A 72,089-nucleotide genomic window follows, 5' to 3' on the forward strand; every position below is an offset into this window, starting at 1 on the left:
TATAAATAAAATATTTATAGATTTTTCATAAAATTAGAGTACATTACGTACTCAAAATAATTTCATAATTGTCATCAACACTAAACATAAACTCAAGATTAAATTCATACATGAGTATAATTTATGGTCAAATTAAAATATTCAGAAGAAAACATATAGAATATAAACAACCACAAATATGCAGTTTTGATGTCATGAAATTTGAAACTCACTTAATTAAAATTCAATTATAAATAATTAATCAGAAACAATCGTGGACATCATTAATTAGAATATTAAAAGTTGTGATTTTTATACTTGGATTAGTTGTCATAATGAGTTTTGATTATAATAGAGTTGGACTTTAAGACTGGTTTCTCTCCCTTTTCTCTCTTGCAGATGTTTATCAGACAATTTTCAGTGAATAAAAACTGTAAAAATATTTGTATATAAAGACAGAGAGAAGACTATTTTTATATGTGTTATTACCTTTAAATCTAATGCATCCATCAAACATTTGCATTAACTGATGAGATTAAGTCATTAATAATTTATAAATAATTACAATTAGACCACAATAGAAGTTTAAATTACAATAAACTTCTAACAATGAAATCCACACTTTTTGATTAAGAAACCTAAATAGATTACCGCTGATGAATCACATTTTCGTTATATATAGTATTATTAATTGAGAAATGTTAAAAAATTATTAATTTATTATAATTTATTATTTTTGTCATTATTTAATCATTAACTTAATTTATTTAGTCTAATAATCTAATAATATATTTTATTTTATATTTTTAAAATTAAAAATAATAAATTTTGATTTTCTTTTAACATTCCTCCTTTCAATTACTCCTTTTTCAACTATCATATTACATGTTAAGCTCTTTCACAATACTATTAAAAATATTTTTTTCTAATAATATTATATATAATTAAATCCCAAAATTATATCTCCATGCTATCTAATTAACAAATCCTGTATAACCGTGTTTTTTCTTGGTGGATGTTTTCATGTTGGCCACGTGTCAACTTTTCCTTGGTGAGGATCCTTTAATAGAAGTTAGACACAGCTTATATATTAGGTACAAGTGTTGTTACCTCGTTCCACGAGTGAAGTCAGCGCCACCTTTTCGTTTTGATCATTTTTAGCAAGCAAGCTAAGCGATTTTTGCTTCAGCTTAATCTTAATCTTAATCTGATCCTTGCTATGTATTCAAAAAGTCATTGAAAATCAGGTGCAAAAGTTCATCAACTTTCCATCTAACACTGTAGAATTTACAAGTCAATCACTATATTTTAGTAATTTCTTTCTTCAAAAGCTCGACATTTATGTTGCATTAATTAATATTTAATTTGCTTATTATTTGCATTGCTTGCTACTAGTGAAGTCCTTGTGCTTGAGTTACACATGGAAGGCCTTCTTTTTATGCATAGGAAAACAGAATCATCTAGAGGAGCCACCTTGTCCAGTAACTTATTGCCATATATATATGTGGTATTTAAAGCATTTATATAGATTATAATAAGATCAACTATCCTAAGTTACACTAAAAACAAACTATAAAATTAGTCATTTAGGTAAAGTTTATATTAAAATATAAAATTTAACGTATTTAAATTTATGTTGAATTTTATTTTTTGAATTTTAGTATGAAATATAGCTTTTAAAACAAATATTTTTTAATATATAAACCGCTAAAGTCTATAAAAATTTATGATGGTAATCCATTTTTATATAAATTTTTGTCTTGTAAGAGTTTGTGAATTGTGATGATTGTTAATTTTCATGTAAATGTCTACACCTTCTAAATTTTATGAAGAGTAATATTAAAAATTGATTTTTTTTTCAATTAATATATATTAGTTAATTTGGTTAAAAATAATTTTTATTAAATTTTACATCTTAAATCATAAATTCTTAACTCTAAATTCTAATGTATATATAAATCTAAACTCTATAGTTAGCTAATATTGACTAAGTAAAAATTAATTGTTTATATTATTTTTTGAAAAATATTAGATGTCAAATATTTTTTATTAATATTAGCTAATATTTTGAGTTAATAATTTATTTTTATATTATTAAAATTTAAAATTTAAAATTTAATATTAAAATATATTTATTGGTCAAATATTGACAAAGAAAAAATTGTTACTTATATAATATTACTCTAAAATTTTACACTTATGTATATATTTACTACTGTATATATTACACCTGTATAACATATTTAATTAAGAGAAAATATAAGGAATTAATTTTAGTTAATTAATATTAATTAATTTTAGAATTTATAATTTAAAATTTAAAATTAAAGAGTTATGATTTAGAATCTATAATTTAACAAAAAAATAATTGATGTTGGTCGAAAAAATGTGGTTAATAAATCACTTATGCTCTATTAAAGGGTTACATAAGAGCGCTTTTTCCCCTATCTAAGCATAAGATCAGAGCGTAATTAGCAATACGTAATGATGAAAACTGAATAGTACAAATATAATAAAATGTTATAATAACTTATATAATATTTGCATTGTCTCCTTGTTTGGCGTCCAGAGAACATGTATATCCAAGTATTGAACATTTTTTTTCTTCTCTTCACTGGAATTAAAAAAACCAATTTTATTTTGAGTGGGGACGCTTTGCAAATAATAAAATACGAAAGTTGTTGTATAAAGCTAATTAATTTTATATATGCCTGGTTTTTAATAGTGTTTCGTGTCTGGGGAGAGAGGTCATCAACAGTATTATCTAGATTCTAGATAGGAAATATATTAGTTCTAAATCTTAGTTGCGTTGCGGGAAGATAGATAACGATAGTGCGTCACCGTATCTATAGAAATGTTATCAAACTTAGGTCTTAATTAATATTATTTTAATTAATTAATTAATTATATTATAGATATTTGAATTTGACACATTGATGACAGCATTATGCATAATTGCTGCTGCATTTGGTAATTACTTGGCGCAAAATGAAAAGATTATTGATGTTGACTAAACTGTGGTTGTTATGTGAATGTGTTGTTGTATGGTGTCCAAAACTCCAACGAACTTTGAATCCTTCATGGTTTCGTACTTTCGTTTCATTCATGTGTTCTTCTTCCAAATAAGAGAATTTTATTTTTATATTTTTGTAATTTTTATTAGAATTTTATTATTAATATAAAACAGTTTTATACGACGTAATATTATATCAGTAATAATACGTTTTTTTATATTGACCGTAATCATTTAAAAAAAATAAATATAATTAAATTATTATATAAAATATTTTATAATCTCAAAATTAAATTATTTTATAATACATTAAGAAAGTTTCATGTTGAAGCACGATTTGTATGAACGAATTTTTAATTGATACACAGTTTATAACGTGAGGACTAGAATAACAGGATTGGAGAAATAGTTCCAAATTATTTGGTGGACTTTAATTTGATTGATTTATTTTTTATTTTATATATATTAAAATTATTATCAAAATTAATGATCAACATATTTATATATAAATATTATTTAATTTAATTTTAATATATATTTTTTATTAATAATTAATTTTAGTGTATCTATCATTATTATTTGAGAAAGTATGATATCGATCGGGCATGCAAATGGTGTAGAATAACATAAGGCTGCGTTATGCGCCTGTTGTCGGTGGTTGTGCTAAGGTATGTGGATGAAGAGAGATGTATGACACGTGGTTCAAGATTTGGTTTTGTTTGCTTTGCTGGCGTGTATTTGGCATCGTGGTGTGGCATAACTACACGCCCATGAGCAAAGTCTCGACTCTCGAATACTCGAATAGTTTTTAAAGTAGTTTTTGTTTTGAGATATTGAGACAGAGGTCGAGAGACTAATATTTAGTATTATGTTTGTTGATTCAAAGATTGGTATTAAAATTTTTGTTTTTATTTTTAAAATTTTAGCATTTTTAAAAAATGAGGACACATGGGACTAAATTTTTTAGAGATAGAAACTAAAATTTTAATAATATTTTATATCTAAAATACCCTTATTTCAATTAATTAATTCCAATTTTATTCTTTGTGCAAATTAAATTAGGTAGCATTTGTTTGCGAGACAAAGACCAATGCAAGAGACAAAGATAGAGAGACAGAAACCAAGAGATAGAGACAGAAATAAGTATTAGTATTGTGTTTGGTGTAAAAGTGTACAAGACTGATTTATGTCTCAGTATCCTATTTGGTTTGAAATAAAAAATGGAGACTAAATATTTAAAATTACTAAAATGCTCTTAATTTTAATAATAAACCCTAACCCCCAAATACAATTTCATTTTCATCAGCATCCAACCCTAACCCCTTTTTTCGTCTCCTCTACCCTTTCTCCTCTCCTCTGCCGTGAACGAACCGTGGAGCCTGACCCGCCGCCGGTAGCACCTCCAAGGGTCGGAACCACGACGGCGCCTCTCTAGTTCTCCTTGGTTCATCTTCGTGACCCCAGTTGTCACCCTCGGTTTGTGACGCTGCTGCTGTATCTACGCTGGTGGGTGTGCGTCGCCACCATTTCGGAGCTGTGCTTTCGGTCTCCGCTGTTTCTCTGTTAACGGAGCTGGTATGTTCTTTCAATTAACCTTATTTGCTTGTTAATTTTGTGAAGTTCAAGAGGGATTTTTTATTACCCCATTTTCTGATTTGTGAAACCCTCACCTTCTGATTTGTCCTCATGTTGATGAGAATGTTTAAATTCCTCGTTGGATGATTTGAGATTTGCTCTGATTTGCTTAAAATTGCTGATTTGTGCTTCTTCAAATGTTAAAAATTTCTGAAGTTGTTATATCCGAATTCTTATTTGCCCTCATTTGCAGATTTATGAATTCTGTGTCATCTTTTTTAAAGATTTTGGAATGTGTGATTGCGGATTGCTGATTCCATTGTTTGTGTATCATATAATTTTTTTCAGCTTATTTGTGCTTGTTAATTGCTAATTTGTAAATCTGTGATTGCTATTTTTTTTAAATTTATTTATGATGATTAATGTATAGAAAATCAAAGAAGATGATTTGAGAACTGTTTATCATAATTATGTTCCTGTTGTCACTCTTTTTTGTTAGCAAAATTAGTACTCTTGGGAATGTATTTTTACTACTGTCTAACATATTAGGAGTGTGAAAATTTATTGGAAAAGTTAGAGGCACCAACATTTGATTTTAAATACGACAAAGAATCTCTTCTTTGGAGATGTCTTGAATTGGAAAATGTGTTTTGATTAGATTCATTGGTGCATTTTATTTCGACTAGTTGATTCATTCTTGTCTTGTGTTACTATTTGTTGTTAACCTGGTAAATAATTTTTGTTTACTGTTAAATGTATAGCCTGGTTAACAATGACTTCCACAAGTAGAAGATCTACAAGTGATTTGTACGGCAGCGGCAACGTAACGGGAGAACGTTTTTGTGAATGTGGTTTAAGAGCATCGTTACAAGTTTCGAATAGCATGACCAACCCGGGTAGAAAGTATTATGTGTGTCCTGCAAGGCGATGTGGATGGTTTAGATGGGCAGGTTCAAGTATTCAACATTCTGACGTTGGAGATGATCGCTCTTGTCAACCGAATTCTAATTTGAAGACGAGCGAACGAGTGGAAAAACTTCATACTGATGTTGTATATCTGAAATTGTTAGCATTCCTTCAACTTCTTGTTTCTGTAATCTGTGTTGTCTTGGTCATTTTATTTTTGTGTAAGTTGTAGTATGACCTTTGAACTCAAATAGGCAAATGAGAAATTGTAATAACTAGATTGAGAATATGTTTCAGTATTTTTTATTGTTAATTATAAAATGAGTACAGGTTTAACATCTCTTCTTCTCTTTGTCACTATAGTCCTTTTTACTTCACTACTGCTCTCACTTTATATTTTCTTTTTGTTATTAAATACCGTATAAGAGAAATCATATTATACACATTATGTTACATTAAAATAAATAGATATGAAGCTAAGGCAGAATGGTGTGACGATGAGTGGCATTAGAAGTTAGAACACAAGAAGAAAGAAGAAAAAATGGGTCCAAAAGTGCAATGACAAAAAAGAGGGGGTGCTTACAATGTGGTTGAGAGTGAGAGTGAGTGGCACAGTTTCCACAGAGACACCAACTCAGAACGAGTGTGACATATTGTCTCATGTGCTGCATTTGTTGATGTTTTAAAAGTGAATAAATTTTTATTTAATAAGGTTAACAAGAAACTACCATTTTATGTAAATAAATTATTATTTATCTTATTTTACCACAACTTCTTGAATAATAGAGATAATGACATTCTCATCTTAAACCAATATTTAAAGAGTGAATGAGAAATAAGCTTTTTTCTTCCATAATATGATTTGAAAAGGCTTGTTCTTGGTGTTGTGATCCTGTAATAATTGAGACACATGATATGAATGTTAAATGCATAAGTTGTTGATAGTGGTAAGTGTGAAATAAAGTAGATATAGTTGTGACTTAAAAAAATAACAAAAGCAAAGACTAGAAGAAGAACTGCATTATTGAGAACCACAAATTATTTGATGACCAAAAACTAAGATAATTGTCATTAACATGATCATGACCATAGATATTGTACTTAGTAAACAATTCCTACTCAAGCGACGAAAATAAAGGCCATACCACAATACCAATTAAATTGTACAAAGAACCTACACCTATTCTGAACAGAGCAAAATAAAGGCGTTACCAAAATATCTATCCAAATGCATACCAAATATAAGTTTGTACATTATACCATCTTAAACATAACCATCTCACAAAATCCTAAAACCCCATAGTGAAAAACTTAATACCCTAAGCCAAACTTAATACCCTTAACCAACAGTCAACTTCATATAATGGAATGCACAAGGCCAATCATCTGTGAATCTGACAAGCCCTAGAAGTGTGCATACACATTAGGACTCTCAGCAAACTTCAAAATCGCTCTCACCACCTCGTCATCACCGAACCCAAGCTGTGTGAGCTTCTCGCCAACCTTCCACCTCTCGTTCACACCAACAATGGCATCAGCTATCAGTTGGGCATTCTTTCTTTAGTCAGCCGAAGATTGCTGAATATTGTCGGTCATCCTCTCCAGTACATCAAGTTGTTTTCTCTTCCTCCCGTATCGCCTTGTGCTTCCTTCACTTGCACCGGCTTCAGAATGTGATGCTTGTCCTTGCATTGCTGGCCCTCTGTCGTTGTCTGGATGTGGAGACATCTCAGACTCATCAAATTTAACTGCAGTGTCTTCTGTCTCTTCGTTAACCTGTTCTTCCGCATCAAAGCCACTAACTGCCGCTGTTCCCGTGGCTCTATCCCTCCCAAATATACCCTCCAGCCGGTGAAATAGAGGAAATGGCTTGCCAGGACTGTAGAACTTGGTTAGATGTACCTGTGAAAATATAAACCAAATTTAACAAATTTTTGATGAAGTTCCTAATGAAAAACTAGTTACAATAATGAAATTCCGAATAATTTCATAATATACAGGAAAAATGATACTAAAGCATATTATGAAACTCCTGAAACAATACATGAGAAGATTATGCAACTTTTAATATCAATGAATATATATATATATATATATATAAAATACTAGAAGGGAAAAATATGGACCACAAATTCAGATGGAATAATACATAAAAGAGCATATATTGAAAGAAAGTTGAGTTAATAAACTCTGCCTCTATGAAAAAGACATAAAATAGATGAATGGCTGAGGCTTGTATAGATTATAGAGCATGTTCCATTGTTAGTGAGAAAGCAAGAAGAGAAGGAGACTGCTCTTGCCAACACCAGAGTCACCAATCAATAACACCTAATACGAGTAATCAAAGTTGTTATTCCCTACTTTTGAACCTGAACCCGTTTTTCTCTTTTCTTTTTTACCCTTTCCAAATTCAATTAAAACTCCAATAATAAGAGCATGATTGTTGATGTCACTTTCACATAATAAAGAAAAGGGGTCAAAGTAATTAACTTCTATACTAGAAGAATACTAGCATAATTATTGATCATAGATTGAATTATTAAAGTATTATTCAACTAGACTTGTTCAAGAGGTGCAAAGTGGCTCAAACTCAATAAAAATATGAATCACACTCATCTTCAACCATGCATCAAGGACATCTTTGTTGTCAACCTCGACATATTGTTTCTCATGGTTCCAACCGAATCCAGTACATCCAAGCATGTCAGCGGCGTACTGATACTTCTCCTTCAACCGCTTGTGCTTATTCTTGCAGTGCTTCACGGTCAGTGTACAACCGGGGAAGGCCTCCAGCATATTCAGAGCCAGTTTCTCGAATGTTCCGGGTTTAAACTGCCCACAATCAGCCCTCTGACCGTCTACTACAAACTCCTCCATGAAGCCAACAAAAGCGTTAGTCTCTTCATCACTCCACATGCGCTTATTCTCCATTTTTACCTACCAAAATTAAGATAATCAAAACTGTGCATAAATTATCTAAATTACAATTAATTAACATAAAACAAGTAGTTGCCATTGCAAATGAAACAGCAAAAAATAACACAAATAGTAAAAATAATAAAACAGGTCATTACCATTACAAATGAAACAGCAAAAAATAACACAAATAGTAAAAATAATAAAACAGGTAGTTGCCATTACAAATAATAATAAAACAGCAAACAAGATCACAAATAGGTAGTTGCCATTACAAATGAAGATGTGTTATTACAATGTTTCCCATCTCAATAAGTCATACAAATTAAAATGCGGCCATTACAACAATACTCAATTGATTACGGTATTTTTTACATTACTCTTGCAACACTACTCCATACGACTTGTACGCCACTCTTCATATATCTTTATTGCTATGTTGTCACGCCAGTGAGTCCACTTGTTCGTGTTTTCAACCACATCAATCATTCCATCCTGTTCTTCATCTCCAAAAGGCATAAATTCATCCAATATGCTACCTTCCTCCTCCAGCTCCATTTTCATACTCTTTTGAATGAAATTTTGTAGCAAACAACAGGAAATAATTATCTGAGATTGTGTCTTTAGAGGGTAAAAGCTAGGGCTTCTTAAGATGGACCACCTCTTCTTCAGCAAACCAAAGCATCGCTCAATGATATTCCTTGCGGAAGAATGAACCCTATTAAAATATTCTTGGTAATTGCGCGGAGCACGTGCTCCTTGGGCCCACTCTCTTACATGATATCGAGTGCCTCTATACGGTGCGAGAAACTCCGGACCATTTGTGTAACCAGTATAAACTAAATAGTAATTACCTATAGACAAGTAATGCAAACAAGGTAAGACGTTGGCTATCATGAACTCAAGCTAATTGTATAGGCTTAACTCCAAAGATGGCATCATTACCGTCGGGTATCTTAAGGCTATTACGATGAGTTATTGCATCTCGAAGTACCCGTGAATCAGACGCCGATCCCTCCCATCCACTGAGTACATAGACAAAACCCATCTCCCAGTTACAAACTCCTAAGACATTGGTGCAGATTTTACCCTTTCTTGTTCGGTATCTTGCCTTTTCAGACTCGGGGACTGTCACTGGTGCACGGAATTATGATCACACTTTTCACAACTCCGGTTCAACTAACCAGCAAGTGCACTGGGTCGTCCAAGTAATAAAATCTTACGCGAGTAAGGGTCGATCCCACAGAGATTGTTGGCTTGAAGCAAGCTATGGTTATCCTGTAAATCTTAGTCAAGCGAATTTAAATGGTTATGACGTTTTGATAATTAAAAGATAAATAAAACATAAAATAAAATAAAGATACTTATGTAATTCCTTGGTGGGAGTTTCAGATAAGTGTTTGGAGATGCTTTGTTGCTTCTGAACCTCTGCTTTCCTATTGTCTTCATCCAATCATGCGTGCTCCCTTCCATGGCAAGCTGTATGATCCTCTCAGTGAAAATAGTCCAAGTACGGTTTTTGCACGGCTAATCAACTGCCGGATTTCTCGTCTCAGATGAAAAATACCAGGTACAGCTACCGCACGGCTAATCATCTGTCGGTTCTCACTTGTGTCGGAATAGGATCTCTCTATCATTTTGCACACTGTCACTGTGCCCAACATTCGCGAGTTTGAAACTCGTCACAGTCATCCCTTCCCAGATCCTACTCAGAATACCACAGATAAAGTTTAGACTTTCCAGATCTCAGGAATGCTGCCAATTGGTTCTAGCCTCTACCACGAAGGTTCTAATCTCACGGACTCGGTCCGTGGATTAGAGACCCAAGAGATTATACTCTGGCTGTCGTCCAATGATTACGTTAAACATCATGTAGACTGCTTGTGGTTGTCAGGCACGCGGATCTTGGCTAAGCGAGTAACGAAGATAGTGGGTGATTGTCACAGGTCACCCCTTCATTTTGACTTAACTGAATTAAGTACGAGAGTATATCTTGGAGAAGAAGTAAGCGTGAATTGAAAGAGAAACAATAGTACTTGCATTAACTCATGAAGAACAGCAGAGCTCCACACCTTAATCTATGAGGTGTAGAAACTCCACCGTTGAAAAATACATAAGAGAAAAAGGTCTAGGCATGGTCGAATGGCCAGCCTCCCTAAAGTGATCCAAAAGTCCAAAGATCCTTTGATTACAATAGTAAAAAGTGCTATTTATACTAAACTAGTTACTAAGGATTACAGAAAATAAGTAACTAAGTGCAGATAGTGCAGAAATCCACTTCTGGAGCCTACTTGGTGTGTGCTTGGCCTGATCATTGAGCTTTACATGTGCATAGGCCTTTTCTAGAGTTAAACGCCAACTTGGATGCCAGTTTGGGCATTTAACTCCAGTTCTGGTGCTAGTTCCGGCATTTTACGCCGAAAAGGGTCTCTGGCTGGCGTTTAGACGCCAGTTTGGGCCATCAAATCTCGGACAAAGTATGGACTATTATATATTTCTGGAAAGTCCAAGGTGTCTACTTTCCAACGCAATTGAGAGCGTGCCAATTGGGCTTCTGTAGCTCCAGAAAATCCACTTCGAGTGCAGGAGGGTCAGAATCCAACAGCATCTGCGGTCTTTTCTCAGCCTTTGAATCAGACTTTTACTCAGGTCCCTCAATTTCAGCCAGAAAATACCTGAAATTATAGAAAAATATACAAACTCATAGTAAAGTCCAGAAATGTGATTTTTGCATAAAAACTAATAAAAATATAATAAAAAGTAACTAAAACATACTAGAAACTATGTAAAAACAATGCCAAAAAGCGTATAAATTATCCGCTCATCACAATACCAAACTTAAATTATTGCTTGTCCCCAAGAAACTAAAAATAAAATAGGATAAAAAGAAGAGAAAATACAATAAATTTCAAAAATATCAATGAATATTAGTTTTAATTAGATGAGCGGGACTGATAGCTTTTTGCCTCTAAACAGTTTTGGCATCTCACTTTACCCTTTGAAGTTCAGAATGATTGGCATCCATAGGAACTCAGAATTCAGATAGTGTTATTGATTCTCCTAGTTTAGTATGTTGATTCTTGAACACAGCTACTTTATGAGTCTTGGCCGTGACCCTAAGCATTTTGTTTTCCAGTATTACCACCGGATACATAAATGTCACAGACACATAATTGGGTGAACCTTTTTAGATTGTGACTCAGCTTTGCTAGAGTCCCCAGAGTTCTTAAGCGCACTCTTTTTGCTTTGGACCACGACTTTAACCGCTCAGTATCAAGCTTTTCACTTGACACCTTCACGCCACAAGCACATGGTTAGGGACAGCTTGATTTAGCCGCTTAGGCCAGGATTTTATTCCTTTGGGCCCTCCTATCCATTAATGCTCAAAGCCTTGGATCCTTTTTACCCTTGCCTTTTAGTTTAAAGGGTTATTGGCTTTTTCTGCTTGCTTTTTCTTTTTCTTTCTTTTTCTTTATTTTTTGCCCTTTTTTTTCACAAGCTTTGTGTTTTTCGCTGCTTTTTCTTGCTTCAAGAATCAATTTTATGATTTTTCAGATTATCAATAATATTTCTCTTTTTTCATTATTCTTTCAAGAGCCAACAATTTTAACATTCATAAACTTCACTATAAAAAATATGCACTGTTCAAGCATTCATTCAGAAAACAAAAAGTATTGCCACCACATCAAAATAATTAAACTATTTTCAAGATAGAATTCGAAATTTATGTACTTCTTTTTCTTTTTCAGAAAATATTTTTCATGTAAGAAAGGTGAAGGATTCATAGAACATTCATAGCTTTAAGACATAGACACTTAAACACTGATGATCATGTAATAAAGACAAAAATATAGACACAACATAAAGCATAAAAACCAAAAACAGAAAAAATAAGAACAAGAAAATTAAAGAACAGGTCCACCTTAGTGATGGCGGCTAGCTCTTCCTCTTGAAGATCCTATGGAGTGCTTTAGCTCCTCTATGTCTCTTCGTTGCCTTTGTTGCTCCTCCCTCATGGCTCTTTGGTCCTCTCTGATTTCATGGAGGGTAATGGAGTGCTCTTGGTGCTCCATCCGTAGTTGCTCCATGTTGAAACTCAAATCTCCTAAAGAGGTGTTGATTTTCTCCCAATAGCTTTGTGGAGGAAAGTGTATCCCTTGAGGCATCTCAGGGATTTCTTGATGAGGAATTTCCTCATGCTCTTGTTGAGGTCCATGAGCGGCCTCTCTTGTTTGCTCCATCCTCTTTTTAGTGATGGGCTTGTCCTCTTCAGTGAGGATGTCTTCCTCTATGATAATTCTGGCTGAATTGCATAGGTTACAGATGAGATGAGGGAAGGCTAACCTTGCCCAAGTGGAGGGCTTGTCAGCCACCTTGTATAGTTCTAGAGGTATGATCTCATGAACTTCTACTTCCTCTCTATTCATGATACTATGGATCATGATAGCCCGGTTCACTATAACTTCAGACCGGTTGCTAGTAGGAATGATAGAGCGTTGGATGAACTCTAACCATCCTCTAGCCACAGGCTTGAGGTCAAGCCTTCTCAGTTGAACCGGCTTACCTTTGGAGTCTCTCTTCCATTGAGCTCCTTCCACACAGATGTCCATGAGGACTTGGTCCAACCTTTGATCAAAGTTGACCCTTCTAGTGAAAGGATGAGGATCTCCTTGCATCATTGGCAAGTTGAATGCCAACCTCACGGTTTTCGGATTGAAATCCAAGTATTTTTCTCGAACCATTGTGAGCCAATTCTTTGGGTTTGGGTTCATACTTTGATTATGGTTCTTAATGATCCATGCATTAGCATAGAACTCTTGAACCATTAAGATTCCGACTTGTTGGATGGGGTTGGTGAGAGCTTCCCAACCTCTTCTCCGAACCTCACATCGGATCTCCGAATATTCACTCTTTTTGAGCATGAAGGGGACTTCGGGGATCACCCTTTTCTTGGCCACAACTTCATAGAAGTGGTCTTGATGGACCTTTGAGATGAATCTCTCCATCTTCCATGACTCAGAGGTGGAAGCAACTGCCTTCCCTTTCCTTTTTCTAGAGGTTTCTCTGGCCTTAGGTGCCATTAATGGTTATGGAAAAACAAAAAGCATAGCTTTTTCCCACACCAAACTTAAAAGGTTTGCTCCTTCTCGAGCAAAAGAAGAAAGAAAGGAGAGAAGAAGAAGAAATGGAGGAGATAGAGGGGTGTTTTGAATTCGGCCAGGGGGGTTTAAGTGTTTATGATGTGTGAAATTGAAGGTGGTAAGGAGAGGTATTTATAGGGTAAGAGAGAGAGGGAATTTGTGTAAGAAAGGGTTGGGTTTGGGAGGGAAATATTTTGAATTTGAATGGTAGGGTAGGTGGGGTTTTATGATGGGTTTTTGGGGAATAGTGGATGGATGTGAGTGGTGAAGAGATTATGGAGAAGAGGGTAGGACTTGATAGGTAAATGGTATTTGGGGAATAGGTATTGATGTGATTGGTCAAGGGTATTTGGGGAAGAGTGTTATGGAAAGGTGTGAAGAGGAGAGAGAGTGAGTTGGGGTAGGTGGGGATCCTGTGGGGTCTACAGATCCTGAGGTGTCAAGGAATTCTGCTCCCTGCACCATTCTAGCATTTAAACACCCTCTGTGTGCCATTTCTGGCGTTTATTGCCAACTTTGCTGCCTTTCCTGGCATTAAACGCCAGGCTGATGCCCCTTTCTGGTATTTAACGCCAGCCAGACACCCTTTTCTGGCGTTAAATGCCAGTCTGTCTGCCAACTATGGCGTTTAACGCCAGCCAGACACCCTTTTCTGGCGTTAAACGCCAGTCTATCTGCCAATTCTGGCGTTTAATGCCCAGAATGCTGCCAGATTGGGCGTTAAACTCCCATTCTGCTATCCTTACTGGCGTTTAAACGCCAGTAAGCTTGTCCTCCAGGGTGTGCTGTATTTTATGCTATTTTTGATTCTGCTTTAATTCTGCAGCTATTTTTATGACTTCACATGATAATCAACCTAAAGAAAACATAAAATAACAATGAAAAATGAAATGAAAAAGTAATTAACATAGATAAATAAGATTGGGTTACCTCCCAATAAGCGCTTCTTTAAAGTCAATAGCTTGACAGTGAGCTCTTAGAGAGCTTCACAGAGACTCAGAGCTTAATTGTGACTTTCCAACACCAAACTTAGAGTTTGAATGTGGGGGTTCTGCTTGACTCTGTATAGAGAGAATAGGATGAAGCTTTTCATGCTTCTTCTCCATGTTTACAAAAGAAGATCCTTGAGCCTTAAACACAAGGTAGTCTTCATTCAATTGAAGGACTAACTTTCCTCTGTCCACATCAATCACATCCCTTGCTGTGGCTAGGAAGGGTCTTCCAAGGATGATGGATTCAACCTCATCCTTCCCAGTGTCTAGGATTATGAAGTCAGCAGGGATGTAAAAGCCTTCAACCTTCACTAAGACATTCTCTACAAGTCCATAAGCCTGTTTCATTGATTTGTCTGCCATCTCTAATGAGATTCTTGCAGCTTGTACCTCAAAGATTCCTAGTTTCTCCATTACAGACAGTGGCATGAGGTTTATACCTGACCCCAGGTCACATAGAGCTTTCTCAAAGGTCATGGTGCCTATGGTACAAGGTATTAAGAATCTTTCGGGATCCAATTTCTTCTGAGGTAATTTCTGCTGAACCAAGGCATTCAATTCATTGATGAGCAATGGAGGTTCATCCTCCCAAGTTTCATTACCAAATAACTTGGCATTCAACTTCATGATTGCTCCTAGATACCGAGCAACTTGCTCTTTAACAATATCTTCATCCTCTTCAGAGGAAGAATACTCATCAGAGCTCATGAATGGCAACAGTAAGTTCAGTAGAATCTCTATGGTCTCTGTATGAGTCTCACATTCCTTTGGTTCCTTATTAGGAAACTCCTTATTGGTCAGCGGACGTCCGGCAAGGTTTTCGTCACTGGAAATCACTGCCTTTTTACTCTCTCCAAGTTCGGCCACTTTGGATATATTGATAGCCTCGCACTCTCTTTTGGGATTCTCTTCTGTATTGCTTGGGAGAGTACTAGGAGGGATTTCAGTAACTCTTTTACTCAGCTGACCCACTTGTGCTTCTAAATTTCTGATGGAGGACCTTGTTTCAGTCATGAAACTGAGAATGGTCTTAGATAGATCAGAGACTATGGTTGCTAAGTCAGAGAGGCTCTACATAGAATTCTCTGTCTGTTGCTGAGAAGTTGATGGAAAAGGCTTGCTATTGCCAAACCTATTTCTCCCACCATTATTATTATTGAAGCCTTGTTGAGGCTTCTGTTGATCATTCCATAAGAAATTTAGATGATTTCTCCATGAAAGATTATAGGTGTTTCCATAGGATTCTCCCATGTAATTCACCTCTTCCATTGCAGGATTCTCAGAGTCATAAGCTTCTCCTTCAGAGGAGGCTTCTTTAGTACTGCCGGATGCAGCTTGCATTCCAGTCAGATTCTGAGAAATCATATTGACTTGCTGAGTTAATATTTTATTCTGAGCCAATATTGCATTCAGAGTATCAATCTCAAGAACTCCTTTCTTCCGAGTCATCCCATTATTCACAGGATTTCTTTCAGAAGTATACATGAACTGGTTATTTGCAACCATTTCAATGAGTTCCTGGGCTTCTGCAGGTGTTTTCTTCAGATGAAGAGATCCACCAGCAGAGTGGTCCAATGACATCTTGGACAATTCAGATAGACCATCATAGAATATACATAAGATGCTCCATTCTGAAAGCATGTCAGAAGGACACCTTCTGATCAATTGCTTGTATCTTTCCCAAGCTTTATAGAGGGACTCACCTTCCTTCTGTCTGAAGGTTTGGACTTCCACTCTAAGCTTGCTCAACTTTTGAGGTGGAAAGAATTTGGCCAAGAAAGCCTTGACCATCTTTTCCCAAGAGTTCAGGCTTTCTTTAGGTTGTGAGTCTAACCATATCCTAGCTCTGTCTCTTACAGTAAAGGGTAAAGGGGAAAAGTAGAAGTCTGTAGACCTCGGGATTAACCCTATTGATCTTAACAGTGTCACAGATTTGCAAGAATTCAGCTAAGAACTGATGAAAATCTTCCAATGAAAGTCCATGAAACTTGCAATTCTACTGCATTAGAGAAACTAATTGAGGTTTAAGCTCAAAGTTGTTTGCTCCAATTGTAGGAATTGAGATGCTTCTTCCATAGAAGTCGGAAGTTGGTGTAGTAAAGTCACCAAGCACCTTCCTTTCATCTCCACTGTTGTTGTTGGGTTCAGCTGCCATGTCCACTTCTTTTTCGAAATTTTCCGTAAGGTCCTCTCCGGAGTGTTGTACTTTAGCTTCTCTTAGCTTCCTCTTCAGAGTCCTTTCAGGTTCAGGATCAGCTTCAACAAAAATGTCCTTATCATTGTTCCTACTCATATGAAAAAGAAGAGAACAAAGAGAATAGTGGAATCCTCTATGTCACAGTATAGAGATTCCTTTATGTGAGGATAAGAATAGAAGAATAGAAGAATGAGAAGAGCGAGAGGAGATGAGTAATTCGAACAGAGAAGAGAGAGAGGGGTTCGAATTATGAGTAGAAGAGAAGTGTTAGTAATTAAATAAATAAATAGAAAGAGAAGAGAGAGAGAGAGAGAGAGTATTCGAATATTAATTAAAAGAAAAGAAAAATGTTTTTGTTTTTATTTTAATTATAAGTTAGAATTCGAATTTTAAGAAAAGAAATAAAAGCAAATTGAAAACTAAATAAATTAATTAATTAAAAAGATTTTTGAAAAATTTGTTAGTTAGTTTTTGAAATTAATGAGAGAGAAAAGTAGTTAGGTGGTTTTGAAAAAGATAAGAGATAGTAAACTTTTTTTTAAAATTAAAACAAACAAATCAAGTAATTAGTTGAAAATGTTTGAAAGTCAAATTTTTGAAAAGATAAGAAGTTAGAAAAAAATTTTTAAATTTTGCAAAAGATATGATTGAAATTTATTTTGAAAAAGAAATTTAAAAAGATTTAATTTTTAAGATTAAAGTTGATGACTTGACTAACAAGAAACTAAAAGATATGATTCTAGAATTTGAAAGTTGAACCTTTCTTAACAAGAAAGTAGAAAACTTGAAATTTTTGAATTAAAACATTAATTATTAGTAAATTTTTCAAAAATGTGAAATAAAAATACGAAAAAGATTTTGAAAAATTTTAAGAATGAAATTCGAAAAAAATGAAAAAGTATTGATTTTGAAAAAGATTTGAAAAGATAAAGTTTTAAATTGAAATTTTGACTTGACTAACAAGAAACAACTAAATTTTAAAAATTTTTGACCAAGTCAACTCAAAATTTTGAAAATTATGAGAAGAATAAGGAAAAGATATTTTTTTTTACTTTTGAATTTTTAATGAGGAGAGAGAAAAACAACAAAATGAAACAAAATATAAAAATTTAAGATCAAAACAAATAATGCATGCAAGAACACTTTGAATGTCAAGATGAACATCAAGAACACTTTGAAGATCATGATGAACATCAAGAACATATTTTTGAAAATTTTTAAGAAAAGAAAGACATGCAAGACACCAAACTTAAGAACTTTTGCACTAGGGACACTAACAATTCGAAAATGCATATGAAAAAAAAAAGAAAATACATAAAACAAGAAAAATTAAAGATCAAACAAGGAAAATCATCAAGAACAACTTGAAGATCAAAGAAGAACACAATGCATGAATTTTCGAAAATCTAAGAAAAATTAAAAACATGCAGTTGACACCAAACTTAAAATTTGACACAAGACTTAAATAAGAAACACTAATTTTTTTTGGGTTTTATGATTTTATTAATTTTTTTTGTATATTTTTCGAAAAATTTTTGGAAATAGAAAATAAAGAAATTCAAAATTTTTAATAAGAATTCCAGGATTCATGCAATGTTAGTCTAAAGCTTCGGTCCAAAAGAATTAGACATGGCCAAATGGCCAGCCAAGCTTTAGCATAGCAAATACAGACATGTCCTTTCTACAATGAAAAGTGGAAACCTCAGTCCAAAAGATTAGACATGGCTTAACAGCCAGCCAGGCTTCAACATATCTCATGAAGCTCTAGAATTCATTCTTAAAAATTTTTATAAATTTTTTGAAAACTAAATTTTTTTGTTTTTTCGAAAATAAAAATAAAAAGCTTAATCATAAAATAAAATTACCCAATCTAAGCAACAAGATGAGCCGTCAGTTGTTTAAACTCGAACAATCTCCGGCAACAGCGCCAAAAACTTGGTGCACAGAATTGTGGTCACACTTTTCACAACTCTGGTACAACTAACCAGCAAGTGCACTGGGTCATCCAAGTAATAAAATCTTACGCAAGTAAGAGTCGATCCCACAGAGATTGCCGGCTTGAAGCAAGCTATGGTTATCCTGTAAATCTTAGTCAGGCGGATTTAAATGGTTATGAGGTTTTGATAATTAAAAGATAAATAAAACATAAAATAAAATAAAGATACTTATGTAATTCATTGGTGGGAGTTTCAGATAAGCGTTTGGAGATGCTTTGTTGCTTCTGAACCTCTGCTTTCCTATTGTCTTCATCCAATCATGCGTGCTCCCTTCCATGGCAAGCTGTATGATCCTCTCAGTGAAAATGGTCCAATTACGATTTCTGCACGGCTAATCAACTGTCGAATTTCTCGTCTCGGATGAAAAATACCAGGTACAGCTACCGCACGGCTAATCATCTTCGGTTCTCACTTGTGTTGGAATAGGATCTCTCTATCCTTTTGCACACTGTCACTGCGCCCAACATTCGCGAGTTTGAAACTCGTCACAGTCATCCCTTCCCAGATCCTACTCGGAATACCACAGACAAGGTTTAGACTTTCCAGATCTCAGGAATGCTGCCAATTGGTTCTAGTCTCTACCACGAAGGTTCTAATCTCACGGACTCGGTCCATGAATTAGAGACCCAAGAGATTATACTCTGGCTGTCGTCCAATGACTACGTTGAACATCATGTAGACCGCTTGTGGTTGTCAGGCACGCGGATCTTGGCTAAGCAAGTAACGAAGATAGTGGGTGATTGTCACGGGTCACCCCTTCATTCTGACTTAACTGAATTAAGTACGAGAGTATATCTTGGAGAAGAAGTAAGTGTGAATTGAAAGAGAAACAATAGTACTTGCATTAACTCATGAAGAACAGCAGAGCTCCGCACCTTAATCTATAAGGTGTAGAAACTCCACCGTTGGAAAATACATAAGAGAAAAAGGTCTAGGCATGGCCGAATGGCCAGCCTCCCTAAAGTGATCCAAAAGTCCAAAGATTCTTTGATTACAATAGTAAAAAATGCTATTTATACTAAACTAGTTACTAAGGATTACAGAAAATAAGTAACTAAGTGCAGATAGTGCAGAAATCCACTTCCGGGGCCCACTTGGTGTGTGTTTGGGCTGAGCATTGAGCTTTACTCGTGCATAGGCCTTTTCTAGAGTTAAACGCCAGCTTGGATGCCAGTTTGGGCGTTTAACTCTAGTTCTGGTGCCAGTTCCGGCGTTTTACGCCAGAAAAGGGTCTCTGACTGGCGTTTAGATGCCGGTTTGGGCCATCAAATCTCGAGTGAAGGAGGGTCAAAATCCAACAGCATATGCAGTCATTTCTCAGCCTCTGAATCAGACTTTTGCTTAGGTCCCTCAATTTCAGCCAGAAAATACCTGAAATTACAGAAAAATACACAAACTCATAGTAAAGTCCAGAAATGTGATTTTTGCATAAAAACTAATAAAAATATAATAAAAAGTAACTAAAACATACTAAAAACTATGTAAAAACAATGCCAAAAAGCGTATAAATTATCCGCTCATCATAATAGAGTATGTATATAAAGAGAGTATGATATAATAATTAAGGTAGCGTTTGTTTGCAGAGAGTATGTATATAAAAATTGTTTGTTTTGTGTTAGATTTGGAGTGGAAGATAAGAATGAGATCAACTGACCATGTTTTAATTAATAAAAAAATATACTTCTTAATTAATTAATAATTTCTACAAAAGGTTTGAATTAACGAAAGAGCTGCTGCCATACACTTCATTTCAACTATTAATGCGCCAATAAAAAATGTGATATAACAATAATAATAATAATTGTATTTGAGCTACAACTACAAGTTTAACATATAAATAGAGTATGATATAAATCGAATTGATCCTGTACTGAACAAAACTGCTGCTGTAGTGCTGTATGAAATTATCAAATATGTCAAAATTATAGTTTATGAAGTTTAGGCTTATCCCTCACTCTTTTAATTTGCCAGTATATTTGATATCATCTCAGCTTTCTTGGCAGTCACTAAAGATGGCAATAGGTAGAATAAGGTGAGTTTTGACCCAACTTGACTATACCCTACACACTTTTAAACAAATCTCAATATCCACCCAAGACATCTTGCAGGTCCTAAATGCAAAATCCTCACACCTTATGAACCAAGATAGAACTTAAGCAACACCAGCACTAAAAGGCAAATCTCTATCAATGGAAAATTATGGCTAGTATTTCTTGATTTGCAAACTGATCATGCATTGATGATTCTTAATAATTGCGGAGCAAGATTGGATTTTAAATCAGTACATCTCATTATTATTTTGCATCAGAATACTATTATTTTGGCCTATGCCATAGAAGGCAAACTTCCAAACATAAAGTACAATATAATATTTTAATACACAGAGGCTAAGGAGACGCAGATACTTATTATTCTCACAGTGGAAGTCTCATAGAACTCTGGTGTTGTAGGAACCACAATAAGGGCATTTGTGGTAACGCCAGTGGAAGGGAGCTACTCCTTGTTTCTATTGAAGTTTACTTCTCAATTTTAAGTTAGTTTCAAGCAAATCAAAGTCTACCAAAAGCTGGAGTGCCACTACTCTTTAAACTTCAACTAACCTAACAAATTCCTCTTTAATACGATTTTAGAGATCACAGTGAGTGCGCTGGTTATATCCACAACAATCATAGGTTTCACAAAACAATTTACACATTCTAACATCAAACAGACATAAATTAGGCAAACAGAACATCCCAGATTTCAGAATCAAAAGATGTATAAGAATGAAAACCAAAATAACCAAGCATGACCAAAACCAAATCATAAGAAGCACATCACAAACAAAATTAAAGAAACAAGACATGAAAATGTATACGCATCTATACATCAGAACAAAGAACCAAATCGAAATGAAGAGAGAAAAACCCAGATTCTTTCTATGCATCTAGTTGAACAACAAACAAAATCCACGGAGCATAACTTGCAACATAAAAAATTGGCCCAAACCAGTAATGAAATTTGACCCCAACTAACCTAGGTTACACAAACTGTGATGACAACAACGAGGTCTGATGAACTCGACAGCAACAGCGGAGACTCTCTCAACTGGGTTCCTCGTACGTTATCTTGTGAAGGAGCAAATGAAGACATGAGAACTTGCGGCCTAGGAAGAGGAACTTCAACTGCGACTCACTTATCTTGCGGTGGTTACGACGGCGGCGACGACGGGGCTGTGCTGACACTGGCAACGTAGAGGCTGGAACCCACACTTTGAAGCACGAATAAGAAGATGGAGTGAGGGGCTGCTCACACTGAAGCCCTAATCTGATTTCAAGAAAGGGTAAAGTTTGCAGTAGTTAATTGCAATAGGGGTATTTTAGGTACAAAAATATTATTAAAGTTTCTGTCTCTGTCTTTAAAAATCTCAGTCTTTAGTGTTCCTACTTTTTGGAGGTACTGAAATACTGAAATTTTTGAGACAGAGACACAAATTTAAGTGCCAGTCTCTACCTCAACAAACATAATACTGAGTTCTTGTCCCCCAGTCTCAGTTCCAGTCTCCGCAAACAAACACTACCTTAGAGTTTTATTCTTGTTTTAATTTATGTCTCCCATTTTGTACCAAACAGAATACTGAGATTTATTTCAATCTCTGTCTCTTAGTCTCTGTCTCTCAATCTCAATCTTTCCGTCTTTGTCTCTCCAACAAACACTACCTAAATATTTTAATAATTAGTTTTGGTAATATTTATTTTTTATTTAAAATAAATGAGTAGATAGAAATGTTCTTCAAGCGCATATTGAACGTGCTTTAGAAGTATGAGCATTTTTCTTCTTTTAGAAAAATAATAGTGCTATGATACTATGTGTGTAGAGATAGATCTTTATGCCAAGAGAGGAGAGAGTCATGAGCAAGGTTGTCAAACTTGGGAGTCTAGGTAAATTCATGGAGCTGAGCTAGACTCGACTCGTAGATTCGTACGAGCTTACCTATTATAATTTTTTTGTAAAAAATATATATATCGTGTATAATATATATTTACTCAAATATAGGCATCAAATTTAACAACTTCAACATCAAAATACATAATAAATTAACACAATATATACTACAATTATAACAAGTACTCTAGGACACACATTCAAATCCTTCACAAGTATGCATCTAGGTCAACATAAAACACAGTCACACAATTAAAGCTTCATATAACACAACCAAAAAAAAAAAAAAAACAAAACAACAATTAAATGTTCTAATAAACTAAAAGTCTAAAACTGAAATCCTCCAATATCTTCATCTTCCATGGCATCAACATCATCATCTTCACCATCTTCATCAGAAACATCATTTCGTTCAAGTTCATGTTCGACACGACCAACAGAATCATCATCATTCACATGTTCATGTTCTTCCTCCATTAAATCATCATCATTCACATGTTCTTCCTCCCTGTCCCTGAACCAACATTCTCAAACATTTTGTATTTTTGTCTCTAAGATGCCTTTGTGCCTAAATAGAACTACCCTAAACTACATTAAAGATTAAGAGATTTAAGAAGAAATTTGATTCTAACACACACTAACAAATAAGAAGTAATAACTACAAATTCCAAAATGCAGCAATTCATAACAGATTAAACTCACACTAACAAGTAACAACTACCAAATGCATCAATTGATTCAATTCAGTAACTAATTTTTTTTTAAACATACCTGAAGGCTGAATCTGAATGGCTAAATGGAGTAGGCTCAGCTGACACTGGCGTTGTTGTGCTATGCTGTGCAGACAAGGGACGGGTTGAGGACACGACGAGCGATGAAAGCACGATGACCGGCAGAGGACACGATGACCGACGGAAGCGTGGCGGATGGCAGAGGCTCCATGAGTTTGCGTTCTTCGATGCAGAATAGGGAGTGAGAGAGTGAGAGTGTGTCGAGCTGGATGAGAGAGCGAGAGTGAAAGAACGGTGGTTTGGGAAACGGAGAACGGCAGCAAGGGATCGGGGACGACGAAATGCGAAGACGAAGAGGGCTTGGAGAAGAGAGTGAGTGCGAGCAAAGTGAGGGGTTTAGCCATTTAGGGTTGGTGGGTTACATTGCTGCCTTTCTCTTTTTTTTTTAGGCCTAAAACGGCGCCATTTTAGCGAAAAAGGCCAACCAAAGCAAACTTGGTGACTCACGAATAAACTCGCGAGTTTGACCGAATTTATCCGAGTCTACCCAAAAATGAATTTGTGTTCAAATTAACTCGATTTTACTATTTAAACTCGTAAATTTGTACGAATTTACGAGTTAACTCGCGAGTTTGACAACAATGGCCATGAGGCTGAAATTGTCTAAACACAATAAACAGATTCATTAGCATCACTACAAATAGTTATATGGATTAGTATTACTGACAAACAAAATTAATTATTGAACTATCTTTGGCCAAAAAATAATTATTGCGATATGTTGAGTCTGAAAACAATTTTATAATTATTTGGTTGTATAATGTATTGATCGATTGATTAATGGCTTAACTTAATATATTATAAAATTTCAATTTTAAAATTGATTTAAATAATACTTATTTGGTGTCAAATTAAAAGAAATTATTATTATCAAAAATAGAAAAAAACATATAACAATAATAATAATAATAATTACGGACAGTAAGTAATGGGTAGTTGAACATATTGCTTTAATTGAAACATATTTAAAAATAATAAAACATTATAAACAAAATTTGAAGAGCACTTGAAAAAGGTAACTGTTGGCTATAATAGAAAATAAATCACGTTATTAATGATGACTCAACTAACTGCAAAGGCTAGCTAAAAATTTGTTTTCGATATAAAAAGAACAACAAGGTTTTAAGCAAAAATAAGGAGAACAATTCAAAAATAAGTTAGTGTCTTTCTTCTTCATTTTGATTTGTATTTGATATTCTATTTTTGAGTTTTTCTAGTACTAAAAAAAAATATATGATCGTTTAAAAAAATATTTTGAAAAAAAACTTATGAGTGATAAGTCATAAATTAAAAAGAAAACACAATACAAATTCAATTTGTTTCAGTCTTGTTTTGTTTTAGAGAGTTTGTTTGGTCGCGAATTAGTTTATGAAGCACGATGTAGTGCTTCAAAATTTGTTATATAAAACACAAAAATTTAATTACAATAAATATAGAATTTGAATTTATCTCCACGCCATATTGTAAGACAGTCTGTTGTTAACAGTTGTATGTCTAGATAAAAGCTGATAAAATATGTTCACTATATTACGTCAAAATAGTCCTTAACTCCATTTGTATAAATCCTAATCCCCAAAATCCACAAAGACATTAACCCATCTTGTTGAGTAGTGTTATATTGGTGCATCATATCCTTCTCAACTCCCATTAATATTTTTGTATTGTTTGGTTCATAAATTCTTGATCCAATGTCATCATTTTTGAACTTTTCACCATAATAAAAAACAAATATCATTGGATAATTCTCCATCTACAAATAAAAAACGATAACAGTCAATTACACAAAGCACTCTTTTTTTGTTAGCTTTATTTTTGTAAACAATTTATTTATTATTCAGCAACAAATTCCAAAACCCCAATCACTGTTTTAATTTATAAAGAACACCATCTCAACAAACTCTGTTCTTTAGATAAACTAAACAAAACAAGAATTCCATCTATCTGTCTAAATTTGTATTCGATCATGTCAAAACATAGCATCCAAATTTTTCAACCAAGAAAACATGCAAAACCTTGCAAAATCCTAGCAACAACTATACCTAGCACAAAAATCTTAACCCAAAATCAACCAACATTCAACTCTAACCCCCTCCAACTACACATTCATATATACCAAAAAAAAAAAAACCAAAAAAAAGGAAAGAAAAATTGGTGCAATAAGGGTTAGTACCTCTCTCTCAGAGACAGCGCCTACCACGACGGCACAAAAGTGGCCTAGAGACCCAGACCAACAAGAGCAATTGCACTCTGTGCAGCGTCGCCGATGATTGCTTCCTCTGTGCTTTTAGCGATCGGAGCTTCTTCGTCTTCTCTTTGTGTTTGGTGACTTTTTGTTTCTTTTGAGTGAAATGAGAAGACCACGGTGGTGCAACGAACGGTGCCTTAGAGACCGAAATGACCAAGTGCAGTCGCGATCTGTTATGCGTCGCCAATGATTTCTTCTTCTACCCATTAAACGACCAGAGCTTCTTAGTCTTTTCTTTTGTGTTTTGTTTGTTTTGAGTGAAAGGAGAAGAGTGGTGAATAATAGGAGCTGTAATAAAATGGAGATGAAGAGTAATAGGGGCAGTAATAAAATAGGAAATGGCGTTGTTTTTAACCAAAATGCCCTAAACTACAAAATGGCGTCGTATTTATTACTATTGAGTTGTCACTTAATGCTACACATAGAAAATTATTAACGGAATGGATTAAATATTTGACGAAAGGACAAACGAAATTAATGTTAAATCTTTAGGAGATTAATTTGATTAAAAAAATTATTTGAAAACAAAAATGTCGATCGAACAATCTTTTGGACAATTTGACCGTTAACCCATTTATATAAAGGGTATAACAATTTAAACAAGAGCAATGTTATATAACTAACTAAATTTATTATTTTTTACTAATATTTTGTTAACAAAAATATTTTTATACTAATTTTTAAATTTTAAACCCTTTATCTTAAATCTTAATAATATAACGATAAAGTATTGACTTAAAATATTAATTAATATTGATCAAAAGTATTAGTCTCTAATATATTTTTTTAAACAAAAAATATTAGTCACACAACCATTTATATAATTTTGTATGGGCTGTTTGCTAAAATTTTGTTTTCGTCATTACAATACTCACACACCTAATTATTAAGCTTTATTCTAGTTTTAGCTGGAATTGGAACTTAATGCAGCTTTTTAAAAAGTTGTCAAATCTATCATCTGAACTAAACCTAAGCTCTATAGTGATGAGATTTAATAACCATTTCATGCAACCATTTATATAATTTTGCACGAACACTTTGATAACTTCTTTTAATTATTACACTACTGGGTATCCGCTCACTCACACTCGGTGACGGAGTTAGACCATTTTTAAAGTAGGGGCAAAATAATATAGTAGTAAAATATAATAAAAAATATTAATAATAATATATTTAAATATTTAAATTTTGAAGTATATTGATTAGTTAAATTTTTAATAAATAAATATAATTAACATATCTAGAAATATTTTAATTTAATTTTTTATTTTAATATTTTAATAATATTACATGAGTAGTATATTTATTATTAATACTAGTGCTTAGTCAAATATCTAATATCTTTTAAATTATATTTTTATTGATTATTTTTATATGATACAAAAAAAGAATAATAATTCAATAACTAAAAAATTTATAGAGAGTATAACTCGAATGAACTAATTTAAAATTTTCACTATTTTTTATTTCAGTGTTTGAATTTTTACTAAAATTATGTGAGAGAAGAACAAAAAACTTATGAGAAAAATAAAAATTCAAATCAAACAACCACAATTTTTTTATATATAGGTATATATAAAATATCTTTTTTTTTTCTATCAAGCAAAGATTCAATTAATTTTTCGATATTTAATTGTAAAATTGACATTTTATAATGTTTTGGTAAAAAAGATTTGACGAAAATAATATTAAATGTATAAACAAAATTAAATTAAACAAAACAATAAAAAGTAAATAAATCATATATATTATAAAAAATATTAAATACTAATAATCTCATTTATGTTTAAAAAGTTAAATTTAATTTTAGGTAATTAAATAATTAGATTATCATTAGTTATTATTTGTTTTAAATTTATATAATACAATAATTTTTATCATTGTATTAATATTTAATAATATAAATGTTTGATTAATTTTTTTTGAAGTGTAGAGACAAATAAATTATTATAACAGAGACAATTATCTATATACATATTTGTTATTAGTTTTTTAAAAACTCAATGGGAAAATTGCCACACTAGAACACTTTTTAATTTTAATATGGAGAGGAAAATGGAATAGGATCGCGTTATCGAGAACATGCATGCTTTACCTGCATGTAGTGTCAGGAATGAACTAATCGGACGGAGCGAGTTGAGTGAAGGTAATCTGACGGTCCGATTTAAGGGAAATAAATCAGACCGTCTGATTTGTGAAATCCTCGCCACGTCTCGTGCATGCGTTTCTCCCCACAACGGTGCCTCTTATATCAACATGTCTCTTCCTACACCAACTCACTCACTCCGAAGTCACTTTCACCTTGAACCCCCACCAGCAATCCCATTCTCTCTTCTTCTTCTTCTTCAGCAACTCCAGAACTCCTTCTTCTTCTACTTGTATGAAAAAAAATTACAATGCCAAAGAAACAAAAATGTAAAGATATTGATCGTTGGTAGCGCAGAATTACACTTCGCACTAATGAATCAGCAAGTGCACTGTATCGTCCAAGTAATACCTGAGTGAGTCAGGGTCGATCCCATGAAGATTGTGATTTGAAGCAAGCTATGGTTATCTTGTAGATCTTAGTTAGGCGGATAAAAGATTTGTTTTTTTGTTTAATTCGCATGAAAATAAAATAAATAAAACGTTACTCAGTTGATGGTGAATGCAATGATATGAAGATGGTTAAGGCTTGGAGATGCTTTGTTCTTCTGGATCAATCTGGTCTTATTGTCTTCTTCAACTGTGAATGGTTTCTTCTATGGCAGGTTGTATGTGATCAACGCCTTTCTTAAGGGATCGCCAATACTCCTCCAGATCTGAACCCCAGGGTTAGTGAGGATCCAGTCTGATTGAGGGTGAAGCTCCTGCAGTTCATTCTCATTAGTGATCCTACTCAAAATGCCACATACAAGGTCGAATCTTCTGAATCAGAGAATGCTGCACCTTTGGTTCTAGCCTCTACCACAAAGACTCTAATCTCTCCATACCTCGACTGAACTGGTGTCTCGAGAAGTCCCCAACGAAGTTGTGGAATAGCCGTCTAAGAGATGTATGACTAAGCTAGTGGTTCATCATTGTCCGATGAAAGACTCACTCTGAACCCATGTAGAATGAGACAACCTTGTGCCGGTTCAACGCATTCATGATGATGAAGAACGGATATACATCTTAGAATAGAGAATCAAACATGTATTGAGATAGAACAGTAGTACTTTATTAATCCATAAAACTCAACATAGCTCTTCCCCTCAACTTAGAAGGTTTAAAAACTCATACTGATAGAAAATACAATGATAAACGAAAATATGACAGGTCCTCTCTTAGTCTGTAAAAATTCTCAAAAATAAATACTAAGCTAATGACTAAGGATTACATAGGAAGGGTAAAATAGTCTTTTAGTGCTAAAATCTACTTTTGGGACTCACTTGGTGAGTGTTTGGGCTGAGCTTGATTGAGATCCATGTGCTAAAAGGCCTCTAGGGTGTTGAACGCTGGCTAGGGGGTCCTTTATGGGCGTTGGACGCTGGTCTCTTCTCCTTTGGGCGCTGGACGTCAGAATAGGGCAGGAGGCTGACGTTGAACGCCAGTTTTGGGCCTTCGATTCTGAAGCAAAGTAATACATTGCTGGAAAGCTCTGGATGTTAGCTTTCCATAGCCATTGAGAACGCTACATTTGGACTTCTGTAGCTCCAGAAAAAGCTCTTTCGAGTGTAAGGAGGTCAGATCCTGACAGCATCTGCAGTGCTTTCTCTGCCTCTGAATTAGACTTTAGCTCCAACTCCTCAATTTCAGCCAGAAAATACCTAAAATTGCATAAAAACACACAAACTCAAAGAAAAATCCAAAAATGTGAATTTTACACGAAAACCTATGAAAACTTAATAAAACTTAAACAAACATACTAAAAACTATATGAAAATGATGGCAAAAAGCGTATAAAATATTCGCTCATCAATCGTCCTTAACTTCATATTATAAATTATCTCAGCCATTCTGATTATGTAAGTTTATTTTTTAAATTTTTTATATTTCAGAATTATTATTACTATTGTTAGAAATTTAGGAATATATATTTAAATGAAGTAAATGATATATGTTATAGAATTATTATTATTATTGTTAGAAATTGAATTTAGAAATATATAGGTTAAGAAATTATTATTATTGTTAGAAATTTAAAAATATATGTTTAAATAATAGTTAAAAATATATATTTTTAAATGTAGTTAGTTAGTGAACATTTTAATTAATGATCATATTTAAATTAGAGTAATGTGATAGATTAGTAAAAATACATTTTTAAAATTTTTTGTAATAATTTTAAAATTTATAATTAATTATTACGTTAAATTGTTGTATAATTTTTTGTAATAGTTTTGGGAATTTTGATTAATAATTAGGTTTTGTAAAATATAATATATTTTTGCTTCAATAATAATTTTTTGTTTGTTGTTAGATTTTTAATTGACATAAATATATTATTGTAGTTGAGGGTTTAATAAAGTGAAATATTATTAGTTAAATAAGAATTAGATTTATTTATTAGTTATTATTAGTAGTAAGGTAGTTTGTTGTTAGTGGTATAGGAATTATCTATGACTAAATAAATAAATAATTATGTAAATCAATGCTCAATTGGGAATAATATGAGTAAAATATGTATAATAATAATATCGTAATTTTAAAAATTAAAAAGCATTCGAAATATTATTAATTAAATTTAGCAGTTAAATTATTATTACTCAAGACTTTAGTAAATTGGATTTAGTAAAATTATCTATAATAGCTGTGTGATTTCAATTAATATGTCTTGTTTAGTTAATTGTGGAAATTTTTTAATAATGATAGTTAAAAGTTGTAGAATGCTTAGAGAGGAGGGGTTGAATCTATGGCTTTCTTTTGTTTTATTGAATTAAGCCTTTAATGTCAAAGTTACAGCTAAAATCTGTTTGAACTGTGCAGCAAAAATTTTATGAGACAATTTCATTTTGTCTCATAAATATCATAAAACAGAACTTAGAGAAAGAGAAGAAAGATGACACAGGCATGTATCCTGGTTCAGTTGCCTTGTGCAATGCAACCTACATCCAGTCTCAACCACAACAGTAGTAGAATTTTCACTATAGTTAAAATATTACATACACCAATTTCTTAGGATTCACTCAATCCTTTCTCTCTCAAGTTCTTACCTAACTTGACTTAGTTATGCTAATACCTAACTCTTCATTCTAAGTGCTAACCTAACTTAGAAAGGGGTACCTCATAGGTACAAGATACAAGCCGTATGAAACAACCAAAAGAAATCTGAAATGACTCTAGGCTTTTCTCTCAAGTGTTTCACTCAACCTTTTGTCACTCATTGGCTTTTTCTTGAAATCTCTCTTTTAGCCTTTTGCCTCTCAAGAAATTACAGAAAGATATACATTGAAAATGAAATACAAACTGTAAAATATGAAGGAGATTAATATATCAATAGCCTATGTTGCTATAAGTTGAATCGGATTCAACTGACTCTGATTAAGTAGTTCTTCATCTTGGCGGAATGCTTCTTTAATGTAGAAAACACTGTCCAAAATAGATGAAATCTTCATAGAGAAGCTCTTCAAAACAAGCTTAATATCTGGTTCTCTCTCCTTACCTTCAGAAAGATGAAGATTTTTCTTTTTGTACCTCTTTGCAAGTTGCTGTCTTGATCTCTTATGAGTCAACTCTTCGAGCTGTGTGCTTCCCAGGCTTGTCATTTCACTTTCTTCAATTAACTCCCAAATTAGGAATTTCAAAGCTGGTCATTTTGCTTGACCAAAGACCTCAGATCAACAAAGAGAAATGTTTCAATGGTAAACCTAAATCTGAACCCTTGAGCAAGTGCTTTGTCCCCAAGAAATAATTTTAGCCTTTGATTCACAGCAGTGATTATCAGAGAACACTTTTTCCATTTATCCCAAATTGGAGTTGCAGAAAATTTGGATAAGGAGTAAAGAAACTAAATTGCATGCAAATGGAAATAAATCACCTTTACCTCTGACTTAGCTTAGCTTGCTTTGATTAGGGTGATTAGAAATTTGCTTTTGAATTTTACCTTTCTCTTTCTTTCTTCTCTGGTAAAATGAGCAAGAAGGTTGAAGCTCTCTCTCTCTCTCTCTCTCTCTCTCTCTCTCTCTCTCTCTCTCTCATTCTGACCGAAGCAGGCAATGTGAACTTTGGCTTTGGATGGCTTCAACTTGAATGCGTAATTTGGGCTTGGATCAGCTTCTTACCATGTAGCCCGAGTGACTTCTTTGTTACTTTCCATTTGGGCTTTGTTAGATGGAGAACCCATCAACAATCTTTGTTTCAATTACTCTATCTCATTGGGCTGCTGTTATTGTAAGTTTGGCCTGCAACACTAATTGTTAATGATTTGACTAATAATTTGCTATATTTTTGTAGAGTTCACGGAATTTGACATGTGATCACCTATTGCCTCCGGATTAGTACAATGATAGGGTGGATGAGCATTTACGATTTACTGGTTTTTATCAGGTTTTTCAGATTGGAATAGTTCAATGTTAGAAAGCACCGGTAAATGCTCTAGTCGAAAGGTGGCACCCAGACACACATACCTTTCACCTTCCAGTTGGTGAATGTGCTGTGACACTGGAAGATGTGGCTATTATTCTTGGTCTTCCGACGAACAGTCTTCTAGTCACAGGAATGACTATGAGTAATTTTGAAGCCTTAGAGGCGGAGTGTTTGCACCAATTTAGGGTTGCACCGAGAAAGTCGGACTGTAGAGGAAGCTGCATAAAACTGACGTAGCTTCAGGATCTAAAAGAACGTTTACAATTTTTTTTATGATCAAAAGAATGTTTTCAGTTGATTGACGAAAACAGCATACAGAGGTACGTGAAGTGCCATATTATGTTGTTATTTGGTACGATCTTGTTTGGAGACATGTCTGGGACATCTGTGCACTGAAATTTTCTGCCTTTGCTTCATGATTTTGGCAGTATCAGATAGTATAGTTGGGGATCGGCATGCCTAACACACTTGTACAGGGTGTTATGCAAGGCATCTTGTTTTGATTGTAAGGAAATCGATGGTCCACTAACACTTCTGCTAACTTGGGTTGGATCTGTCTACCATATCTAGCGCCAGTTCCTAGGGAACCCCGTAGAGATAGATAGACGAGCTAACGGAAGAAGAAGATGAACAACAACCAAGGTTGCGAGAACCAAACTGGTCAATGAACTGGTGAAGTAGCTGGTTCAATGGTTCAGAGGTTCAATCGAAGTTCAAACGGAGTTCAACCGGTTTAATTACATATACAATAAAAGTATTAACAATTTAATATATAAATTAAATACCTCAATCGAATTCTAATATAAACAATATTTTCCCTCAAATCCAGCAACCCATAATCAACAAAACACCATCAATAACTCAAATCCAGCAACTAGAATCAACAAAGCAGACAAATCAACAGAACCAACTCAGAATAAAAATCATAGCATAATTCAGAATAAAAAAATTTCAACATCAATAATAAACAATGCAGTGAAGCACTACGCATAGCACCATCAACAACTGAATAAGAAAAATCAAAATCATAGCATAACTTAGAATCAGAAAAATTCTAGCATAAACGATAACCAATATAGTAAAGCACTGCCTATAACACCATCAACAACTGGATCACAAAAATCAAAATCATAGCATAACTCAGAATCAGAAAAATTCCAGCATAAACAATAAATAATGTAGTGAAGCATTGCCCAACTGAATCAGAAAAATCAACAACCAGCAACTCATAAATCAAAATAAACAAAATTAACAAAATAACCGAAGCAAGGTGACAAAGCGGCTAATACTCCGTAGCCGGGCAGAGAGAGACGTCGCCGTGAGAGGGACAGAGAGAAAGGACGTTGAGCTTCGACCCTCAGACAGAGAGAAAACTCGAAGAGAGAGACGGTCACCAACAAATCGAGCAGCGACGACGATCGAGCAGTCCTTCGCGGCGGCGATGCCAACAGCTCAGACTCAACGTCGAGGAAAAGTGACGGTAATAGGTGTTGACCTTGAAGAGAGCGACAGAGAGAGATTTCCGAAGAGATGACGACCGGCCGACGGCGACAAGAAGAGTAACGATCCGAAGAGACGATGACCGACTGACGGCGACGAGGAGAAGAATGATGAGAAGAGTGCGACGATGGGATAGTGATGGTGGTTGGGTTTAGGGTTTCTCAAAGACGGAGAGAAAGGGGAGGGAAGGGGACGGGTGGGGTGAGAAGAGTGCGACAGTGGAAGAGTAATAGCGGCTGGGTTTAGGGTTTCTCAGAGAGGGAGGGGTGGGGTGGGTTGGGTATCTGGTGGGTTGGGTTATATATATATAGCCAGTAACCCTGAAAAAAATCCGACCGATTTTGGCGGTTCACCAGTTAACCACCGATTCGGTCAGTTCTTAGTTTGGTTTTTTGCTGAACGGTTTTACACCCAAACTGAACCGACCAAATGACCGATTTCTGGTTAATTCGGTTGAATCGGCCGATCCGATTCGATTTTCAGAACATTGACAACAACGACGAAAGGAAATCTAAGAACTCGAATACGAGGTACACATAGTACACTTATATGGAATTTAAAAAATATATTATAATCAAATCGAACCTAGCGATTACTTTTCACGAATTTAAAAAAATATATTATAATCAATATCGGACGGTTTGATTTGATTTCCGCAAAATAAAAAAATATACCTATATGAAAATCGGACGGTCCGATTAGCCAAGCCAAAAATTAAAATTTTTTTTTTCGCACAAATCAGACCGTTCGATTAGTGGGCCAAATTTTGTTAACAAAAAAATCAAATGGTCCGTTTTTTTTCACCATATTTTAAAAAAAGATGTCCTACATCCATGTCTAGCACCCTCGTTTTTTATATCTACGCACAACACATATAGTCTTGACATATCTAAAAAAATAAACCACACTAAGACAAGTAGATCCATCTCTGCATCATAATATAAAATTATTAAACCTCATCCTAATTTTAGCTTAAATTTAAATTGAGTGTAATCTTTTAAGAGAGAGCCAAATCTACCATCTAATCCAAGTTTTTGATAGATTGAGTCGCTGCTTCAGTGATCTCATATAACTTTCCATGTGACTTCATAGAATCATAGACTTTTTGTAAAACTTACGGCCGACAGGAGATTATGTTTTTAGATTGAAAATGTTTAGTAATTAAAGAAAAATAATAAAAAACAATCATAATTTGTCTTATTTAACATTCATTAATTGTTGCTATAATTAATAAATACTAAATAAAGTAAGTTCTAGTTTTTTTTTTTTTCCTACCATTACCGTTTTAGATTGAGTTGTAGAAACTGAAAATTTGTTTTTGGTGTAAGAAGGCCAGGTCCCAGATCCCAAAACACAAGATCCCCATTTCTGATTTCTTTTTGCAAAAACTAATTATTTTTATATAAAAAAAATTAGCAAGTGAGCTCTCTCCCACGTGCCATCCTTCTTTCCTTTACGTGTTCTGAACACTTGTATAGTTGTATCTCTTATTTTCTTTTCATCCATCTCAGCATTTCTCAGATCTCCTCCCCACAATTTCCATCTTTAACATCAGCTTACACTCATCACTCAATTAGTAATCTCTCTCACTTCTCTCTAAAACAACACTCATTGTTATCAATAGATTCATTTAATTTTGCACATCTTAATTTTCTATTGTTCTCATCATGGAATTTAATTTGATAATCACGTATATGTGTCCCCATAACTATTATTCATCATAGAATCCAAGAATGATTATACGATATTTCAACTTTCACGCGTCGCATTCAATATTAGTAATTATGTCTAAATCAATTCCTTTTTCTTTTCTCTTTTTTAGTTAAATTATTTATTTATCAATATCTGAGCTCCTTACGTAGTATTGGACCTGCATGCAGCAATAATGTCTTCAAAAGACTCAAACTTGTTGAACAACTTTAATATTCCGGATTACATTCTCGTGCCGGAATCCAAAACTCAAAGCATTGAAGTCGGTAACGATCATGATTCGGTGCCAAAGTCTCCGGTTCTTGTTTTTATTAACTCCAGGAGCGGTGGACAACTCGGAGGGGAACTCTTGAAAACATACAGAACTCTTCTTAATGAGAAACAGGTAAATTTTTTATGACTTGTGTTATTTGTAATGTCTCATTAGCTTTATATACGAGACAAAATAAGTATATAAAATATTTCACGATTGTTAGTTAAATGTTCAATTGAAGTTTGTAATCTTAAGTTTATATATATGATTTTCATTTCTCAGGTTTTTGATTTGGGGGAAAATGCTCCTGATAAGGTGCTGCATTCAATCTATGCTAAGTTGGAAAATCTCAAGGTCCAGGGTGACCAATTTGCCATGAAGATTATGGAGAGGCTGAAGTTAATTGTGAGTTTGTGATTAATAATGTTTTTTGAGTAATAATATTTGTATTCGCTCTTTTTCGCATAAAGGGAACTGACTCACCCTTCTTTTCTATTGGATGAGGTTTAGGGTCTACACCAAATAAATCAAATAGTAAAAGATTGAGGGGGAAAAAAGGAAAAAGAAAAAAAAATGAATACAGAAAATGGTTAAACTTATTTATAAAAAGGTAAATTTTATATGGATATGTTCCTTTTCGAGTTTATGATATGTGCATTGACTTTAGGTTGCAGGAGGTGATGGAACAGCAGGGTGGTTACTTGGAGTTGTTTGTGATCTCAAATTATCTCATCCACCACCAATAGCCACAGTTCCCTTGGGCACAGGGAATAATCTTCCTTTTGCATTTGGTTGGGTAGGAAAACTTTAGTAACATTTAAGTGATTTTTTATTTTTATTTTATTTTTTCTATGAAACTCTGCACTAGATTTAATGCATTATACTATAGTTTAAGCGTTAAAACATTTTATTCTGCTACTGCAGTTTCCTTATTACTTTTTGTGTTCTTTCCTGAGCAATTTTTTTTCTTGGTTTGATATATGCTATGCATTAAGTAGTTGCTAAGATTATTGTTTTCATAAAAGTTATCAAAAACTTAGAGAGGAAGAAAAAATAAATGATGAAGCTAGCACATACTTTTTTTGCTTCATTACAGGGGAAGAAGAACCCCGGGACGGATCAAAACTCAGTTGAGCAATTTTTAGATCAAGTCATGAAGGCTAAGGAAATGACAATAGACAAGTAATGAGTTTTGGAACTATATTCTACAACTTCTAAGTCAAGATCTCTATTCAATTTTTATGTTTTAAGTAAAGATCTCTATGCAATTCTTGCATATAATTCTTCTACAAAACTCTGATTGCTCATGCTTGTTGAATGTTTCCTTAAGCTGGCATATCGTCATGAGAATGAGAGCTCCTAAAGAAGGTTCCTGTGATCCAATTCCGCCGCTCGAGTTACCGCATTCTTTGCATGCATTCCAGCGTGTATCTGCGGGAGATGAACTTAATGTGGTAAGAAATAAGTCACTTTTTCTGCTACATATTACGTCTGATTCACTGTTCTGCTTTAAGAATTTAAACCAATGATATTTTCTTAATTTTAATTTAATTTGGAATAGTTAGTTACACATAGGTTGTAATTAACTTCGTAGGGCTGGAAATTATTTAATTGGACAATCAAGGATGTGAACCTAATTACTATTACTATGCTACAAACAAGCAGAACAAATTTTGTATAGATTTTGTGCACTTTACTGCTTGGTTTTAATATCTTGTCCATGTTCTGTTATTGTTTTAATTTTGAGTTGTCTTATTTCCTACTTAGTCATTCTTTCTAATTTCTTTTCAGGAAGGTTACCACACTTTCCGTGGAGGGTTTTGGAATTACTTTAGCATGGGTGTGTAAAAAGAAGTCACTCCTTGGTTCTTCTGTGCTTGAACTTTATGTTGCGCACCGCACAAATCCATTTTGCATTTTTTTGGAATAATTAGTTGTTCTAGTTTGAACTTATTGCCAAATTCAAATTTAATTTGTTTCCAATCCTTTGGTAGCATCTAGTTTATGTGCTATCAAATTATGACGATTATTTACAGGGGTAATGCTTCAAATTAGTCCCTAAGAAAATTTAGTCGAATACTTTAATTCTCAACCAATTTTATTCACCAAATTACTCACTAACCTTTTATTTTGACAGACAAATCAATTCTCGTGTCAAATTTTGGTAAAAAGTTGGATAAATCAATCTCTATTATTATTTAATAAAGACATGATAGTTCTTAAACAAGTTTTAAATTCTTAAATCAATCCTTTCATATAGATGGACATTCTGATGCAGGGACTGGTCTGTCTAATGAAATAAAAGTTTGAAGACTAATTTGATGATTAAAATTTGTTGAGGTCTAACATGTTTACTATACATCTCTTAGAGATTGATATGAGGTATTACTTTTAGTGTCTTAGATGAGCTGAAAGTTGTGACATATGTAACATGATGGAAACAACTTACTTTTGTTCTGTTTTGATTCAATAATCTAAAATAACTGGACTATTGAAATAGGCATGGATGCTCAAGTGTCCTATGCATTTCATTCTGAACGAAAGATGAATCCTGAAAAATTCAAGAACCAGTTGGTTAATCAGGTATGTTATTGTTCCTTCAGCAACTATAAACAATCTGCAGTTGGTTGTTTTAATTTAATTTGGACCAGAGAGAATGTTCTCATCCCATTTTTTCTTTTTCCCTCCAAAAAATCTGATATAGTTGTTTTGATTTTGATCTACATGTTAGAGTACTTATGCTAAGCTTGGATGCTCACAAGGATGGTTTTTTGCTTCCTTATTCCATCCTGCTGACAGGTCAGTTCATTAAAATTGGAAAAAAAAAGGACTTTTCTTTTATGTAAATTTCGCGAATGTCTATTGTAAATTTATGTAAATTCATGAAAACTTAACAACTGTAACATGATAGATTGATAGTTAACTTGGCTCTCCTTACAATTGGTGCTGTAGCTGTAGGATAGGCCTTTAACTAACTAGTAGGCAATCTTGATTTGGTTTTAAATTTTATGATTGCGGCTTGCTGTTCTTTGGTTTGAAATTAATATGATTTGATTTTCAATGCAGGAACATAGCGCAACTTGCGAAAGTAAAAATTATCCGAAGGCGTGGTAAATGGGAAGACCTACCTATACCTCCCTAGTAAGTCATTTTCTATACTAGATGATCAAGTGCAAATTTTAACTTTGCCAAATATCAAATTTAGTATACACAATATATCTGCTTATCACTTTAGTCCTTTTGTCACTCTTTCCAATTTTATATGCAGCATCAGGTCAATTGTGTGTCTTAACTTGCCCAGTTTTTCTGGTGGATTGAATCCATGGGGTACACCGAATCAGAAAAAGCTTGAACAGGTAAATTTCATATGTTAGTGAAATATTTTTCTCTGGTCAAATTTTAAGGTACTGGTTTACTAGCATATATTATTCCTCTATATTCTTCTGTCATTGTTACTTGTTATGTAATTTTGGATCAATGTTACTCTCATATTACAAGTATTCAAATACATTAATCTAAGATTACATTAATTTATTTAGTTAAGTTCTCTTTCTCCCGTAAATTCTTAATCTCATTTTGTTGTTTGGAATACAGAGAGATTTGACACCACCATTTGTGGATGATGGCCTTTTAGAGGTTGTTGGTTTTAGAGATGCATGGCATGGCCTTGTTTTGCTTGCTCCAAAAGGACATGGAACTCGTCTTGCTCAGGTATGTGTGTGATATTTGATATCCACACCTTTTGTTTTATTTTATTTTTTTTGTGATTTTTTATTAGTTTAATTATTTTGTTAGTCCCTATAATTTCACCAAATTTGCAATTAGGTTCTTATACTTTTTTTTTTCTTTCAATTAAATCTCTCCACTACTTTTAATTTTGTAATTAGGTGATTTCTGTGTCAAAAAGTTAAAATTAATAAAACATTCCTCTCAATTTTTTTGTCAAAGATTTAATTAGGGTCTTAAGTGTGAGTACCTTTAATTTACGGAGAAATATTGCATTAACTTTAACATTTTTTCACTGGTAGTGACCTAATTACAAAATTAAAAGCAATGTAAAGACCTAATTGAAAAGAAAAAAAAAACGAAACATAATTGCAAATTTAATAAAACTAGAAAGACAGAATAATTAAGCTTTTTTATTCTTTGATGCTGCCTTTTCCTTGCATTGTAGTTGAATATAGTATAGGGAAGAGTTTCAAGTATACCAAAAATACCGGCGTTTCACTTGTTTTAACTGTTGATCTAAATTATAAAAAATATATATAATATATATTAATTGAAATCAACGGTTAAAACAACTAGAACACCAATATTCCCGGTACACTTGAAATTTGTCCTATGGTATAACTATAAGTACCACAGTACTTAATTAAAGTTCAATTTAAAAAATGATGTTTTGGTGTTAGGCGCATAGAATCAGGTTTGAGTTCCACAAAGGCACAGCAGATCACACATTCATGAGGATCGACGGGGAGCCGTGGAAGCAACCTCTCCCAGTTGATGATGACACCGTTGTGGTGGAGATTTCTCACCATGGCCAGGTTAACATGCTTGCCACTGAAACGTGCAAGTCTAAGAGTGTGAATGATCCTTTATCACCGCGCCACACTGATGATGCGGAGGAAGATGACAGCGACGAGGATGAACACTCTACAGGAGAGGAGTTTCGGAAGTTTGGTGCAGCAGACACTTTTAGAATTCCAGATGATGTTGATATTTCTCACCTTAGTTAGGTCACTCACTATATTAAAGAGATTCTTCTAGTGTTAGTAATTCATATTTAACCCCTTCCAACTAGAGGTATGCTCATTCATTCTTACAGTAATTTGTTTGATCATAAGAGCATGGATTGAAATTAAATAATTCCTTCATTCTTAACTCTGGTACTAACAAAAGAAAGTAGGAAATGTCAATTTTGTTTTATGATTTTTATAAAACAATAATTAAAATACAGTACTAAGAGAGAAACATATATCATTAATTAGTCAATTACCAAAATGGACATCATTATATAACCTGATTAGATGAAGATGAAAGGAACATAATATAAAAGGAATCTATTTTCTTTTAAGAAAGGACAAGTGAACTAAACCATATCTGAGAGCACATAAATATAAGAGTAAAACTCTTTGTCGACTCCTGACTTTTTTTTTTATTTAGACAATTCACACTTTAACGATTGGAAAATAATAATCTGTCCCTTATTCCTTATTCTTTCTTTTTGTTAGATGTATAAGCCCTTTTACGAGAATTTCTAACAAAAAGTGGTAGAAAATACTTTCGCGTGATGTTAGCTTGTATAATTTGGCATTCACCTGTTCTATATGAATGATAACTATTTGATTAGAATTGTTTATTGCCTATACAGTCATGAAAGTCATGAAAATGACGTTGTAGAGGAATGATAACTATTTGATTGGGACATTATTTTGATTATATAGGAGCTAAACAGTCTCAATCAAATAGTTATTATTCACGTAGGACTGATGAAGACCAGATCATACAAGTTACGCCACATGTAAACATTTTCCGTCATCTTTTGCCGAAAGTTCTCACAGAAGGGCTTATACGTCTAATGAAACGGAAGGATAAGAAGCGGATTATCATTTTCCAATCGTTAAAGTGCAGGTTGTCTAAATTTAAAAAAGATAGAGGCCGGAAAGGGGTTTTACCCTAAATATAATGGCTACCTCACAAGCACTGGTTAGTCTGAGCCTAATGATTGTAAGCACTGGTTACCCATGAAATATAAGATGAACTGAAACACCAAACTATTTTATTAACCAAAATACATGCCTTAAGGAATGCATTAATTTGAAAGCTACAAAATACATCTTTGACTGGGTGTGTATGTAAAAAGAAATACATGTAATGATGTAAGAAATGGCAATAATAAACTTCCCATTTTGGTCCCTAACGAAAATTTTGAAGAACAAGTTAGTAACTCATGATTTAGAAGTCTTTCTATATTAGTCCCTCTATACAGAAATAGTAAGGACATATAAAGGGTACTGAAGTACTAACATATCCCTCTTTTTGAATGGGGAGGGTCTGAGGAACCATATACAGAGACTTCTAAGTCTTAAAGATACTACTTTATCCAAAATTTTCTATAGGGACCAGGATAGGGTTTATAGTCTCGAGAGGTGTGACAAAACAAGGATTTAGATGGACCACCATTAAGATTGCACCAAATACGGTATGTAATACCAAGATGATTATTCAATAATGCCCATGAACAACAAAAACCAAGTCAAGAATAAAAAAAATCGTCACTTGATGATCAATTCAGGAGAACACCCCCCCCCCCCCCCCCCCTTTTCTTCCCAAATCACTTCAGGGCAGAAATTTGCTGTTGTCCCAAACATTTTGTGATGGCCTCATTTGCCTTTTGTGGTTCAGACCTTTCTTCTCTCTTCTTCTTCTCCCTGAGGCAAAGTATCATTTCAAAGAGTCAAAATCTTGCTGAGAAAACAAGCAAGTTATGGACTTATGGTTACAAACATTTAGGTTCAGGAACCTAAGGACTTGACTGGTGAAAATTTAAGGGTGTCAAATGCAGGGTACTGGAAAATTTTTTGAGCAGACAGTGGGGAAACAAATTGGTGTCAAAAGGTAAAATGACCTGAATATGGTATATTAACCACAAAAATCAAATTTCAGCCAGATACTATCAATAAATTACCAACCAACTTTGTAATGCCTTCTTTTCTCAAATTAAGAATAAAAAGTTGCATTTGGCTCAAAACTAAAAAAATTAGTAAATAGGCTATGCAACACAACCTTGAATTTCAAGTAAAAGTTAATACCATTGTTCTTAGTAAAGTTGCTTTCGGAGTTAGTGATCTCTATGTTAATTTTTTTTTAAAAGAAAAAAAGACCGAATAAAGTATTGTATTGTTTTTCCATTTTATTTTTTTTATATATTTTCAAGATACTGTGTTGAGTCATAAATAACAAGCACATGAGAAGGGAGAGAAGGAGACTAGGAGAGTTTAATGGCATTTCAAATGGTCTAATTACCTGTCAACATATTCCCTTAGCAGCTCTTTAGCTTGAACCAACTTGGAAAGTAGATTACGATACACATCCAAGTCCCGATCAACACTTCTTTTGTTAACATTTAAAGCTGCACAAAGCTGTAAGATTGACACCAGAAATTAATTGATAAGAAGTCCTGCAAAAAAAAATACTGAGGTAGAAAATTGTCAAATCATCCTATCCTATAATATTGCTTATTTTCATTTTTACCTATGATTTTGGTGCCTATAAAGTCAATGTCATAAATGGTTACTACAAACAAAGGATTATGTTCATTCAAAGTCACAAGGTAATGCAATAATTTCACTAGAAGCAAAATAGTGAAAATAAATTTTAAATATATGTAAAGAAAACAAAAAGGTAATAACCTGACAAGTGCTTGAACTAAGTGAGAAAGAGATCATGATCTAATACAGTAAGGCAAGAAGGCTTCTATATTTCTTGAAAGTGTAGTTTTCTAGAGTTAGTATCAGAACTAGATATGATATAGGGTAAACTTCAAAGTAAAACCTTACTAATAAACAATTAATTTTTGAAAGTTTGAAATTAACATCTCTTTGTGCTTCAACTTAGCTGGCCAACCTTTTCCAAAATTGTTGGTTCCATTGCATTTGCCAATTCAAGAAGGCGAAAGAGGCCAATTGCAAAGAAGCGACTATAGCTAAAATTCCCCTTTGCTCCAGCTCTTTCTGCAATATCCTTTAGTATTCCCTCAACTTCTCCTTCTCTGGATGAAAACTCAATCAGGGAGGTTGAGTTTTGAGCCCGTGCCCATTCTTCCAACTTCTGTGCATCTGCTCTGTAGATGGGCAAAATAAAATATTATTTGATGTAAGATGAAATCACAGGTGCAATTTATACCAGACCTATGAAAATTAAAAAACAAATAAATAAATAATGCCTACACAATTGCTATTTGTTCCTGCTAAAAAGGTGTTCCATCAGGTACATTTCCTAAGTGTAACTGTTTAATCAAGTTGTCCTTAGGCAAATAACTCTTATTTATCAATAAGTGGATTAATATTTTTTAAAACTAGTTTCCATTTCACAACAATGATCGAGGACATATTGAACCGTCTTAATCTTAAAATAATAATTTAAGCACCAAGTATGAGTGTCAACCAGCCAGTAGATCCAATTAAGCGATTTTCAAAATCAAGCAGCAAGGAGCATCTGTATTTTGCAACTTCTGCCTGAATTGATTTTGATGCCAAGTTCATGTTTGGAAGCTCCAAAATGTCCACTGGACACCGTTAGATTCTTGGTCAGTCAAGGTAACACCGTATCCAGCAGCATATAGTAGTTAGTCTTCATAAAGCAGAAAGACCGTAGTAGAAATAGTAAGAGAAAAAGAAATCAAGAAAAGCAGAAGCACTCATTCTTCTAACCTGTATCGTTCTGGATCTTCCTTCAATGCATTAATGTATGCCTGGAAGATAGCATCCCGATCCTCATCACTAGGATACCCTTCCATGAGTTGATCATATACAGTGACAAAGCCAAGAGCAAATACAGGGTCATACTGGTATGATCTCTTGTATCTCATCAAATGATGCTGGACAATCAGCTCCTGCAACACACTGTTGTAGATACTAGGGATTGGTCGTTTATAGGCTTTAAGGAAACCTAACTTTGTCTCCGAAACAGTTGGAATATCTGCAGATCAAGAACATAAACAACCAATGACTTACTAGTAACCATTTATAACATTTATAAGAAGAAATCTAATGTGGAATCATACCACCATTTTTACTCACAAAATAGAGCACAATTACCTAGCAACTAGAAATCAAGCTCCCAACTCCAGAGGAGTATGATCATATCTCATTTATTCAGATATCTAACAAATGATGCCCTTAACATAGAAATCTATTCATTTCAGAAACTAGTTTGGTTTGCATTTACATTTTCTGATTTCATTTTTGGTATTTTCTGTTTTCAAGATTTTGCGAAGAAAAAAGAAAAGATGGGAAGTGAAAATAGAAACAAAATTTTATTCATTTCACTTCTTTCTCATCCTCCTTCACAAAATCCTGATAATGAAAGCAGAAAATGAAAACGGAAAATAAAAACGCATATGAAACACACCCTAAATCTCTCGCTGACTATATTAGAGAAACACATTCAATTATGCAAGAAAGAGCTACACTGAGTACTTGAAGCTAAAAGCTGGCATCAATCTAGAAAAAAGTCCCAGTCAAATCATATTTTGACCATGTTTTTACATAAGGCCTCAACAATCAATCACCTTCATTGTCTAGAATTGAAACTCTTAAGACCAAGATTCAACATTTGAGGTATTTCAGTAATCTAAAAGTCTCAAATACAATTTTACAATATTAAAATACTAGTAAAAACAATCCCTTTGACTCTAACTCAGTTATTCCAAACCCCAAACACCAAATCCCAAAAACAAACAAAGGATATTATTTCATAAGCACATAATTTCAATGAAGATACCCCAAGTTACCAACTTCACAAGTTTCGTTGATGTTAGTCCCAAAATTAGACAATTAAGCAATCCCTGAAAGAAAAGAACTATATTCAACTTCGAATCCTTTATACAAAACATAAACTGCCCAATTTTTTGAAAGCTCAAACAATTTCAGAACTCTGAGGAAGTTCTTAATTTCATTCAATTTTTCCCCAAACAAACCTGAGAGGGAAGAGGAACACCGAACAATCACTCTGGAAGCGGAATCGGAAGCTCGAACGGCAACATATAGTAGCGAGAAATTCGGTCCCAATCGGAAAGAATCGGAATTGGTTCCCAAAAAACGAGTAGACGAAGAGAGGGAAAGGTTCTTCCTCTGCGAGCACTGTGAAAGAGTAGAGAGAGAGAAAGAAGAAGTAACAGCGGCCATTGGTGGAAAGTGGAAGAGAGAAGAAAAAGAAAGGTGGCAGAGTGTGGTGGTTGCCGGAATCAGAAGTTTTCCGGCGACTGCATTGCTCGTTGAAAATGGAAGTGTGTGTTGGGAATTTGTGGCTTTTTCTTTTATATATATATATATATATATATATTGTGAATTACAGAGAAAAGAGAAAAACAAAGAAGAAAGGCTTATCCAGATTGTGACACCCTAATTTTTTCTCAATCATTTTTAACCACCAATCACCAATGCTATAAATATTTCACATTCTCTTTTTTTTTTTTTAATGTATATATTGTAATAAAATTTGTTAATGTAATAAAATTAAAAGATTTTACATTGAATAAATTGAATTAAATAAGTAGACGAAAGATTTTACATTGTTAATGTAATGAAATTAACTCGTATTTTAAAATTAATTTTTTTATTATTAACATTATGTGAAAAATATATTTATAATTTATATAATTATTTTTTAAAAGAAAAAAAAATATGACAGCTACAAATCAAAATTGAACAAATTGTGACTGATAACTTGTTGGTTAGTCAAGTGTTGCTTCTCTTATCAGATCTTGTGATCGATTTTCTCTCTTCATAGTGACTGGAAACGGTGTATTGAGGAGGTTGGTTTCGTTTTGGATGTGGCATCCTTCGTTGTCTTCTTTGAATTTGAGAAGTGAAAGAAAGAGTTTCAGTTGTTTCATATGTGACTTGTCCTTTAACATTTTCGATGAGTATCTTCTTAATGCCACAAGCCCAAAATTTTCATCCTTTTATTCCCTTATAACTAAACGAGTATTTATAATGAAAATACAATTATATTATATGTATACTAAAAATTAACTTGTATTGAATATACTAAACTATAATATAAACATTGAAAATAATAAAAAAAATACATATTTATATACAAATATATAATGAATAATTTAGTACTTGAATTTTAGTATCTACATAGCATTTTTAAATTGACATTATAATTTTTCATCCAATAAAAAACATTTAAAAGATTAACTTCTTATTGGGTGATCAATTTGTTAGTATCACAACGAGACTGAAAATTTTAAATAATATGCAAGAAATGATTCTATAATTATGTGGCTTGTGCATATATGGAAGCATGAAATTCAATGGAGCTAAAGGTCCTTTTTTGTTTGAGACGAAAAGTCCTTTTTAAGGAGGTAATAATATTACAAAATCTAGTTATAATCAAACATGTTTAACGTAATAATTAAACTAAAAAATTCAACTCAAAGTATATTGTGATTGAAACATTAGATACCTCAGTTTGACTATAATCTAAAACTCTTAACTTCTTTTAAAAAAAATGTAAGATCAAGGAATTCAATATGATAATAGATTTTTTGTAAGTTTAATTAGTACATGAGCAGGTATCCAAACACTTGATTAAGGGCGACAAATTTATGAACAGTTATGTGTTTCTAGTTATTTTGATCTTTTAATTGGTAAAACACTTATTAGTCTTTATGCTAGGAATTAGGGGTGTTTGCGGTGCGATTTGGTTCGATTTTTTTACCGAGACCATCCGAACCAAACCAAACCAATTAAATTCGGTTTGGTTTGCTTCAGTTCGTTCGGTTTTTCAATCCATTCAAAAAAAATACTACTGTTTATGCATCCCGCAGCTGCTTGTACCATCTCAAAAGTAAAAAATAATTACCTCACTTCGTTCCATTAACGAAAGATACTTGATCACAGCATTATGCCAACAGGCAGTGATAGTTCTCAACATGCTCACCAACAATGAACAAATACATTGAACAATTAGAAGCAATTTTCCTAAACAAATACATTGAACAGTGAACCACAGAACCAATTTCCCTAAACAAATAGTCAAATACATTGAAAGAAGCAATTTTCCTAATGAAATAAATATACACATTCATAAGCTAAAACCCCCAAATACAACAATTAGAACCTAGAACCCTAACAATAAAAAACACACCTTCTTTAACAATCAGAACCTAGAACCCTAACAATTAGAAATAAGACACATTCATAAGCTAAAACCCCCAAATACAACAAACTGCATAAACAAATACAACAATAAACAAGAATTAGCAATTTCAAAATACACTAAACACAATAAAAATATAATAAAAAATCAAAACCCTAAACATAGAATTTGAATGACAGAATCATCAAAATAGAAATAAAATTCAGAATCATAAACACAAGTTGAAACCCAAAATCATCAGAATTAAAAAAATCCTACTAAAGAAGACGGAGATGCTGGACAGTGAGACACGATGGGTCGGCGGCTGCTACGGAGGGGACGGGACTAGACTGAGAAGGACGACGACACTCCTGGACTGGACTGAGACGTATGGCAGAGTAGTGGAGGACGAGGTGCAATCAACAACCTATGATGTCGAAGACACCGCTGCAATATCGGAGACGGCGCTGTGCAGGGGAAAGGGAGGGGAGCTCTGGGGTCTGGGCTCACTCTCTGACTGAGGGTTAGTGTGCGACGACGAGAAGGAAGCGCGACGAGGAAGGGAGGGAGAGAAAGGACCGCGCCGAGAAGAGGGAGCGCGATGCAAAAGGGCCACCGTAACGGTGCTGTCCGGCGAGTCAGATGCAGAGAGGAGGGTGGGAGGAGGAGTTTTGGCGCTGTGGAGTGGTGGAGTGGAGAGTGGCGGCTAGCTAGGTTATCTGCTTGGGGGAGGGGGCTTTATATATTAGGGTTTTTAAGTGAACCGGTTTGGTTCGGTTCGGTTAGGGTTTTCACTGAAAGAACCGAAACCGAACCGAACCGCAGAAAAAACTGCAAAATGTTATTTTTTCGGTTTTTTCGATTTTCGGTTTGTTCAGTTTTCGGTTTTTTCGGTTTGGTTAATCGGTTTTGTTCGGATTGGATCGGTTTTGAACACCCCTACTAGGAATGGTGAAACTATTTGCTCAAATGAATAAAGATGAACTAAAAATCAATTTATTCACATTTGGTTTTGTAATCAATGCTGCTGCCAAGGTTACTAACGTTACACTAGAAAAGCAAACTCATGACATGATTAAGAAAACCAATTATGATTTGGGGTTTCTAATGTTTTAATCACGTAATATTCAAAATATAGTAGCCTTGCGGTAGACTCTTGTGCGGTGTGTTCAGTGATAGTTGGTTCTTTTTGAAAATTTCTGAATTGCAATCGAATCCATTCTCTCAACAACTAAACATCACATAAAGCCCCGCGTGTTAGAAATAAATAATGGCAGACTTGTTGCCAGCGCCATCAAAATTTGGCACGGACCTTTTCTCAGATTTGCTGGACTCCCATCCTCTGTGGTTCAAATCGGCATCATTTATTTCTCCTGATTTTGCAGGGCAAGTGGCAAAAAAACATGAATGACTAGAGTGAGTGGCAAAGAATCACATATGACCAGTGTCAAGGACGAGCCGTTTGGACTTCGATGTGATGGTGACAAAAGGACGATAGTGGTTGGTGGGCTGATTTTTTTGGTTATGGAAGACCTGAGTGTGTTGTGTCGGGTTATGGGTGATGGAGGAGCTAGACCAATATGTGGGACAGCTTTTTTGCTCAGATTTGGTGATAACAAATCGGACCATGCATTTTCTTTTTTTTTTTTTTCTGAGATCAAATCAGAGGGTCCGATTTGCATGGAGAGGAGATCTAAAAATAACATAAAGGAATTCGGACCCTGCGACTTGTGCATGAGTAAATTTTTTTTTTCTAAATGAAATCGGATGGTCCGTTTTCTTTGTTAATGAAATTTACGAATTAGGTTGAGCAACTCGCTGGTCCGAGTTGTGGTCGAGTGAAAATTTTTTTTAATTTTTCCGAATTGAAATCGGATGGTCCGTTTTCAATATTATATGTATTTTTTAAATTAGGTTAAAGAAGTCGCTTGGTCCGAGTTGTGTGTGTAGATATATACACATTGCGAAGGTTAATGTGAATCAGCCGACCAGATCTAACATTCTTCATCTTCTTCGACTTCTCTTCTTTTTCCTGATGGTCTGGTGTCGAGCTGGTTGGCCTGAAAAGAAAATAAGTTGATAGTGAGCTGTAAGTGTTTTTATTTAAGTGAGTGAGAAGAATGGATGATAGAGTCCTTTTGAAAGTGTATTATTTTGGTCAGATCTTATTGCAAACGCCTGAAGGAGTACAATTTGTTTGTGAAAATTCGTTAGATGTTGTTATTCCCTTCACGATTTCATTTGAAGAGCTTAAAGGTGTGATTTGTGAGAAGTTAGATTCAGAGAGGTCAAGAAAAATATCATGTATTTTATACAGATATCCTGTACCAGTATTTGGTGGATTCGTTCAATTTCACACCAAATATATAACAGACGAAGCGAGCATGCAATAGATGTTTTTAATGTATATCGAAAGTCATGCTCAAATCTCGTTCATCGAGTTGTACATTGAATTCGAACAATCTGAGGCGGACCGAAACATTTTACGGGAAGACTACAATAGTGATAGTGAGGAAGAGTTCGAAAGCAATTACGAATTTGTTGGTCTAGACAGAGATGAAGATCAAGGTGATGTCACTGTGGCTCCGAATGTGACAGACATTACAAATGTACTCGCGAACGAAGAGCCGTTTGAGGAGCCATCTTTCATGCGAGTTTTGGATTTGGAAGCCATGCATGCTCCGGAGTTTCCGGAGTATATGAGTGCAGGTACTCGTTCAGCATTTGTAAAAGAGTTTATTTAGTCAAGTTTAAGATAAAAATAAGTTGAGTTATTTAGTATTTAGGGTCCAGTATTTATTTAGTTATTTAGTTAAAACGGATTTATTAATAAGTATTTATTAGAGTATTTATGAAGTTATTTAGGCAACTGGTATTTATTTTTAGTTATTTAGTTAATTTGTATTTATTTAGTTATTTAGTTAATTTGGGTTTATTAATGAGTATTTATTATAGTATTTATGAAGATATTTAGGCGATTAGTAGCTATTTTTAGTTATTTAGTTAATTTGTATTTATTTAGTTTTTCGCTAATTAGGGTTTATTAACGAGTATGTCTTATAGTATTTATTTTTAGTTATTTAGGTGATTGCTATTTATTTTTAGTTATTTAGTTAATTTGTATTTATTTAGATATTTAGTTAATTAGGATATATTAATGAGTGTTTATTATAGGATTTATGAAGTTATTTGAAAGATTAGTATTTATTTTTAGTTATGTAGTTAATTTGTATTTATTTAGTGATTTAGCTAATTAGGGTTTATTAATGTGTTTGTATTTTTATTTAATTGAAATTGAGCTAATAACGTAATGTAAAGCTTATTTATATCATTATTGATGTTGTGAGTACTGATTAACCTTTAATTTTGGTCGTTAAACAATCGTGTATTAAATACTTATGGTCTGGCTGCCGTCCTGGCAGAAGTTTCTTTTATCGCAGATGGTGAATTCACTGTGGGGATGAAATTTAGTTCAAGGGAAGCTGTTATTAAGGCGATGAAGGAGTATACCCTCCGAAGATCTTTAGACTATCGTGTGTATGAGTCGAAGCCGTTGACATTTTATGCGAAGTGTACATAGTACGGGTCAGGGTGTGATTGGCTTATCAGAGTTAGCATGATCAGCAGAAAGTACTGTTGGGTTATTAGGAGGTACAACGGCAGTCACACTTGTACCAGAGCAACCATTTCTCAGGATCTTTCGAAGCTGGATTCAAATACAATTGCAAAAGCCATAAAGCCGTTGGTTGAGGCTGACCCCTCTTTAAAGGTAAAATCAGTTATTGCAGAAGTGCAGTCGAAGTTCAACTACACCGTCAGTTATCGAAAAGCATGGTTGGCTAAGAAAAAATCAGTTGAGAAAATATTTGGAGGTTGGGAAGCGTCCTACGAAGCGTTGTCTATATGGTTTGAGGCCATGTGTCATAAGGAGCCATCAGCTGTCGTGCATTTTGAGACTATGCCTGCATATCAAGGGGATGACTTGGTAAGTGATATCCGGGTATTGCATCGAGTATTTTGGAGCTATTACCCCTGCATTAGAGCATTCAGACATTGTAAGCCAGTTATCCAAGTGGATAGGACTCACTTATACGGAAAGTATAAGGGTTGCTTGTTAGTGGCCGTTTCGCAGGATGGTAACAACAATATCGTCCCGATTGCATTTGCTATTGTCGAGGGAGAGACTTCTGATGCGTGGCACTTTTTTCTTAGTAACCTGCGTCAACATGTTGTGACTCGGGATGGTGTGGGGCTTATATCGCACCGACATGAGTCCATAAATGCAGCTGTGGAACGCAGTCACGGAGCTTGGTCACCACCTAGAGCTTTCCACATATTTTGCATCAAGCATATTGAGTCGAACTTTCTGAGGAAATTCAAGGCCCCGTACCTGCAAAAGCTTGTCGTCAATATAGGTAACGTGATTACTTCAAAGTTTGTTACCAATGAAACTGTGAACAATCTAAACATCGTGAAGCTTATTTTTTGCTTGGTATATGATATTGTGCAGGATATTCGAGGACGGTTCGCGAGTATGAATTGCGTTACCAGCGTTTACGAGAGCGGGGCGAGGCGTACACTAACTGGTTAAACCGTATTCCCCGTGAACAGTATGCATTGGCATTCGACGGTGGTTACCAATGGGGTCACATGACGACTAATCTAGTGGAATGCATCAACTCAGTCTTGAAGGGTGCACGCAATCTCCCCATCACTGCACTTGTGAAAGCAACATTCTACAAACTTAATGAGTTGTTCACACGGAAAAGAGCTGAGGCAGAGGCTCGGATTAATGCTGGCCATGTTTTTTTTTGAGCATGTGACTGCCAAACTTCATGAAAATCAACTTGCATCAGGAAACATTCAGGTTAATTGCTTCGACAGGAAGAATGAGGTCTTTGAAGTGCGTGAGATGCCAAGTAGAGTGGAGTATGCTGTTGACCTCCGTCGTCAAAGATGTGACTGTGGTGAGTTCCAGGTGGACCGGATTCCTTACCGGCATGTGTTTGTATGTTGTGCAAATCAACGACTAGATTGGCAGGTGTATGTGCATGATGTTCATAAGATGGACCAAATTAGACACGTTTATCGGGCTAGGTTTAGGCCACTAGGTAATCCTACTACATGGCCTTCTTACAATGGTCCTCGATTCGTACCGAAACCGTACCTGCGACGCGTTGCCAAAGGTCGGCCCAGGATGACACGCTTCTTGAATGAGATGGACACACGAATGTTACGTCGTCCGAAGCGATGTAGGCAATGTGGGGCTGAAGGTCACAGTCGTAGTAGATGCCGTCAGGGAGGTGGTCCAGGTACTGACCATAATGCGTAGTAGATTTATATGATATTTGAAACAATGTAACTTATGTCAATGTACCTTCTAATCAACAAATCATTGGTACCTAGGTCAATGTACTTTATGATAATTGAATCATTGTAACCTGCGTCAATGTACTTTATGATAATTGAATGATCGTAACCTATGTCAATGTAATTTATGATTATAGAATCATTGTAACCTATGCGTCACATGCAAAGTCATCATACATATAATAGTTAATGAAATTTAGGAACATCAACTGGGACATACAATACTTAGTTGGTACTTAGGAAACTATAGTCATACATAAGTAGTTAAGGTATACATGACGAAAGATAACTGAATCATAGATAAAATTAAATACACCACAACTACTTCCTCGCTGTCCACTTTCCAAAGTTCACGATGTTCTTGCATTTTTTCGCGGTCTTTTTGAACACAGACGGAGTGTATCGGCTCGTGCTACGCCGCGGTGGATCAATCCTGAAATTGTAGCCTTTTCCAGTCTCATCTGGAGTGCAGGTGTCACCTGATATAAAATAATCAAACCAATCACGTATACAGTATAATCAACCTTAACCAACATACCATACAGGAACATAATATCATCCTATGACTAAACGAGTATTTAATTTAATCAATCCTACCCAACAAATGATACAAGATCATGACAACATCAATTGAGGTAAAAAGTAAAGCAATATTGGACCTGCATCATTACGGGATTCTTTATCCTGGTCCATGTCATCATCTTCTTCCTCCTCCTCATCCTCCTCGTCTCCCTCGTCATCTGGCTCATCCACCAAGTACTCATCAGTCTCTTGCTCAAATGTATTAGCATTTTCTTCAATCAGAGTCATCAAAACACGGCTCGGGTTTTGACTATTAAGAACTCCTCGACCGCCCTCACTCCTACTAGAATCACCAGATACAACCCTCCAGAAGTACCCGAGTAAGTATAAAATGGATACCTTGCGTCAAACGAATACCTACCCGCCATGAAGTTGGGCTGCTGGCTATATTGTGCTTGGCCGGCATCTGAGGCCATGAACCCAAGCAACTGGCTAAAAGAACCTCCCTCTCTTGAGTTAAACTGCGGCGGATGTATCGGGAATGACGTAGAAAACTGTATCTGAGGTACATATTGGCTTGTGGAGTGAGGTTGTTCTTCTGGCGGTAGAGGTGGAGGTGGAGGTGAAGGCGGCGGTGACTGTGGATCTTGCTCTTCATTCTCATCATCCATGACCTACTCACCCTCAACATCCTCTTGGACCACAAGATCCGACAAGTTCAAGTGATCGCCATACTTTGGAAGGTACCAGTACATGTACGTATCTAAGGCCTGCTGCGGAGTCATGGGAAGCTCAGCAAGAACGTGACTATACCTGTTTGTCCACTGCATCACCTAAAATGAATGAGTCGTGGCTGTGGCCCAGTTCAGATTCTTAGGACCAGTCAAGACTTCTCCGTGTGCCCAGTCTAGATTCCGTTCCTGATGAGGAACTTCTTAAACGAAACCAAACTGTAGTCTCAACCTATCGGTAGCATGCCATTCAATACATTCGAAAGATACCAACGGTACCGTTGCACTCCAAATGACCCAGTGCATGTAAATGTCCGCAGGAATTATGTTCGGATCAACACGATCAACAGAATATGCAACCCACAAAAACTGGTAACAGTAAAGCAAACAAATAATTAAAATCCAAACAACTATATCACTAGACCTGAACCAAATTCAACGTTAATGCAAACACACATGGCCTTCCTGAAGATCATCCAAGGCCTTCCTAAAATGAGCAAGCTTAAGATATCTATAGACTCGGTCTCCACGCTCCCAGTTACGCCACCTAATATAACGCAATTCATTAACACAATTGGATTTTAAATATGAAAATACCAGGTAAATATAAGATAATGTTACCTGTTTGCAAGCGGAAAACTGCGGGGTTTCCTAGGAACCGGCGCTAGATTCGGTAGGCGAATCCATGCCCAACACAGTAGAAGTGTTAGCGGACCATCGATTTCCTTGCAGTCAAAACGTGATGCCCTGCATAAACTCCTGTACAGGTGTGATAGGCATGCTGATCCCCAACTATACTGTCCAATACTAGCAAAATCACTGAGCAGAGGCAGAAACTTCCAGTGGACAGATGCCTCAGACTTGTCTCCAAACAAGATCGTACCGATCAACAACATGATGTGGCACTTAACGTACACATGTATACTGTGGTCATCAGTCAACTATAACCGTTCTTTTAAATCCCATAGCCACGTAAGTTTTATGCCGCTTCCTCGACAATCCGACTTTCTCGGTGCGACCCCAAATTGGTACAGACACTCCGCCTCTAAGGCTTCAAAACTACTCAAAGTCATACCTATCACTGGAAGACCATCGGTCGGAAGACCGAATATCATAGCCACGTCTTCCAGTGTCACGGCACCATTCACCAACCGGAAGGTGAAAGGTATGAGTGTCCGGGTGCCACCTTTCCACTAAAGCATTTACCAGTGCTTTCTGACATTGAACAACTCCAATCTGGGCAACATGATAAAAATCAGTAGACCGTAAATGCTCATCCACCCTCTCATTGTACCGATCCGGAGGGACAGAATGATCACAGGTCAGCATCTGATTACCCTGCAAAAGCATAGCAAAATCACGATTCAATTACACATAATGTAAGAATATCTAATTAAAACATTACTCATAATACTAAAGCCTACCCTAAAATAACATATCTCTGTCAACATTATTCCAAAAAAATTAATCCAAAAAATTATAGAACGAAATTATAATAGTTTACTAATTAATTATTATTACTAAAATTATTACACAAAATTATAAACAAGTTATTTTTATTACTAATCTATTATATTGAAAAAAAATCTCCACAGCACTTAATTACATTTAAGCACACATTTTCTTAACTATTATTTAAACATATAGCCTTAAATTTTTATAATTACTTATAACAAGTAACTACTTAACTCTAATTTATAATATTATTACAAAAATTTATGAACAAGTCATTCATTCTTAATACTGATCTACTAATTTCAAAATAAATTGTAAGCAAGAATAATAGTTACTTAAACACACTTATCTAAGTATCATTTAAATATATATTTCTAAACTTTTAAAATTAATTATCATAGTTGACTAATTAACTGTAATTTCTACTATTATTACAAAAAATTCTAAAAAACTATTTCTTTATTTCTAATATATTATATTTACAAAAAAATCAACCACAACAAGAATAACTACATTTAAACATATATATATTTATAACTATTATTTAAACATATATTCCTAAATTTCTACACTTAACTATAACTACTTAATTATAACAACTAATATTCGTCCAAAAATTTTTACAAACGTCTGTGTTGTTTTATTTAGGTCCTATTATGTTATAAACCATTTTAAACAAGAATCAACTACATTTACACCTTTTTTAAACATTTACTTCTAATTTTATATCAATAAAATTATAAATGCAGTCAACCTCAGTTCAAGTTCTAACAATAATAAAATTAACTAAATTACAAAACTAATAATCAGAACTATAAAACATTCAAAAAAAATTAACAAATAAACTTACATAATTAGAATAGTTGAGATATTTTACAATGTGAAGTTCCGGACGATCAACATTTCTGGATTTTGATTTCTTGGACATTTTTAAAAATTTTCCCCTCAGCCCACGGATGAAAGAGCAAGCTTTCTGAGTTTTTCAGGGAGGAAGAAGATGGCAATTGACTCGCTGGGTGGGAAAGGAAGGGGAAAGTGAGGATACAAAGGCTAGTTGTGGGGTTAAAGGGGGGCACCGTCGCTGGGGAGCCATGGGCGTGCGACACATGGATGAAGCTTCCACAACTCGAACGGTCTGAATAGCAGTCACTTCTCGCACGGTCCGATTGGCTCTGGCCTATCGCTCGGTCCGATTTCTATGAGAACTGACACCATACGCATGTAAAGCTCTCCTCCTCTCCATAACCCCGACCAACACAAACTCCCTTTCCATAATAAAATTAATTTGCGGTGGTTGGTGAGGAGTGGGACCGAAGGATCAAGAGTCTGAAGGAGGTGGCCAAATCTAAAAGGAAAGAGGAGACACATGACACATGAAATTAGTAGTTGATTTGTATTATCTTTATATGTATATATAAAAATATAAAAATACATAATAACTAATTTAGGTGGATGATTTTAATGTATACTTAGTATTTTTTAATAAAAAAAATTATATATCCAGACAACTAGTTTTGGAGTTTATTGCTTTATGCATCTTATAAAATAGGATAACAGTGCATCAATTTACTTGACAACATGTAAACGACATATCATTTTTTTAGGTTTAATTACTCTATAGGTCTCTATAGTTTTACCGAATTTTCAATGAGGTCTTTATACTTTTTTTCTTTTTAATTGGGTCCCTAGACATTAATTTTTTTTCAATTTAATCCCTACCGTGATAAAACTGTTTGAGATAACAGAATATTCTATTAAAAAATCAAATATTCTCATAATTGGGTTAGAATAACTAATTGAACCCACCTCCATTTCTTCAAAATACCAAAACAACCTTTGGCATTTTCTCCCAAAACTAAAGAACCCTAGCCAGCGCTTGTTCTCTGAAGTCAGTGGCGTTTCTCCTCCGTCGTCGTCATCGTCTGTCATACTTGGTCTGCGCTACACTGCTCTGCGCTGTTTGTGTGTCTGCTCTGTTCTGCTCCGTGGCTTCCGTCGTGCTCCCTCACCGTGCTTCGCGTCGCCGCACCTCGCCTTGCTGCCTGAAGTCGATCTACCAAAATATGTAACTAGTTAATTTTTTTTTGTTTTTCAAAGTTGATGAAACAGGTTTAAGCAAATGATAATTTTTTGATATAATGGTTTATGAACTTATTAGTAAAAAATATAGCACTGGTTGAATACCTATTTGTTGAATTGATTTCTGAATTCTTTTGATATAATAGTTTAGGGTGTACAAAATATATAGAAGTTTTGTTAATTGATGAATTGACATATGAATTGGTTTTGCTGATTATGAATTTTGTTTATTATTAATTGTTGTTGCTGTGATGATGCTGGTTTGTAATACTTGTCCAAGTCTTCGGATTCAAAGTCTTCGGTATGCTTTTTCTCTTAGACTTGATCATACTCCCCTTTCTCTTATTTGGTAAGTATATATTGATCCAAATTTTATATATATTCACAAGCCACTTTTACTGAATTTCATATATCCTACTTTTTCTGTAGCACACTAAGCTTAGAACGAATTTCTCTTATTTTTGTGTCACATAAATGGCAAATTATGGAACTACATAAAGAGTAGCAACCTCTTCCTCAAACTCTTCATCAAAGCCTGAAAACTATGAACCAAAAGTTCCAAAAATGAAAATCACTTCAAGATTGCGGTTGTGTAGGCGGTACAGCTGGTTTTAACCGATGCCGGGATTCATCTTGCAGTGACTTTGGCTTGTAGTATGCCTCTTGTTTTGGTTCATGCAGTTTTGTGGATTAGTTTTTATGGTTTTGAGGTTGTGGATTATGATGCTGGTTCTGCTGCTACTTCAAGAGAAGGTGCTCCTCTTTTGTAGTTAATGAGAGTGGAGATAAGGTTTCAAATGATGATGTTTGACTTTTCTGTTTGAGTAAACTACCATTTGTACCCATGAAAGTTGAAAACGCTGACATATCCACCCATAGAAGAAGGAAATTACCATTTGTACCCATGAAATATAAACTTTTGCTAACAAAACTATCCAAATCCAAAAAATTATTTAAAATTTCCAAATTACCCCACCACCACCACTTACTCCACACCACCACTTTTCCAATCCCAAACCCACCACCAAAATTCTTCCTCACCACCACCCTAAACCCTAATTACCATCATCACTCAATTCAAAGGCACCACCACCTCATTTCCTTCATCACTACCATCACCACCACCACTATTATACCTCTATTATCATCTTCTTCACATAAAGCAACAACAACAACAATAGAAAAAGTAAATTGTCTGAGACCACCGCACCACCACCGGCGAACACCAAGCTGTCCCCCCTCACCCGATTTCCACTCTTCTTCCTCTCTCTCGCCCCTTCTTAGCTCCTCTGCGTAACCACCGCCACGGCACTCAACACTCGCTGGTGCCGTCAAGTCCCACCCAACCTCCACTCGCCACCGCCGTGTCCTTTCCCCCTTTCTTTCCTCCTCCACCCTTTTTCTCTCTCTTTCTTCTTCTTCCCCTCAGCTTACCTCCGCGAGCCCAGGACCACCGTTGCCTTCTGTTTTTGCCGCCTTTTACAACCCTAGAGCCACTACCGTTTCCTCATCGCTACCGCTGCCCCCAACCCGTTTCAGCTAGCCCTCCATCTCTCGCTGACACAGAGCTCCAGCCCCTATCCAGTCCGCGGTTCCACCCGCTCTTCCCCAGTCTACAAACCCAGAGACCACTGAACCTATATCACTGGTGCGCAGAAATTGTGATTACACTTTAATTATGTAAAATTCATCGCTCTTTCTTTCCCTGGTAATGGCGCCAAAAACATGATGCCAATACCATGGTTCACAACTTCGCACAACTAACCAGCAAGTGCACTGGGTCGTCCAAGTAATACCTTACGTGAGTAAGGGTCGAATCCCACGGAGATTGTTGGTATGAAGCAAGCTATGGTCACCTTGTAAATCTCAGTCAGGCGGATATGAAATAGTAATGGGGTTTTCGAAAATTAATTAATAAAACAGGGATAGAAATACTTATGTAAATCATTGGTGAGAATTTCAGATAAGCGAATAGAGATGCTTTCATTCCTCTGAACCTCTGCTTTCCTGCTATCTTCACCCAATCAGTCTTACTCCTTTCCATGGCTGGCTTATGTGATGCATCACCATTGTCAATGGCTACTTTCGGTCTTCTCTCGGGAAAATGATCCAAATGCCCTGTCACGGCACGGCTAATCGTCTGGAGGCATCACCCTTGTCAATGGTTTACATCCTATCCTCTCAGTGAAAATGGTCAACGCACCCTGTCACGGCACGGCTATTCATCTGTCGGTTCTCGATCATGCTGGAATATGATTTACTATCCTTTTGCGTCTGTCACTACGCCCAGCAATCGCGAGTTTGAAGCTCGTCACAGTCATTCAATCATTGAATCCTACTCGGAATACCACAGACAAGGTTTAGACTTTCCGGATTCTCTTGAATGCCGCCATCATTCTAGCTTACACCACGAAGATTCTGATTAAGAGATCTAAGAGATACTCATTCAATCTAATGTAGAACGGAAGTGGTTGTCAGGCACGCGTTCATAGGGAATGATGATGATTGTCACGTTCATCACATTCAGGTTGAGGTGCGAATGAATATCTTGGAAGCGAAATAAGATGAATTGAATAGAAAACAGTAGTACTTTGCATTAATCTTTGAGGAACAGCAGAGCTCCACACCTTAATCTATGGAGTGCAGAAACTCTACCATTGAAAATACATAAGTGATAATGGAGTTCATTGGTCTCGGCCCCAGAGGGGAACCGGAGTAACCAAGACTGTGAATACAATGATAAAAAGTTCTATTTATAATAAACTAGTCACTAGGGTTTACAGAAATAAGTAATTGATGCATAAATCCACTTCCGGGGCCCACTTGGTGTGTGCTTTGGCTGAGCTTGAGTGTTGCACGTGTAGAGGTCCTTCTTGGAGTTGAACGCCAGCATTTGTGCCAGTTTGGGCGTTCAACTCTGGTTTTGGATCCTTTTCTGGCGCTGGATGCCAGAATTGGGCAGAGAGCTTGCGTTGAACGCCAGTTTGCGTCATCTATTCTTAGCCAAAGTATAGATTATTATATATTTCTGGAAAGCCCTGGATGTCTACTTTCCAACGCAATTGGAAGCGCGCCATTTAGAGTTCTGTAGCTCCAGAAAATCCACTTTGAGTGCAGGGAGGTCAGAATCCAACAGCATCAGCAGTCCTTCTTCAACCTCTGAATCTGATTTTTGCTCAAGTCCCTCAATTTCAGCCAGAAAATACCTGAAATCACAGAAAAATACACAAACTCATAGTAAAGTCTAGAAATGTGAATTTAACATAAAAACTAATGAAAACATCCCTAAAAGTAACTAGATTCTACTAAAAACATACTAAAAACAATGCCAAAAAGCGTATAAATTATCCGCTCATCACAACACCAAACTTAAATTGTTGCTTGTCCCCAAGCAACTGAAAATCAAATAGGATAAAAAGAAGAGAATATACTATAAATTCCAAACTATCAATGAAACATAGCTCCAATCAAATGAGCGGGACTTATAGCTTTTTGCCTCTTGAATAGTTTTGACATCTCACTTTATCCACTGAGGTTCAGAATGATTGGCATCTATAGGAACTCAGAGTTCAGATAGTGTTATTGATTCTCCTAGTTCAGTATGATGATTCTTGAACACAGCTATTTTATGAGTCTTGGCCGTGGCCCTAAGCACTTTGTTTTCCAGTATTACCACTGGATACATAAATGCCACAGACACATAATTGGGTGAACCTTTTCAGATTGTGACTCAGCTTTGCTAAAGTCCCCAATTAGAGGTGTCCAGGGTTCTTAAGCACACTCTTTTTTTGCTTTGGACCTTGACTTTAACCGCTCAGTCTCAAGTTTTCACTTGACACCTTCACGCCACAAGCACATGGTTAGGGACAGCTTGGTTTAGCCGCTTAGACCAGGATTTTATTCCTTTAGGCCCTCCTATCCACTGATGCTCAAAGCCTTGTGATCCTTTTTATTTGCCCTTGCCTTTTGGTTTTAAGGGTTATTGGCTTTTTGCTCTTGCCTCTTGGTTTTAAGAGCTTTTGGCTTTTTCTGCTTGCTTTTTTTTTTTTGCCTAATTTTTTTTCTGCAAGCTTTGTTCTTTGCTGCTTTTTCTTGCTTCAAGAATCATTTTTATGATTTTTCAGATTATCAAATAACATGTCTCCTAGTCATTATTCTTTCAAGAGCCAACATATTTAACATTCTTAAACAACAACTTCAAAAGACATATGCACTGTTCAAGCATACATTCAGAAAACAAGAAGCATTGTCACCACATCAATATAATTAAGCTAAGTTCAAGGATAAATTCAAAACTCATGTACTTCTTGTTCTTTTGAATTAAAACATTTTTCATTTAAGAGAGGTGATGGATTCATAGGACATTCATAACTTTAAGACAAAGTTACTAACTACTAATGATCATGTAATGAAGACACAAACATAGATAAGCACATAACATAGAAAACGAAAAACAGAAGAAATAAGAACAAGGAATGAATCCACCTTAGTGATGGTGGCGTTTCCTTCTTGAGGAACCAATGATGTCCTTGAGCTCTTCTATGTCTCTTCCTTGTCTTTGTTGCTCCTCCCTCATTGCTTTTTGATCTTCTCTTATTTCATGAAGGATGATGGAGTGCTCTTGATGTTCCACCCTTAGTTGTCCCATGTTGGAACTTTAATTCTCCTAGGGAGGTGTTGATTTGCTCCCAATATTTATGTGGAGGGAAGTGCATCCCTTGATGTATCTTAGGGATTTCTTGATGATGAGCTTCTTCATGTGCCTGTTGAGATTCATGAATGTGCTCTCTTGTTTGCTCCATCCTTTTCTTAGTGATGGGCTTGTGAGATGAATCTTTCCATCTTCCATGGCTCAGAGGTGGAAGCATTTGTCTTCCCTTTCCTCTTTCTTGAGGTTTCTCTGGTCTTAGGTGCCATCAATGGTAATGGAAAAACAAAAAGCTTATGCTTTTACCACACCAAACTTAGAATGTTGCTCGCCCTCGAGCAAAAGAAGAAAGAATAGAAGAAGAAGAAGAAGAAGATATGGAGGAGATGGAGGGATATGTGTATGGATGTGAGTGGTGAAAGGAAAACAGAAGGGATGACCATGAATGGATAGAGAGAGGGTGAGGTGGGTGGGGATCCTGTGGGAGTCACAGATCCTGAGATGATCTTGTGGTGATCCTGTGGTGTCCACAGATCCGGAGGTGTCAAGGATTTACATCCCTGCACCCATTAGGTATGTAAAATGCCCTTGCACACAACTCTGGGCGTTCAGCGCCAGGTTGGTGCCCATTTTGGGCGTTCAACGCCCATTTGTTGCCATTTCTGGCGTTGAACGCCAGAACCATGCTTGTTCTGGGCGTTCAGCGCCAGGATGCTGCCCATTTTGGGCGTTCAGCACCAGAACCATGCTCTGTTCTGGCGTTGAACGCCAGACAGGTGCTTCCTCCAGGGTGTGATTTTTCTTCTGCTGTTTTTGATTCCGTTTTCAATTTTTATTTTTATTTTGTGACTCCACATGATCATGAACCTACAAAGACATATAACTAATAAAAATATAATTAAATAAAGATTGGGTTGCCTCCCAACAAACGCTTCTTTAATGTCAATAGCTTGACAGTGGGCTCTCATGGAGCCTCACAGAATGGCAGAGCTGTGTTAAGACCTCCCAACACCAAACTTAGAGTTTGGATATGGGGGTTTGACACCAAACTTAGAGTTTGGTTGTGGCCTCCCAACACCAAACTTAGAATTTGACTGTGGGGGCTTTGGTTGACTCTGCCTTGAGAAAAGCTTTTTCTGTTTCCTCTCCATGGATGCAGAGAGAGATCCTTGAGTTGTAAACACAAGGTTGTCCTTATTCAATTGAAGGATCAATTCTCCTCTGTCCACATCAATCACAGCTCTTGCTGTGGGTAGGAAAGGTCTTCCTAGGATGATGGATTCATCCTCTTCCTTTCCAGTATCCAAGACTATGAAATCAGTAGGGATGTAAAGGCCTTCAACCTTTACTAACACGTCCTCTACTTGTCCATAAGCCTGTTTTCTGGAATTATCTGCCATCTCTAATGAGATTTTAGCAGCTTGCACCCCATAGATTCCCAGTTTCTCTATTACAGAGAGGGGCATGAGGTTTATTCCTAAACCAAGGTCACACAGAGCCTTAAAGATCATGGTGCCTATGGTACAAGGTATTATGAACTTTCCAGGATCCTGTCTCTTCTGAGGCAATGTCAGTTGATCCAGATCACTTAGTTCATTGGTGAACAAGGGACGTTCATCTTCCCAAGTATCAATGCCAAATAATTTGGCATTCAGCTTCATGATTGCACCAAGAAACTTGGCAGTTTGCTCTTCAGTAACATCCTCATTCTCTTCAGAAGAGGAATACTCATCAGAGCTCATGAATGGCATAAGGAGGTTCAATGGAATCTCTATGGTCTCTAGATGAGCCTCAGAGTCCTTTGGTTCCTCAGAGGGAGGCTCCTTATTGATCACTGGACGTCCTAGGAGGTCTTCCTCCTTGGGATTCACATCCTCTCCTTCCCTTATAGGTTCGGCCATGGTGCTTATGTCAATGGCCTTGCACTCTCCTTTTGGATTCTCTTCTGTGTTGCTTGGGAGAGTACTAGGAGGGATTTCAGTGATCCTTTTACTCAGCTGGCCCACTTGTGCTTCCAAACTTCTAATGGAAGACCTTGTTTCATTCATGAAACTCACAGTGGCCTTAGATAGATCAGAGACTAAATTTGCTAAACTAGATGGATTCTGCTCAGAATTCTCTGTCTGTTGCTGAGTGGATGATAGAAAAGGCTTGCTATTGCTAAACCTGTTTCTTCCACCATTATTAAAGCCTTGTTGAGGCTTTTGATCCTTCCATGAGAGATTTGGATGATTTCTCCATGATGGATTATAGGTGTTTCCATAAGGTTCACCTAAGTAATTCACATCTGCTATTGCAGGGTTTTCAGGATCATAAGCTTCTTCTTCAGAAGATGCCTCTTGAGTACTGTTGGATTCAGCTTGCATTCCATTCAGACTCTGAGAAATCATATTGACTTGCTGAGTCAATATTTTATTCTGAGCCAATATGGCATTCAGAGTATCAATTTCAAGAACTCCCTTCTTCATAGGCGTCCCATTACTCACAGGATTCCTTTCAGAAGTGTACATGAACTGGTTATTAGCAACCATGTCAATGAGCTCTTGAGCTTCTGCAGGCGTTTTCTTTAGGTGAATGGATCCACCTGCAGAGGTGTCCAATAACATCTTTGATAGCTCAGATAAACCATCATAGAATATATCCAGGATGGTCCATTCTGAAAGCATGTTAGAGGGACACTTTTTAGTCAACTGTTTGTATCTTTCCCAAGCTTCATAGAGGGATTCACCATCTTTTTGTTTGAAGGTTTGAACATCCACTCTAAGCTTGCTCAGCTTTTGAGGAGGAAAGAACTTGGCTAAGAAAGCCGTGACCAGCTTATCCCAAGAGTTCAGGCTGTCTTTGGGTTGAGAATCCAACCACACTCTAGCTCTGTCTCTTACAGCAAAAGGAAAAAGCATGAGCCTGTAGACTTCAGGATCTACTCCATTAGTCTTTACAGCATCACAGATCTGCAAGAATTCAGTTAAGAACTGAAAAGGATCTTCGGATGGAAGTCCATGAAACTTGCAGTTCTGCTGCATTAGAGAAACTAGCTGAGGTTTCAGCTCAAAATTGTTTGCTCCAATGGCAGGAATGAAGATGCTTCTTCCATGTAAATTGGAATTAGGTGCAGTAAAGTCACCAAGCATTCTCCTTGCATTATTATTATTTTCAGCTGCCATCTTCTTTTCCTGTTTGATAATTTCTGACAGGTGCTTGCTGGTTTGTTGTAATTCAGCTTCTCTTAGTTTCCTCTTCAGAGTCCTTTCAGGTTCTGGATCTGCTTCAACAAGAATATTCTTGTCCTTGCTCATGCTCATATGACAAAGAAGAGGGCACAGAAAAATAATAATAATAGAGATCCTCTTTTTTTTTTGTGAATGAGGGAGAGATGTTAGTAGATGAATAAACAAATAGAAGGAGATGAGAGAGAAGAGAATTTTCGAAAATTATTTTTGAAAAAAGAGTTAGTGATTTTCGAAAATAGTTTTTGAAAAAGGTTAGTAATTTTTGAAAATTAAAAAAAAATTAAAATAATTAATTAATTAAAAAGAAATTTTGAAAAAGAGGGAAGATATTTTCAAAAATTAGAGAGAGAGAGTTAGTTAGGTAGTTTTGAAAAAGATAAGAAACAAACAAAAAGTTAGTTAGTTAGTTGAAACAAATTTTGAAAAGATAAGAAGTTAGGAAGTTAGAAAAAATATTTTGAAATCAAATTTTTGAAAAAGATAAGATAAGAAGATATTTTTGAAAAGATATGATTGAAATTAGTTTTTGAAAAAGATTTGATTTTTTTTTAAATCACAATTAATGACTTGATTCACAAGAAATCACAAGATATGATTCTAGAACTTAAAGTTTGAAACTTTCTTAACAAGTAAGTAACAAACTTGAAATTTTTGAATCAAAACATTAATTGGTGATGTTATTTTCGAAAATTTGATATAAAAATAAGAAAAATATTTTTGAAAAATGTTTTTAGAATTTTCGAAAATAACTAAGAAAATTGAAAAAGATTTGATTTTTGAAAAAGATTTTGAAAAAGATAATATTTTTAAATTGAAAATTTGATTTGACTCATAAAAACAACTAGATTTTAAAATTTTTTGAAAAAGTCAAATCTAATTTTCGAATTTATGAGAGAGAAAAAGGGAGAGATATTTTTTTTTTAGTTTTTTTGAATTTTTATGATGAGAGAGAAAAAACAAGAAAAATGATGCAATGCATGAAAATTTTGGATCAAAACAATGAATGCATGCAAGAATGCTATGAATGTCAAGATGAACACCAAGAACACTTTGAAGATCATGATGAACATCAAGAACACATTTTTGAAAAATTTTTAATGCAAAGAAAATATGCAAGACACCAAACTTAGAATTCTTTAATGCTTAGGCACTAAGAATTCAAGAATGCATATGAAAAACAAGAAAAGACACAAAACATGCAAATGCAAAGATCAAACAAGAAGACTTACCAAGAACAACTTGAGGATCATGAATAACACCATGAATGCATGAAATTTTCGAAAAAAAATGCAAGATACACATGCAATTGACACCAAACTTATAACATGACTCAAGACTCAAACAGGAACACAAAAATATTTTTGATTTTTATGATTTTCTAATTTTTTTATATTTTTTTTCGAAAATAGATGAGAAATTTTTGAAAGATTTTTGAAAAATTTTTGAAAACAAAACAAAAAGAAAATTACCTAATCTGAGCAACAAGATGAACCGTCAGTTGTCCAAACTCGAACAATCCCCGGCAACGGCGCCAAAAACTTGGTGCGCAGAAATTGTGATTACACTTTAATTATGTAAAATTCATCGCTCTTTCTTTCCCTGGTAATGGCACCAAAAACATGATGCCAATACCATGGTTCACAACTTCGCACAACTAACCAGCAAGTACACTGGGTCGTCCAAGTAATACCTTACATGAGTAAGGGTCGAATCCCACGGAGATTGTTGGTATGAAGCAAGCTATGGTCACCTTGTAAATCTCAGTCAGGCGGATATGAAATAGTAATGGGGTTTTCAAAAATTAATTAATAAAACAGGGATAGAAATACTTATGTAAATCATTGGTGAGAATTTCAGATAAGCGAATAGAGATGCTTTCATTCCTCTGAACCTCTGCTTTCCTGCTATCTTCACCCAATCAGTCTTACTCCTTTCCATGGCTGGTTTTATGTGATGCATCACCATTGTCAATGGCTACTTTCGGTCTTCTCTCGGGAAAATGATCCAAATGCCCTATCACGGCACGGCTAATCGTCTGGAGGCATCACCCTTGTCAATGGTTTACATCCTATCCTCTCAGTGAAAATGGTCAACGCACCCTGTCACGGCACGGCTATTCATCTGTCGGTTCTCGATCATGCTGGAATATGATTTACTATCCTTTTGCGTCTGTCACTACGCCCAGCAATCGCGAGTTTGAAGCTCGTCACAGTCATTCAATCATTGAATCCTACTCGGAATACCACAGACAAGGTTTAGACTTTCCGGATTCTCTTGAATGCCGCCATCATTCTAGCTTACACCACGAAGATTCTGATTAAGAGATCTAAGAGATACTCATTCAATCTAATGTAGAACGGAAGTGGTTGTTAGGCACGCGTTCATAGGGAATGATGATGATTGTCACGTTCATCACATTCAGGTTGAGGTGCGAATGAATATCTTGGAAGCGAAATAAGATGAATTGAATAGAAAACAGTAGTACTTTGCATTAATCTTTGAGGAACAGCAGAGCTCCACACCTTAATCTATGGAGTACAGAAACTCTACCGTTAAAAATACATAAGTGATAATGGAGTTCATTGGTCTCGGCCCCAGAGGGGAACCGGAGTAACCAAGACTGTGAATACAATGATAAAAAGTTCTATTTATAATAAACTAGTCACTAGGGTTTACAGAAATAAGTAATTGATGCATAAATCCACTTCCGGGGCCCACTTGGTGTGTGCTTGGGCTGAGCTTGAGTGTTGCACGTGTAGAGGTCCTTCTTGGAGTTGAACGCCAGCATTTGTGCCAGTTTGGGCGTTCAACTCTGGTTTTGGATCCTTTTCTGGCGCTGGATGCCAGAATTGGGCAGAGAGCTGGCGTTGAACGCCAGTTTGTGTCGTCTATTCTTGGCCAAAGTATAGACTATTATATATTGCTGGAAAGCCCTGGATATCTACTTTCCAACGCAATTGGAAGCGCGCCATTTCGAGTTCTGTAGCTCCAGAAAATCCACTTTGAGTGCAGGGAGGTCAGAATCCAACAGCATCAGCAATCCTTCTTCAACCTCTGAATCTGATTTTTGCTCAAGTCCCTCAATTTCAGCCAGAAAATATCTGAAATCACAGAAAAATACACAAACTCATAGTAAAGTCCAGAAATGTGAATTTAACATAAAAACTAATGAAAACATCCCTAAAAGTAACTAGATTCTACTAAAAACATACTAAAAACAATGCCAAAAAGCGTATAAATTATCCGCTCATCAATCACGCAACCATTCGAAGAAGTAAAAGAGAGAGAAGCAAAATACAGAAGGAAAGAGAGAGAAAGAGAGAGAGAGGAAGGAGTTGGTAGAGTTGATGGACTCTAGCGGCAGCGACGAGCTCAAAAAATGGAAGGGGAGAGAGAGAGAGAGAGAGAGAGAGAGAGAGAGAGAGAGAGAGAGAGAGAGAGAGAGAGAGAGAGAGAGAGAGAAGATGGGGTTAGTGGTGGTAGTGGTGGAGGGAAAAAGATGATGTAGATGATGATAATGGTAATTTGGGATTTTTATGTGATTTTTTTAGTGTTTGGATAATTTTGTTATATGGAACTCATGTTTTATGGGTACAAATGGTAATTTCCTTTTTTTATGGGTAGATGTGTCAGCGTTTCAACTTTCGTGGGTAGAAATGGTAGTTTACTCTTTCTGTTTTTGAGTCTTGCTCAAGAAATGAGTTTGTTAGACTAATGTGGTAATAAAATTGTCAAATTTTTTTCCATGAATAAGTTGGTGGTATTTTGAGATTTTAATAACAGTTTTTTTAAGTGTAATTATTTGAAATATGTTTGATCGTTTATATTTTTGTATTGAATGGCAAGTTATAACTCTTTGATGAATTCATTATGTTGATATGATCATATGGTTGCATATATTTGTTTTTATATGCAATAAATTGTTCTTGTAATTGTTTGATGATTAATCCTTTTTTCTTTTTTCACCCCAGACATTGGTTCGGTACCAGTTACCTATAATTGTTTTTAACAATAGAGATGTATATGGTAGTGACTGGAGAATCCCCCGAAGATATGAATGGACCTCATAAAGATGATCTTGCTCTGACTTCCTTTGTTCCGAAAGCAGGCTACCATGCTTTGATTGAAGCTTTTGGTGGAAAAAGCTATCTTGTTAGGACACCTGATGAACTCAAGTCTTCTCTTTTAGAATCCTTCTCGGCTCAGAAATCGGCCGTTATCAATATTATTGTTGACCCTATACTAGTTCAAAGGGAGAGAGGATGCAATAACACAAATTAAATAACCTTGTGGTTTTCTATGGTTTTCGTTTTTAGATTTCGAATTTCAATAACATAAATTACATAGTTTTATGGTTTTCTATGGTGTACCATGATATGATAAAGACACAAACTATATTCCATGAATCCACACAAATGTAAAATGTTACATGATCATAATAAATACTTGAACAATGAAAACTGAATTTTATATATACTTATTACTATTATTTCTATTTCATTTTATCCATTCCTTTTTTTGTATGTTCTTAAGATAAGGTATTTTGAAAATAAAAAAGAGAGAGAGAGAAGGTATTTCTAGTACAATTTGTATATAAATAAGCAAAAGAATGATAGTGACAAAATAAAAGGGATTATAGAAATATCTTTAATGTCGTTGAATTATTGAATAGGGATTATAGGAATATCTTTCATTGAATATTTATAGTTTCACCGAATTTTCAATTAGGTCTCTATACTTTTTTTCTTTTTAATTGGGTCCCTAAGAGTATACAAGTAATTTCACAATTCACTAATATTTTTTTGACGTTTAACGTTAATAGGAACTAAATTGAAAAAAAAAATTAATGTATAGAGACTCAATTGAAAAGAAAAAAAAATATAGGGACCTAATTGAAAATTAAGTGAAACTACAAGAACCTGCAGAATAATTAAACATTTTTTTATTTAGAATAAATTTGTGTGTACTTACTATTTAGGATTTTAAGTTCTCTCTTTGTTTATTTTGTTTTTTTTTTGTTTGCCTACTACAGCATTGCAACATCTTACACAGAATTTAATTTTCAAATAACTTGTTAATTGGTGTTGTACAAAAATATGGAGGATAGAGGCTAATTGACGATGGATATGGCCATCATAGCTCCTCGCAACAGGCGACATACTGATAAACTTCTCTCTCAAATCGCGAGATGGTTTTCTGCTTGCCATGTGGCCTCGTGCGCTGCAACAGCTGATGCCAATGTATCTCACACTGTGCGATATGGTTGGAACCACCCAACGCCATCTACTCAAGAACAATATTATATATATATATATATATATTGAAATTTTACCAAGAATTGTGTACAAAGAAATTAAATAAAATAATGACACTGAAAATAGTCTAGCGTTGGACATGACTTTCTTCTTCTTCATTATGTATTTTGCTTTCCTCTTCTTCTTCGTTATACAAATGCTATTTGAATTTTTTGCAGCCCTTTTTTATTTAGTTTAAATATTTTTTTAATCATGGATTTTGTAAGGTCCCACATCGGTTAGGGAGGGGAACGAAGCATGCCTTATAAGGGTGTGGATACCTCTCCCTAGCATGACGCGTTTTGACGAGTAAGTGTGGGGGACTTCGGCTATCATCCCTATCGTCAAAGGAAAAACCGTGAGACCTTGTGTGCCAAAGCGGACAATATTGTGCTAGCGGGTGGTCTGGGCTGTTACAGATTTACTTTTTATTCTATTTTAAAATAAATTACTCTTCTATTTTTTTTTATCAAACTCATATATTTGTTTTGAGTCATATCATAAAGTAAAATTCCATTTGCTACTATTACTATCTAACTAATAGCAACCAACCATAATACCACAAATTAAATATAAAACATATTTTATCAGAAAATTTTCACATGTACCAATGTACCAGTGCACTTTATCATTTAAATTTAACCGTAATGAGTAGTGTATGGTGAAGATTCCGGTGAGTGTTACATATGTGCATTCACAGGAGATGTTGTTCATGTATATAATTCAGTTTAGGGGAGTGCTAGGTAAACAATGATCATCTTGAACAACATGAACAACCACCAATCAAATAAAAACATACTACACTTTTAAATTACCCACCTAAATCTTAATATTAAAATAACCATCCGTACACCTAGTAAAATGAACATCCGATATATTTATTGTTCACATTGTTTAGTATTTTCATTGTCTACCTATACTTTTCCTTCGGTTTATGATAGTAATTGAGAAAAAGTAATTTTTGTTACCATTCATGTGCGGCCAATGTGTGGGTTTGTTGTTTGGGAGACCACGCCAAGTGAAGGCGACTAATGAGAGTAATGGGGCGAAAATAAGATGGATGAAATTTTATTAGAAAACACTTGTAAGGCTTTGTAAAAGCGAATACCCATTTTTTTGGGGTCAACCGAAGAAAATAAATAGGCATTAAGACAATGAATATTTTTGGGTATTAGTAGGAATTGTATGGTTGCTGTGACTTAGA

At 35.1% G+C, this 72,089-nt stretch overlaps 5 protein-coding genes and 1 non-coding gene across 7 annotated transcripts; 4 read left to right on the plus strand and 2 right to left on the minus strand.

The window, feature by feature from the left end:
- The first annotated feature begins 5,339 nt into the window (after positions 1–5,339).
- Positions 5,340–5,809, plus strand: LOC107632659 (uncharacterized). Its single transcript, XM_016336329.1, has 2 exons — positions 5,340–5,660; positions 5,804–5,809. Exons 1-2 carry the CDS (start codon positions 5,340–5,342, stop codon positions 5,807–5,809), a joined length of 327 nt encoding a protein of 108 aa, XP_016191815.1.
- A 29,422-nt stretch (positions 5,810–35,231) lies between these two features.
- LOC107634255 (diacylglycerol kinase 5-like) lies at positions 35,232–40,548 on the plus strand. Of its 2 annotated transcripts, none has more exons than XM_088508520.1 (13): positions 35,232–35,298; positions 35,603–35,817; positions 35,968–36,090; positions 36,353–36,481; positions 36,782–36,867; positions 37,016–37,139; positions 37,477–37,525; positions 38,186–38,268; positions 38,417–38,484; positions 38,752–38,826; positions 38,954–39,041; positions 39,280–39,396; positions 40,095–40,548. In XM_088508520.1, exons 2-13 carry the CDS (start codon positions 35,608–35,610, stop codon positions 40,419–40,421), a joined length of 1,479 nt encoding a protein of 492 aa, XP_088364646.1. In that variant the 5' UTR covers positions 35,232–35,298; positions 35,603–35,607; the 3' UTR covers positions 40,422–40,548. The 2 variants fall into 2 exon arrangements, with proteins under 2 accessions (XP_088364646.1, XP_088364645.1); XM_088508519.1 differs by lacking the exon at positions 35,232–35,298 and adding an exon at positions 35,299–35,500.
- Positions 40,549–41,442: 894 nt separating this feature from the next.
- LOC107632658 (protein THYLAKOID FORMATION1, chloroplastic) lies at positions 41,443–45,841 on the minus strand. Its single transcript, XM_016336328.2, has 5 exons — positions 45,386–45,841; positions 44,118–44,385; positions 43,312–43,528; positions 42,712–42,827; positions 41,443–42,116 (listed from the first exon to the last, which is right to left on the minus strand). The coding sequence occupies exons 1-5, from the start codon at positions 45,591–45,593 to the stop codon at positions 42,020–42,022; spliced, it is 906 nt and encodes a 301-aa protein (XP_016191814.2). The 5' UTR covers positions 45,594–45,841; the 3' UTR covers positions 41,443–42,019.
- Positions 45,842–51,172: 5,331 nt separating this feature from the next.
- On the plus strand, positions 51,173–52,888 carry LOC107632657 (uncharacterized). The gene is made up of 3 exons (XM_016336327.1): positions 51,173–51,971; positions 52,067–52,359; positions 52,424–52,888. The coding sequence occupies exons 1-3, from the start codon at positions 51,173–51,175 to the stop codon at positions 52,886–52,888; spliced, it is 1,557 nt and encodes a 518-aa protein (XP_016191813.1).
- A 1,234-nt stretch (positions 52,889–54,122) lies between these two features.
- LOC148569996 (serine/threonine-protein phosphatase 7 long form homolog) lies at positions 54,123–56,562 on the minus strand. The gene is made up of 6 exons (XM_088506777.1): positions 56,485–56,562; positions 55,255–55,517; positions 54,801–55,103; positions 54,636–54,726; positions 54,450–54,548; positions 54,123–54,281 (listed from the first exon to the last, which is right to left on the minus strand). Exons 1-6 carry the CDS (start codon positions 56,560–56,562, stop codon positions 54,123–54,125), a joined length of 993 nt encoding a protein of 330 aa, XP_088362903.1.
- An 8,459-nt stretch (positions 56,563–65,021) lies between these two features.
- On the plus strand, positions 65,022–65,129 carry LOC148569997 (small nucleolar RNA R71). The gene has a single exon (XR_015908316.1). It is a non-coding gene; the product is annotated as a small nucleolar RNA R71 (small nucleolar RNA).
- The last annotated feature ends 6,960 nt before the right edge of the window (positions 65,130–72,089 follow it).

This window comes from Arachis ipaensis, chromosome B3 (genome assembly GCF_059453495.1).
Source record: "Arachis ipaensis isolate K30076 ecotype BB chromosome B3, ASM5945349v1, whole genome shotgun sequence".
NCBI classification, from domain to species: domain Eukaryota; kingdom Viridiplantae; phylum Streptophyta; class Magnoliopsida; order Fabales; family Fabaceae; genus Arachis; species Arachis ipaensis.

Excerpts from the sequence above, each read along its gene's own strand:
- LOC107632659 (XM_016336329.1), top strand. The coding sequence starts at position 5,340 with ATGACTTCCACAAGTAGAAGATCTACAAGTGATTTGTACGGCAGCGGC.
- LOC107634255 (XM_088508520.1), top strand. The coding sequence starts at position 35,608 with ATGTCTTCAAAAGACTCAAACTTGTTGAACAACTTTAATATTCCGGAT. Across the intron at positions 36,091-36,352 it reads TGGAGAGGCTGAAGTTAATT|GTTGCAGGAGGTGATGGAAC; the intron begins GTGAGTTTGTGA and ends CATTGACTTTAG. Across the intron at positions 38,269-38,416 it reads AGAACCAGTTGGTTAATCAG|AGTACTTATGCTAAGCTTGG; the intron begins GTATGTTATTGT and ends TCTACATGTTAG.
- LOC107632658 (XM_016336328.2), bottom strand. The coding sequence starts at position 45,593 with ATGGCCGCTGTTACTTCTTCTTTCTCTCTCTCTACTCTTTCACAGTGC. Across the intron at positions 43,529-44,117 it reads GAAGATCCAGAACGATACAG|AGCAGATGCACAGAAGTTGG; the intron begins GTTAGAAGAATG and ends GCCCATCTACAG. Across the intron at positions 42,117-42,711 it reads CTAAGGGAATATGTTGACAG|GGAGAAGAAGAAGAGAGAAG; the intron begins GTAATTAGACCA and ends ACTTTGCCTCAG.
- LOC107632657 (XM_016336327.1), top strand. The coding sequence starts at position 51,173 with ATGATCAGCAGAAAGTACTGTTGGGTTATTAGGAGGTACAACGGCAGT. Across the intron at positions 51,972-52,066 it reads AAAGCTTGTCGTCAATATAG|GATATTCGAGGACGGTTCGC; the intron begins GTAACGTGATTA and ends GATATTGTGCAG. Across the intron at positions 52,360-52,423 it reads CTCGGATTAATGCTGGCCAT|GTTAATTGCTTCGACAGGAA; the intron begins GTTTTTTTTTGA and ends GGAAACATTCAG.
- LOC148569996 (XM_088506777.1), bottom strand. The coding sequence starts at position 56,562 with ATGTCCAAGAAATCAAAATCCAGAAATGTTGATCGTCCGGAACTTCAC. Across the intron at positions 55,518-56,484 it reads ATCTCAACTATTCTAATTAT|GGTAATCAGATGCTGACCTG; the intron begins GTAAGTTTATTT and ends ATGCTTTTGCAG. Across the intron at positions 54,727-54,800 it reads AGTTTTCCGCTTGCAAACAG|GTGGCGTAACTGGGAGCGTG; the intron begins GTAACATTATCT and ends GCGTTATATTAG.